Here is a 72,089-nt window from a genome sequence, read left to right as displayed (position 1 = left end):
TTTTTTAATACGTCACCTTAGTTTATAATATTTCATCATATTATTCCTACTCTCGTGTTAAGATAACCCTTGGACAATTTAATATAATGGACTGCTTGTATATTAGTCGATATTGTATGAAAACTTTAATGCTCGTATGCGTTTGAAGTATATAATTTCTGATCAAACATCAAGTATCAAATTATATGTATTACATCCGATCCGGAACTTTTGAACTTATACATGAGTGGCGGAAAAACACTCCCAAAAGTATTGGTCTACTGGTCGAAGAGGGACCAAACCGAAGCACCGTAAATTTATAAAAACTGTTCAATCTTGTAAAATAAGAAAATAATTAGTTGCGGTAGCACATTTCCGTTAGTCATTTAAATGTCCAACCGCATGCGCAGAAGTTCAACGTGTGGGGGCTGTTATGAGTTTTGTTTTTTGATAAAATAAAAATAACAGATAATATAAAGTTACTCCGCCATATTATGCGTTTCGTTGTTATTTTTTATTTGTATCCGCTGTCATAACATGCGATAATTTAAGATTTAAATAATAGGCACAATTGTCACATCACTAATTTATTTAACCAATAAATTGTTACGGATTTGCGAATTATAAAATAATAATAAAGTTGTTCATTTGCAATTCAGAACATCTTAAACATTTGAATGGATAGATGCATACTAGATCTTTGATTATTTGTTCCTTCTTTTGGCAAATATGGCTTCAATGCCCTCAAGTCTAGCCTAAGGAAATACTCGACTCTAGGCCATAACACCCAGAAAATTATTGAAATTACACAAAGAAACACTCGTCTCAATACGGTCGCAGTTTCATGTTATTGAACTGCTTATTACCAATATAATATAGAGTTATGTCGTAATTTCATTCGGCTATTTGACCTGGACCAGTACACTTCACTCTTCCGTTACTGTGTTCGCTTCGCTACAACATTAAAGCAATTCACAACATAAAATATCGTCATAAATTAAGTTAAGGATACGATGAATTAGCGTTCATATCGACATTATTTTTGTCATATAATTGATATATAGAATTAACAGTCAAACATATTGATGCTCACGCCGAAAGCCGTCAGAGGCTTTTCACGACAGTGTTTTTATTGCACAGCGAATACTAAGACACACATATTGTCCAGTATATTTCGCGTTCCTCACGGTCTTAAAATCGCAAACTGCACCTGTATAAATAACTCTTTGCTAGGTCTGGTTTAATATATATATATATATATATATATATGCATTTATGTATTTGTAGCTGGTGCACATTTTTAGAAAGGTTCTTGAATACGACCAGTCAAGTGACTTATTTGGTTTCAACCCATCATGCACCCTGTTCGTGTGCAACAAGTGGGATATAGTTGTTGATAGGGTCAGTCAAGATGGATGTAATGAAGAGAAAGTTTGGGAAGATATAACATCCAAGCTACGTAAATATTTATCAGAAGATTCGCAATATAAATCGACGTATAAGATGTGTACAACTGAGGTAATTTTGCGTTCAGACATTAAGTAATTTGTATGGGTGTTCTTTTGGTTTATAATATTGTGATGCCAATGTTGTAACAATTAATACTGTGAAATCTTATTTTGTAGGTATTACGATATGTAAACTCTGGAATGGGGGACAGCACGTTCTATGCTGAGCTAAAACATGGGGTTAAACAATTATTCAAGGAGTCAATCATGCAAATCTAGAATGCACGTTAGGTAAAAGTGCATATGTATATCGCTGGCAACATAGAAAAACGCATCGTATTATGCACATGTTTGGTACACCATTACTTTTAAAGACAATATTACATATTTTCAACGTAAACTACACGTACATTGTACTATGGATAGCTAAAAAATATAAATTTCTTTCATTACAAATACATTTATCGCGCCGGCAAACATTTATAAATTAATAGACCATATAAACTAATGATCGAGCTTTCCAAAAACACTACACTCGTGCGATTCTGAATGTGCGGATTTAAATAAACCGTTTTAACTGATATGAAAAAAACGTCAATATTAAGTTGTGTAATGGAGTTTCTTGTGTTTTTGGCATTTCTACCTCATATGCACTAGTCTATCAGCCAGATGGGTTGAGGTGTACCACTCAGTGGGGCAAAACAACACCTATCTTACTTGATTGTATACTCAATATAAAGAAACAAAATGTGTGATAACAATCTCAGTTGGGCAGCTATAAGTTATTATTGAGCTGTTTCTATGGCAACTGTCAGGTTTTGACTAAATAGCTAGTTTAGCAAGTATAATTCTTAAAAATTTCTTCAAAATTGGTTCTAGAAAAAAAGTTTGGTGTTAAAATTAAGATTATGAATATTACCTAGTATGATCTGCAGTTTAATATGCAAATTAGTAGATTTGCATATCTATGAATATTAATGAGATTGCAAGAAAAGTTCCTAAAAACCAGCGAGCCTCCAAAATAGTAAGGTCAATATATGAAAAAAACCTTCAACCACCAACAAATTGCTACAAAAGGTATTTTAACTGAACCTGGTAGGGTAGAAGCTTCTTTAAAGCATAACAATAGTTTACCAAAATGAGACCTCCGGAAAGTTTTTTTTTTCAAGATGGCGACCAAGATGGCCGCCAATACATATTATTGATCACAACTATGTAACTATACAATCAAATTTATTGAATTTGGTGTCTATTCCTAAGTTTCCAGGGGCAAAGAACACATAAAGATCATCAGACATTGTTAAAGTGTACAATAGAACTCACAAATCCAACATGGCGTCGAAAATGGCCGCTAAGATGGCCGCTAAAACCTAAACATGATCATAACTATGTAAATATCCACTCAAATTTGATTTTTTTGATGGCTATATATGGGTTTCAAGGGGCAAATAACACATTTAGATCATCATACATTGTATAGGTTTATTATATTACACCCAAATCCAAAATGGCCACCAAGATATCCACCAAAACCTATTAAAGATCATAACTATGTAACTACCCACTCAACTTTAATGAATTTCGTGTCTATACCTACGTTTCAAGGGGTAAAGAACACATAAAAATCATCAGACATTGATTAAGTTAACAATAGAACACACAAATCCGATATGGCGTCTAAAATGGCCGCCAAGATGGCCGACAAAACCTATTAATGATCGTAACTATGTAAATATCCACTTAAATTTGATTATTTTGGTGGATATACATAGGTCTCAAGGGGCAAAGAACACATTAAGATTATCAGACATTGTTTAAATTTGCTATATTACACAAAAATCCAACACGGCGTCAAAAATGGCCGCCAAGATGGCCACCAAAACCCATGTATGAATATAACTATGTAACTATTCACTCAGATTAGATGATTTTGTTGTCTATACCGAGTTTTCGAGGGGTAAACACCACATTTCGATTGTCAGACATACCGGTAGTTTAAGTGTATTATGTTACACAGAAATCTCACATGGCATCCAATGACACAATACGAAGGACCGCGTTGTCCATTACTTTTGACGTGATGCTTGTTATGTGAAACGCCATTATTTGGACCTGCCGCAATTTCTGGATTTTGACAGGAGGATCGATATTTTTCAGCTTCAGGCAACACTGAATTTGCAGAGAATGATGCATATCTTGCATCAGCAAAGCCAGTACCCTGGGCTGTTGTCATTCAAATTCTTGCCTATGATAAATATGTACAATGGGGACAAAGCTTACATTCTGTCAACATAAGTCTAAGTTTGCAACCTTGCCACAACCTTCACACCATTGTTACGTTTGACCAACCCTTGTATTGGAAAGCTGCCGAAATCATCATTGATGCGCCACAAAGTAGTTGAAAATGTTGTTAAGAATTTGGGATGTTTCATAAACGTATGAACTTACGGGGGGGGGGGGCAAGGATCCCTCACGGAATAAACCCCTCTCAAAAACATACTTGAGGCTGTCTATCAAGAAATGCTAGTGTGTACATTGTGACACGAAAAGCTGTCAAGATGGCTTCACGGGGCCATCTTCTGGTTGAAAATTGCATACACAGCCAGCTTTTAGCCGAAATGACCAAGGAAGATCCAGACATTCAGATGCTACTGGATCATGCTAAGGGTTTGTACTCTTCCCTTTTGAGGGACGACGCAAGCAGATTATATATTATGCGATTTTGATCAAACTCGAGAGGGCTACAGAGAAGTAGAAACATGAAATTGCCCAGACCTCAAAGACAAACATAGTATGGCTGAATTATTAGCTTATGATAAACAATTCAAGGGTGTTGATAAAAGCATATCGTACTGGGTGTTGGTTGATGCATTAGTCAGTGCCCAATTTGCTATCCATCTTAAAATAGCTGCTGCTGGATACATTACCTGCAATCTGCGTATTACTACATATATCTGCAGCAACCTAGAGGAAACGCACCCGGACGTTTATCGAAAGTTCGGTATTGGTTTTCACGTTGTTTGTAGGAGCCATCAGTGCTGGGCTGGGCTAGGACTTGATCTTGTTATTGAGCAAACTCTGATGATGTTTTTATAGAGCACATGTGGTCTAACTCGCGGCCGCGGAATGACTGAGGAAATGCAAACCCCCTGGACCCTATCAGCAACATCCGAGCACAACAGTGCGATGCAGGATTTCACAGACCTGACCTATACTACAAGTCCACAAAACAAAGTCTCAACTGAAACGTTCATCAAAGGGGATTCTCCTAATCTAAAATAAATGCAGACGCAGATTATACCCTGCTCACCATACATAGTTGACCCTACTCTCAGAAACATGGTCAATGGGATAGTTGCAGGGTCACATGTGAATGTTCATGCAATTGATGCGGTTGGGAAAACAATCATTAGAGATATCATGTGAAAGTCAGTCTTTGCTTATAAACTCACGAGAAAATACAGAGCCAAATCTCTTTGGAATAACTTGGCTGTTAAGATCGCTTCTGACAATGCTTTTGATCCTGCTCTTCTGTTCCAGTGTTTTCTGGTGGTGTCAAAATATGGAAATATTTTCCTTGCAGTCGTATTGTCTTATGATCTGAGCTTCCATCCTGCTGCCTTCTTTGAAACCAAGAACTTACTTTGTACAGCAGATAAGCCTCAGATGCTCAGGCAGTTTGAGAGTATGCTGTAGACACATCATGTGAGGCTGTTATGAACTGTATTAATGGAACAGATGCATGATGGTGGCAATTTGCTGCATCGTTAACCATGGAGAAGGGCGACTCATATAACGCAATAGCCGAGTCTTATGTAGATTCAGTGACAGGCATTACGGAAAAGCGACAGTGGGGTTCGATGGCTAGGAAGACAGTGATTATTACAAAGACAAAATGCACCGGAAACGTGCATCATATTGTGAGTTTCAGCAAAGAAACAGAATGCTCATGTAAAAAAGGAAGACTTTTTGTCTCGTGATAGAAACAGGGCCGGCATGATTGCTCTGATCAGCACAACTCTGACTAAAATGGTATGCTATGTTGTTCTGTCTTCATGGGATGCAGACGTTCAAATTGTTAAATACAGTATAACGATCCCGTCGTAGCACCACAACGTTGTTGGGCGAGGATACAGATTTGCTCATCTTGATCCTGCATTACTCCGAAAGGGACTATAAGACCATCTACTTCCGCTTTTATGTAAATAAATAGTCAAAGGAACGCAAAGTGTATAATATTAACCTTTGAAAGAACTCATGCTTATAAAGGCTGAAATTAATCTTCAATGATTTTCAGCAACGGTAAAAAAAGTCTACAGAAGTAAGTAAAACCTGATCCTATCATGAAGTCATGTGCTGGTTCACTCTCTCTTCCAATTGTCGTAAATTGGATTTTATGATTATTCAACTCCTTAGTGATAACCTCAATTCGATTGAAGTGTTTCTCGTCTCCTAAACAATTGCATTTTACATAACAACCATAAGGTTTGAGATACAAGTTATGGACTTGTGGTTCTTCCTATTGTGTTGATGGCCATTTTGGACGCCGTGTTGGATTTCTGTGTAACATAATTAGCTTACATTTTGTCTGATGATATAAATGTGATATTAATGCGTTGTTTGCTCTCTGAAACCTGGGTATATACACCAAATGCATCAAATGTGAGTTGATAGTTACATAGTTATATTTTATAATCATAAATATGTTTTGGCGGCCATCTTGTCGGCCATTTTGGACGCTATGTTGGATTTGTGTGTAATATAATAAACGTAAACAATGTCTGATGATCTTAATGTATTATTTACCCCCTGAAACCTATGTATAGACACCAAAAGTGTCAACTTTGAGGGGATAGTAACATAGTTATGATCATTTTATAGGTTTTGCCGACCATCTTTGCGGCCATCTTGGCGGCTATTTAGGACGCCATGTTAAATTTCTGTCTAACATAATTAACCTATACGTTGTCTTATAATATTAATGTGTTCTTTGCCCCCTGAAACCTGAATATAGACACCAAATTCATCAAATTTAAGTTGATAGTTACATAGTTATGATCATAAATAGGTTTTGGCGGCCATCTTGGCGGCCATCTTGGCGGCCATTTTCGACACCATGTTGAATGTGTGTGTACTAAATTAAACTTAAACAATTTCTGATGATCATTATGTGTTCTTTACCCCTTGAAACCTAGGTATAAACCCCCAATTCACATAATTTAATTGGATAATGACATTGTTATGATCATTTATAGGTCTTGGCGGCCATCTTGGCGGCCATCTTGAAAAAACAACTTTCCGGAGGTCCGATTGTGGTAATTTTTTAATATGTTTTTAAGCACCTTCTTCCCTACCAGGATCAGTCAAAATACAATTTGTAGCAATTTTTTTTTTTGGGGGGGGGTCAAAGTGTATATTGACCCTACTTCGGTTCAATTTCTCCCAGACAATTTATGAAAATTAAGCTGATCGAGGCCACATCTTCAAAGGAGAAAAAAATACCAATAGCTGCCAGTACCAGACTGTTATCAACCATTTTCATATGTTACTGGCATGAATCTTCCAAGATATATATAGGTGTAGTTTTGCCCCCCTTACTGGTACACCCCCTCCCTCAATTTTGGGTACTTGACTGAAGGAGTATAACGGAAGTTCATGTAATAAAAGTTGCTCTCTGATTCTTCGCTTAACGTATTTCTTTGAACCATGGATATCCAAGGTAAGCCTATGGCGCAATTTGTTGATGCGGCGTTTGAGATCTTGTTTTACCTTCGAAAAAAATAAAAATACACATAACCTTTTCAACGCAAATACTTTAAATATATAGAAACAGTGAAACCCAATAAATATTCTAAGCAGAGTAATTCTTATATATAAGTATTTTATTTATGGCTCATGACAATGTGCCTATACAGTACGATACCAGGCATGCAATACATTTACGAAATTTAACATACGATCATGATTAAAACTCTGGTCACCGACTAGACACGGACAATGCAAAACATTGGGGGTTTAATAACGGTTTAACGGATCCAAAACATTAAACTTGGACCAGAGTTACAAGCGCTAATGAAAAACTGACATCACAGCATCGTTATTCAAATTAAAAATAAATCAAAGATAATAATAATTAAATTTAATTACTATTTAATTACTCATTAGTTAATAAACACCATAGAAACTGAATTGCAACTTATTTGAAAATTACTTGTATAGTGTTCAGATCAATTTATACGATAAAATGGAATACGTATTGTTTACAATAAACACTTCAAATAAACGTGTCACTATCGCCTATTATGCGACTGCCAATATACACGTTGGTACCTGTATGTCGTAATACTAGATATAATACTTATCAAACAAATAACTAAATTGTATAAGCTCTGTTACTCTACCACTTAATTAAAGCTGTTTATCTAACAAGCATGTACACTGTTTGGTCAGGTGAAAAAAACACAAGATCGTACAAAAACAAAAAGTAAAGTATTATTGCTTAGACGATGTAAACCGTTCAATCGATGAATACAGTATTACAGATATGTTATAACCATCCATTTCGGCATATTGACATTCACCAATTGATTTCCAAACGTCACTATGAAATGATTGGTAAGACATACCGTTAACCAATAACGATTTAAAGGAAACGAAATATTGTACAATTAAAATAGCTTATTGTTTAGTAAAACGTAGCAAACGTTGTTGCCCAGTTCATTAAATTAATAAACTTGTTAAAAAAACATATTACTTATAAAAAAGTTACGTTACGTTTGTTGTAATTTACTTATGATTATGCCCCCGAATAGCTTACTAAATCGAAACAAGAATAACGTATTGATCGTTAAATATCGATGGGTAATGACATTAAATTGTTTGCTGAATTTAACTGCGTTATGACAACAGAGTTTTAACATCATTCAATACTCAACATCATTATCGACTTCTGGATAAATTAGTTTTCATCACATCTTGAAACAACAATTAAACAAATATTCAATGATAATGAGTTCAACGTCTTATACATGGTATTCATGCGATGTTGTCGGACTGGAATGGAGCTCAATCCTTGGATTTTAAGTCTAGGACTAACATCCACTGAGTTAGCCGAGACCAAGTACATCTTACATTAAACATTGTGGTATTCGACGGATATATCGTAATGGTCATTAAATTAGTGTCTTCCAGAATAAGTAAAGATAATACATTTCCATGAAAAAAGTAATCGTCAGCTTCTCTTTAATAATGCAATATTACATCATTCAACAAAGAATGTTAGTGATATGAAAGCTTAAACGTTTCGCATCACACTAGTACCTGTGAAACAACAATCACCTAAGCAAATTCGTGGAATTGACAGCACCGCAAACAATACATTTTGTTTATGGATGGGTCAACTGTCCAAGCTTGCAACGCAAAACAACTTATATAATAAATCATGAATACACTTTTATAAATGTTAAATGAAACATATACAAGCAGTTCTAAAATAAACATCTGCATTGAGAAATTCGAAATGAAGTAGAATTTTTTAAGTTACAAAAAGTCGCAGTAATTAATTAAAAGACGTGCCTTATTACCACTTTACGTGTATCTACTGGCCACCAAGTTTTTAATTAATCTACCCCAAAAAAACTAATTCACAGAATGTTTGATGAAGAATGATGATCAATATGCAATTAATATGTGATGTGCAACGAATTTGTTGTGACATTTGCCTTTACAATAGGGACATGGGGCTTGCAAGTGCCTCACAGCATGATTTCTCGAACAATTGCTTCATAACATTTGAAAATCCATTACTGTTTGGTAGAATCATTTAAAACTTATGCATATTAATGAAAAAATGTAACATTTAAACTCAGTGTGTGAGCGTTTCCTTGCCATAGAGACCTGCGTTATGCATGTGACAAACACAGCCAGATAAATTAGACAGTAAAAACAAAATACCGCGATGAAAAATGAACTAATGGTCTGTAGGTTTATTGGTATAGCATGCCCTTCAGGGTATGGGTATTGCATGCGACTAAAACCGAGATGATTTTGAACAACTGTGGTATGTTTCATTGCTGTTGCTCATATGTTATGGGAAATACAGCTCAATACAGATAAACTCCTATATACATATGTCCTAATTGGCCATTACTCCGTTATTTAAATAGCTTACGCTAGCATTCGATATACATTAACCTAGTATCAATAAAAACTATCATATCAAGTTTAATTGAAATCGACATGCTCCCGGACAAAAAAGTGTCTCGGACGAACGGACATTTTCAAGGTATACAAAATTCAATCGAATTTGACGTGCATCATTCTCTCATCAATATATACACTCACGCCTAATTTCAATGACTCTAGAGGCTCAGAGATATGGCTCCAGACACAAACGTTTTCCAGACCGACCAGGCCAAATAACGATGTTTAATCACATTCATACTGCCCTTTATCGTTTCACGTGAAATGTATTTCTTTAACATTCATCAGACCTTTGACATCGAGTGAAAAAGTGCTGAACATAAGGCTAAGCGTTGCAAAAAGTCCTTTACAAAGTGTCATGATTGTAAGTCATATTATCATAATCACCATGTCCCCTGCTGGTCTGGCCGTTGGGTGGGAAATGAGGGATAACGACACAGAGATCTTCCGCCATATCCATTAACTAGCTTGCGTTTTTTTAAGGTCGATGAAGTTGTGAAAGAGCTCATGTTGATAGCCCAGGTATTTCAAAATGATGAAAATACAGCGAAAGATGTGTTACACTATTCTCCGCCCAGCTCTGATTCCAGCTCTGGACCAAGCGTGCTATTCCGCCAGCAGTTTCTGGGCTTTATATTTCAATTGGTATAGGATGATACGTTGCTTGACTTTGCTTGAATGGCTGATGAGGCTGATGGCGTGTTATTTCACGCACGGAATGACCTTGTCATTTTCGGTTTTGGTATGTCCAGAGATTGTGTCTACTCCTTGGGTCACTTCTTCCCTTCCCAGATCTTCTGGCATAGTTCCAAAAGTGCCTCAGTTGTATCTGCTCTGTGCTTATTCGTCTCGGAAGGGAAGTTTTCCGTTTCCGAAGATTTTTTCTCCTTTCAGCCTGTGCATTGGCCCCTCCAACTCTGCCTTTATTAAAGACGGAAATTCGTCGACCGTTTTTGTCTGGGACTGTTATGAACGACACTGGGGTATGGTTAAAACGGATAATTATATTGTAGCTTCAACATTTGGTCCATCTGTTCAGGACTGCGGTACTCTCGGTCAGTAGATTCCAGTCAGCTTTAACACTGGCCTTGGGCCGACTGGTCTCTGTGACGTTCTTATGGTGATGTATGACTTTTTACTGCTGACTGTTGTCATCTCTTTGGCACGTAGCTTCTCAATAAAATCTTCCTTGGTCTCTTTCATCTTTTTCTCATATGCCTATTTGTGTCCTGGTTTCCTGTCAAACAATCCACGCTGACGAACGTCTCATGCCAAAGCTTTCTTCTTTTGTCGCTTGCTCTTCCTACTCTCGCGCACATGTTCTTCGTAGGCCATAGACAGTAGGACTTCATTGATGTTGTTTTAATGGTGTCAATGTAATTGTATAGTAATTTTGTTCAGGGCTTCAAACTTGCAAGCGTCTGCTATCTCTGGATCTTTTAGTTTGCCCAAGTCAAATCTAATGCGAGGATTTTCTGTGATTGACTTGTTCTGTAACTTCAGCTTGATGGTGGAGAGCACTAAGTTATGATCAATGACGATGTAGGGGACAAAACCGTTCTGGTTTGTTTGCGTTGTTACTGCCTTACTTAAACTATTACGGCATCAGTATGAAATCTATATGTTTGTGTACTTGACGATTGAAGCATGCCAGTTTGTATATCTGGATTTGTGTGGGTGCAGCGAGATTGCCCGGTAGAGTCGATGGCCTTAAGCGAGTTCAATAAGTCTAAGCCATTAATATCTCCTATGCAAAATGTATCGGCCCTGACCAGTCTTGGTCAGCGTCTGGTCAAACTTTTGCGTTTCAGACGCCTTGGATGATGTCTTCCGTATGAACCTTGGCTATGATGTGCTATTACTCCTCATTTAACTTTTTGATCTCCTTGTCTTCAAAGTCTGGTGTTGATGCACTGTATGGAATCTTCCCCGCTGAACCGTATCGTCTGTCCTTTGTCTGTTGATATTTCTCCGGCTAAGCTGATGAAGACCCAGTATCGCTTCAGCTCGAGCTTCATTGATTGCTCGTAAGCATTGAGTGTTCTTATGTTCCTTTGTTTTTTTTCTTTTTGATGCAAACTTGTTAGATGGATTAGCCCAGTAGCTTGTTGCATCGACCCTGTAGACTGGCAGTTGAGTGCGCGGTCGTTGTTATACTTTGTCTTGTCCTTTTCATTTACTTTCAGTGGGCTTGAGTAAATCTTGACGGTGGCCGTCCTTCTCTTCTTCAAGATCTTTGAGCTGGTCGTAAAAAACGTTCAAGTCTCCTCAATGGGTTTTGTCCGACAGCAATAGAGATTACCAGGCTATGGTTGTGTTAATAGTCTAGTAGGAACGGAGGTGCTTGGTGCATGATTGGAACCTTTTTTAATATGCTGATCATGATCTACATTTTCTGGGATAAAAGAAAATTGTTCTTCCCAACAAAGTTTTTATGCCCACAGGGCCTTATCCAAGATGGCCGCCAAGATGGCCGATCAAAAACATAGGAAAATGGTTTTTTTTCGCAAATGACATAAACAACATATATTTTCCATGTTTTTGCTAAGCTTTTCAATTTAAGAAATTGAGAACATACTATTCTTATTAAACAAATAGGTTTTTGGGTGAAATTTCAAACTTGTTAAAAAAAGTCTATATCAATGAAAAATATGTACATAAAACATGTTTTTTATGCTCATTACATGTTTCAATGCGAACCTGAAAAACAGTTAAGATACAAAGTATTGGTGTTTTTGTTTTTCTGTCATTTAGCAGGAATATATATCCGTCTGTCACCTTTTAATATTTGCGGGTTTGAAGGTCGCCAACACGTTAATACGCTAGACCGTCACATTTACCCGCAGGAGCGACACATGTTTGAATTGTCCTATTGACTTTCTGTTTAATATTCTGTAAGGTATCATTGAAGTTGTTTCTTGTCGGCGACTTTCTTTAAACTCCAACACGCCGGATCGATGTGGTAGAAATCATCCATCATAATTTACAGAAGCTTTTCATTTATTCAAATAACAATCTGTAATGTGAAAATACAATGCCGTCGGACAAAGTACCGTTCTTTTAACGGTCAATCACAATTTATATTTAACATTGTTACAACTCTTCAATAAGCACGATGAATACATCCTCAGAAATTTCATGTTTTATAAATAGGCGTAATTCTGGACTTTGTCGTTAACAAAAGGACAATCAAGGCACGGCATTGTTGTTAAAACTTATTGTGTACATTCGTCTGGCATTTATAGAGTAATATTCATGTTAACTTGCAAATTTTAATCCTAAATCATTAAACAATAAGATTGAGTATAAATCAAATGAATTTGGCGCCTGTGTTTTACGACACAATCTGCTTAAATCAATGTTTATATAGTATATTTCATATCTTGGTGCCTAGTTTGTAAACAAATACAAGTTTACCTCATCTTCCTGTACACCGCCCGCATTTGCGCTGTTGATAACGCACGTGAATGCTGTAGCATTTGGCATGTACGTAAATACATCCCGAATTCGTCTCATACCACCCACTCCGGGTGTATCAACAACTCTCACGTGATACTAAAAACAAAAACATACACACTAGCTTCTAATTATGACATAAACAGAGGCTTTAGACAGACGAATTACCCATTGAAACTTGATTGCACGCCATAAAAACGAAATGCTGCAACACCATGTTTTTTGTTTTCAGACTAACAGTATCCAGATTAAGTTTGCGAATCCAGATTATTTGCAAACTTTTTTTTTTATTTATTGAGCAATTGTTATGAAATTTTGCATATTTGTAGGGGACAATTAGTACATACATATATTTGAAAAAAAAAGAGTTAACATGTTTTTGGAAAAAAGCGTTATTTGATGATTAAGTTGCCATCCCCCGTTGAATTTCTACGGGGTTTTGGCTCCCACGTTAAGGATTGCAATTCTTCCACGGGTGATTTTTCCAGACGGGAGAATTTTACCTATATTTTACAAAAATTTTTTTTTAAATATAATGCTTTGTTTTCTGTTCCAATGTTTACAAATACACATGCTCAAGTCTTACTTGTAAGAAATATGTACTTAAATAAGAAAATAAAGTGTTTGTAGATTTTCTTCCACCGTGGGTTTTTACGGGGGCACCCGCCAAACCCCCATTTCCATTAAACTCCCGTGGGAGATTAGACGGGTCCCCGTGGGTGGTTTGACGGGGGACCCAGTCAAACCCCCATTTTCAATGAACCCCAATTGGAGTTTGACGGGGCCCCCCGCACATTTACAAAGAACCCCCCGTGGGAGTTTGATTGGGCTTTCCATATAACTTTAATACAAAAAACACCTTTTTGAGTAATCATATATGTATGTCAAATTCAAAATACAGTAAACATCAGTGTAATCAATCAAATACAATATCAATTTTAGACATTTTCCAGCTTCCTTTATTCAATATTTTGCTGTCTAGCGCTACTGTGTGTAAGTTATTTAGTTCGCCTATTACATGTATATTTTTTCAAATAATAGATTTTCAATAATAATCTTGTATATAATATACACTATTATGTATATTGATTCATTTCATGGCCGTCAAACCAGAAATAAAACAAAAATTTGTCCATATAGAATGACATTGTTGTTTAACAAGTTTATGTAAATTCTGTTTATTTAGGCAAATCATTGGCTTGCAAGATATTGAATATTTTAAGGACACGAAAATATGTGACAACCAGATTGATTTTTAACAAGATCGTTGCACCATCCTCATGCGACTACCAGTACTTGCTGCTCTGACAAATGTTTGTCCATGATTTATGTTAAAATTCATCATGTCTGTGGACGAACATGTTGTCATAGTTCATAAATATCCACACATAACACTGACAATTACACTGTAAATTACAGGAAACAGTTTGGATTGAATGGCAATAATCCACTTGTATAATCGATTATTTTTTTGTACTTTATGTATGTACTAAAATAAACATTGTGTTGGTCAAATGTTTAAAAAAAATCCATTCATTGAACGATCATGAAATTATTCACATACTTAAGTGCAATTCGGTGTCGTTACAGTATTGAAAATCTAGTCACAGGCAGCAGTATCATCAATTTAAATTTGCTCTGCCCCCCCCCCCGGACCCTACACCCCCCTCGAGCTTACCCCAGGGGTTCCAGATTTTTAAATGTACACGTTTTGTGTCTGGTTTGACTTTTCAACAATGAATAATGACAAAAAACACAGTTTGAAAAAATACGTCTCGTGTACAGTAGGCATTATATATACACTATATAATACTTAAACGAGGGTTATTTTTGTCAGTATTTGTTGTTGAAAAGTCAAACCAGACACAATACGTTTACTTTTAACAATCTGGAACCCCTGGGGTAAGTGCGGGGGGGGGGGGGGCACATTTATGATACTGCTGCCTGTGGATCTATTCTGGGGCAATTGCACTTTACCGGTACAAACAAAAGAACGGAAAAGCGAACCCTAACCTGCATAACCTAACTAATAATCCTAAAACCTAATAATCCTTTTTATCCTATATATTTCCTAAATATCGGGGGCTACCGCGCGTTCATATCGTATGCGTTTTTAAACGATATATATATTGTATGCGTTTTACCGTATGCGTTTCAAGAACCACCGTAAACACAACTGCGTACCGGTATAGTGCAATCTAGCCCTAGGCTGTGTGGTAAATCAAGTGTACTGAAGATTATTTTTATTTTTTTGAACATCAACTTTTCACAACAGGTTTACCTCTGCTGCATTTTTAGGGTTGAAAAGCCACAGGTTGTGAACAATTGTGTACATGTATTATATTTCTTAGTTCCTTCCTCACCTGAATAATTTGACAGTGTGTGATGATGTATATGCATTATCGTGCATATCACGATGTGTGGACCTGGAGCTCCTGCAGTTTAGACTCAAAAGGTGGGAAGAATTTTTAATATTAAGAGCTTAATTCTATGCTGATAATGCATTAATCTCTGACTCACTGAAAAACATATTTTAAAGTTGACATGGTCTTGTGCCATGTGGGTCAACCAGAGTACCTTTTAAGCCCCACCTATATCACCACAAAAAACAATTAGATCTATCGTTAAAGTACCGATTCTCGAACCTCACCTTTTTTTCGAACCCTTCATTTGTTTACATTTCATACGCATGCGCGCACACGCACTTCGTCACCTTTTTTATTTACAGTCAAGTTACCATTACTGGATCATTACCCATAGCGGATCACTTTGATTTTCAAGTCTGCGTACAGAGATAAATAGTTGACATTTTTTAGAAGATTTTTTGCACACAGCATCTTCAAGGCTTGTTCTTCAAAACGCATTGATTGAATCGTTATCTGAGCTACTCTTTGTCAAACATTTCGGTATGTTTTCCTGACATGTATATACAACTTTGTTGACTTCCGTCTCATTTCCAAATCGAGGTTGAACATTATTTGCGGCCACATGCTATAACTCTGTTTGAAAGTAAGAAGTTTACGCATTAATTTAAAGGCCGTTTAATAGTCTTTGTGCTTGCAAAAGTCCATTTCAGTTTTGATTCGTGTTTAAAATTTTGCAACACCTTTAATAAAATGAAGAATTAAGGCAATAACGGATCAAGCGTGATAATATGCGTATTGATAATATATAATATTAAAATATATGCAAATCCTGTTGATTCTTTCAATAAATGATCTCAATCTGAATGTTTTATTTATGCTCCATGTTCAAAATCGATGATTAGATATGATTCAAACAATTTACATATTTAGAATGTTCAACAGATAATTCACACGTCATGCCTAAAGTGTAGATACAAGATAACATGTAGAAAACAATAAATAACAAAAACAATGAATATAATTTATAACTGACAATGTTACTTGGTCATTGTAAACGACACAGTTCATGTTTCAACAGTTCAGATATCGTGTAAGGTGGCCTCCTGAATGGTTACGATCGCGTGATCTGTTAAGGCTACAACTGATCCGGTAATGCATGAATTCTGACGCGAAAAAAGGTATCACAAGTACATTTTGTCTGCGCTTAGAAATAAGACTATGTGCTAAAACAGTAAACCAAGGTAATATTTAATCTAACTGGTGTAAAAGAAGTCTCAAACCATTTATTGCTTTTCACCAGAACAACTGTATTACTCTACTGATCAGGTAATGGTAACTTGACTGTATATGTAATTTGTTTATGCCGACTTGCACGTAACGGCATATCAATGAAAACGCATAAAATATGTCGAATTTATAGAGTAATCATAAAACACGTAAAAATTGTAGTATTCCTTAATGCTTTTTACATATGTAATGCTTTTCATTATAACAACTTATAAAAACATGGTCTTATTCTCGTTCTCAACTTTGCTTGACAAGTCACGTGACCATGGTCAAATCATGGGGTGAATTAATTTTTAATGATGTACACTGAAGGGTTCGACAGCAGGTACTCGTTGTTTGGGCGGCATTGACAGTTTTTCATGATATGGTGGTGCTGGAATCTTGCAAAAAATCTGTAATCAAAAGAGGATTAACATAACAATTAAAGTTGACAGCCATGTAGAGTTCTATGTCAAAACGAGTTCCTATTAATATGTTTCACTATTTTCAATCTTAATCGTCACTATATTTGACGTGTCGAAAATTAAGAGGTTTCCTCCCCAGACGTTTTCTCCCTGGACGTTTCACCCCATGACCATTTTCCAATTAAATAGATCTAATTATAATTGTTGTTATACGTGCCTGAAATTTTTCTTTTATTAATTCAGATCATTGAAAAATTGAGTAAAAGCACAGCTTTGATGTTCTTTGATGGTCATTTTAAGTGAAATAGTATGTTACAAATTAAACTATTGTTGTATAAAATTTGAGTAAAAGCACACCTTTTATGTTCTTTGATGATCATTTTAAGTGGAATAATATGTTTCAAAGTAAATAATTATAATTATTGAATTAATGAATCCATTTTGGTACAAACTAATTCTGTATATACTTAAGAACACTGTATTATGTGAATTGGGAATAAGACATCAATTTGGGAATAAATTGTGTATTATCAAAAGTGCATAATATGCAGTTTTATATGTTGCATTTATCTAGTTTTTCAAATTATAATTAAAACATATACTTGCATATAATAGCATCATTTTAATTGATTTTACTTAAAAACTGGATTTTTTATTAATTTAAAAAAAAATCCCCATGAAATGAAACTGTGTCCATGCCGCGCATGAACACGGTTTAAAAATACACTTAAAATGATACAAATTCAATCACTGTTAATGAAACAGTCATCGAACATTTCTTATTAAGCTTAAATTATAGATAATATATTACAAAAATATATGTAGATCATGATAAGAATAGTTTTGTTTGAGAAAATCACCAAAATGATGTCCATTCCCAGTTTGATGTCTTATTCCCAATTCACATAATACAGTGTTTTAAAACCTTTTACACTGATTCATTCTGTTATTAAAATTTACTGCAATACTATAATATTATACAAACATATCATAGTGATAGACATTTTCGGAGTTTGTGAATTGGATATAATATTCATATTCCATTTTGATGTCTATATATCCCTTCATACATTATTATTTTCCATCAAATGTTTTACATATTGATTCAGTCTGTCATCAAGATTATCATACAGTATAATAGAAAGTTGGACACTTATATGTTTAGTTATGCAGAATATTTACTATTGACAATTACTATTTACCATCCCATTTAAAAAAATAAAAAATTGATTTAATCTGTTGCCATAAAAATGTGACAGCATTTTAATGTTTTCGCTAATATTAAAGTTACAACACACACCTAACATTATACAATTTATCAGGCACTTATGGTGCAATATACAAGCGTTTATTAGATTAGCAAGTGTATTATACAAGATAACAGCTATCGTATAACGGGTACATTTGGTGCAATATACAGGCCCTTTAATTAATCACCGTTGATGAGATTAGGTGACATCTTTAAAGAGGGATAGTCATTCATAAGATGAGATAAGCAGTTTAGCACATTATCATACTAAAACATTTTTGAATAGTTTATCACTCACTGTATTAATTATTATAAATGAATTGATTTGAATTTACTTTATTAATAGTATTATATAAGGTAGTCATAGATGCATCTGTTGCATTTAACAGGGATTGTTTCAAAAGATATGTTCCACTTTCAACATCTTTTTCATTTGTTAATACAAATGAATCTTTCAAATATCTTCATGACTAGAATGAAAGCTGTTGTCAAGTCAAAAGTCAAAATCCTCTTTCTTCACTCTCATATCATAAGATTTATAAAAATTTGTCATTTTGCTTCATTTTAAGTTGGGTATGTTCATTTTGAGATTAAATGTCAGCTTGTGTATGCTAATTTCAAATAAAATAGTTCACAAAAATCTGGGTTTATTGATATCGTGTTCTGTAAAACTGATATATTTAATATTTTTGCAGTTAAAACAATTTTTGTTAATTCGTAAAGTGATTAATTTTTCCTTAAATTACACAAATTCATTAAAAAAAATTCATTGTTTTTGCTAATAAATATTATTAATATCATTGAGTTCAATTAGTAAAATATGATAAAGTTTTGATTACATTTGGTAAATATACTATTAATAATGAAATATTGTGCTAGGAAAGTGCAATTCTGTTTTAATTAGTCTAAATTAGTTATAATTACAAATTAAAATATCAGTGACATCCAATAATTTGATTATATACATATGAATGCATGAACAAAATACAATTTTTGACAGTAACATAGTTTATTTATTTATCATACTTAACTGTAACAATAAAACAGTTGTGAAATTAATATAAATGTGATCTAACCTTTTTACAATTCACCAATTTACCCTATTTAATTGGATTAAACACAACAAACAAGTTCCACAACCCTGCACAGGTTTACTCAAACTGAAATAAGGTGTTAATTGTGTATTCAAAATGGATCTGGATTACACATTATTCTAATCTTGTTTGCATTTGTGCTCCCAAATTAGCAACATGTATAAGATACTTAGTAAGATTTTGAGAATATTTCATTCATGCCACTAGTACACCAACATGCACTTACTAATGATTTACGTACATTCCTTACACAGTTTAACAAATGAAATATGAATTCTAACCAAAAAAAACAAAACAGGCTGCTTCATAGATAATGTTAGTTAAAGACTTCATAAACAAAATAATCATTTGATAAAAATCAAGATTATCATGCACTTAAACTAAAATGGGGGGGAAACGTCTGAAAACCGTCCCAGAATGGGAATCGAATACTGGTTGCTGGTGTGACTTTATTATCAGGCGATCAATTACTTGTTAATGAAAATCTACGGTGGAAACTTTTTCGCATTATAATTATAATTAACATTTGTTAGTTTAACTATGTTGTATTGTTTGATTGTATGCTGATCATCATACCCATAGCCAGGGGGGGGGGGGGCGTTGGGAGCATTCACACCCAAAACTTTTGGATCAGTCACTGAGTATGGTCAATGAATGTGGAAGTTAATATAAAAATGCTCTATAACTTCAGTCTCTTTTAAAAGACAGATAATAAGTCACCAGAATGCAGGATTTTAAGTATCATTTTAAAAATTGTTTAGGGGTGGACCTCCAAACCACCACCCCCTGATTGCAAGATGTGGCAGCCTCTCTCGCACCTATTCCCTTCGCCACTTTGTTGCTCAATTAACTATCATTAATGGGAAAATACGCGTCCCACTTTTCAAAACCCTGGCCATGGGCCTGATCATAATGAATTGCAACTAAAACATTTTAATTATGTATTTATATTTCAGCACTTAAAAATCTTATCAGATGAAGATCAGTACCATATATTATTGGATCGTTGTACAATATCTGTGAAAAACGCTTCACAGTGGTGAGTAATTTTCAAATAAAAGGGGACTTGCTCACATACTACCAATTGAACTGTGTTAAAACTAAACGTCTACTGTGCTGTTTTGGGGAATAAAAAGCAACCAAACACACACGTATATTCAGTTTTGTTTGCAATAATTTTTTGGATTAATTTACAAAACTATATAGCCTGTTAATAAAAATTAGTGTGTACACATAAAAAGAGTTTTTTTGTTTTGAAAATAAGCAATATAAAAAGCATTAGTTATGTTTAGTATAGAACACTGCAAGATAAGAACAATTAACTATTGCCTTTAATAAATTGTATTACCTGAAAGATTTAGCCTTGTCTAAGAGTTAAATATCATATAATAACGAGTAAGAGTGTACATTAATGACAACAAAAACCTATTTATACACCACAGTGGGAAATCTTTGCCTTGCTTTGGGGAAAACTCCAAAAACTCTAAAAGGTGGGGAATGTGGCTGAATATTTTTGCTAAAAAAAACTTCAGGTGATGTGTTCCACAATATCTTATTTAATTTCTAAAACAGTTAAGAAACTAAGAGGGACTATGGTTGAAATGTACAGACTAAAAAATCTAAAATCACTGTTTATTAAATCATTACATTATTACTGTTTAGATGGAGTATATTTTCTGTGGAAGGTATTTTGAGAAATTCATTTTGTAAATTGAGTTTTTGTTTGTTAAGTCCTTATCTTTATTTAATTTTGTTCTTATTGTTAAAGCTGACTTCAAAATTATGTGAATGTTCAATGTCATGTTATATCCATAATGACCTTCCAGCCATTAGTTAGGACTCAGTAACATGTTCCTTTTTTGCCCATTTCTCATTTTGTCTTGTATATTTTCTGTCATTTATTAAATAATGATAAAATAACATCACATTTACTATTTATGAGATATTTTCAATTAAAAAAGTCATTTTTGTTGCCATAGTTTCAATGAGTCATGCAATAGTTTTTGGTATTTTTTATGCCCCCGATGGTTGGCATATCGTTATCACACTGTGCATCTGTCTGTCTGTCTGTCCGTCACACTTTAAAAAATATGCTCATAACTCTATGTCGCTTCAGATGTAACCTTCATTTTTGGTATGAATGTGTATATGGACAAGGCCTTTCCATACCCACACAAATTTCGACCTCATTGACCTTGACCTTGAACTTAAGGTGCGTTTAGGTTTAAAATCTGCATTTATGTTTCCAAAAATGCTCATAACTTCTATGTCGCATCAGATGTAACCTTCATATTTGGTATGCATGTGTATATGGACAAGGCCTTTCTATAAGCACACACATTTTGATCCCTGTGGCCATGACCTTGAAGTTAGGGTCAGTATTTAGGTTTTGAAATCTGCGTTTAGGTTTCATAGTATAACATAAATGGAAAAGACCTTTCCAGACACACACAAATCTTGATCCCTGTGGCCATGACCTTGAAGTTAGAGTCAGCATTTAGGTTTCGAAAATTTGTTCTGTTATTAAGCGTTCTAACATAACTTTAAACTAATAAAGCGTTTTTGGGGGGTATATGTCATCCTATGGAGACAGCGCTTGTTTTTAATGCAGTTACATGTACGTTGTGTCAATACCATCAGTAAATTCGTAGAAATATTGGATATAACGTAACAAAATGCATTTATGGTGTGAACATCACAATTTCAGCAAGAAAAGATTTTTTGGTTACCAAATAGACAATTTTATGTGTTATGTTTCTCTTTTATAAATGTTGTTTTTTTAGGAACAAAATTATATCATCATTATTGAATGCCCATTTTCTCTTAGCTGTTAGTTAGTTAAAAATAGAGAACATTCTTGCACTTGTTTCCATTTTTATTTAATGCCATTTATAAATATAAAATGATCCAAATAGTGCCTTGTGCCCTCTTAAATACATGCATCCAGTCTTATCTGATTGTGTCACCTTAGACCCCTAGAGAGCACAGTCATCCAAGGTTTGTTAGATAACAATCAGTAACACAGCAACTGATAAGCTGAAAGACAAACTCTGCACAAATATCTTATTATCTCCAGGTCATACTATATTCAGATTTGAGTTTTTTTATTAATTTTAAATGAATACCAAAATACGTTTTTTCTATTGAGAAAAACAAGTTTTATAATCATTGTTTAAAACAATGTGTTGGCATAGTAAATCTATCAGTTGTAATTGATTTAGTTATTGAGAATGATGGGCTAATACATCTGCAGATTAATTTCACAAAGACAATATTATCAGTTTCAGATACATAGTTTTATTTGTGTGTAATACTACTGGCAATCTTCCAAGTTTTTTTGTTGTTTTCTACAAATTCTTACTTATTATTTATACAAGTATTATATTTTTGTTATGAGTTTACCCAAGAGTTAAAATATTTGTGCATATGGGGTGTCAATGGGCCAATTGTTTTACTGCTCATGTTACACTTTTCAGTAAAACTTGTTTTCAATGTCATAGGTTGGCTGTCATTTAGTCCAGCCCAAAAAATGGACCTTTTACACAATTCAATATTCAGACTTGTAATTTAAGATTCAATGTGACAGACTTACAATTGATATAAGGGCTTCAAAATGCTCACGTGTCCTCACATAATAGATGATAAACAGTCTCAGGAAAAACCACAATGAGATTTCAATCTGGCAACATTCATTTTAATTTGTTCCCATTATTTCATAAGCTCTTTTTATCTATATCGTTAAATTTTTCATCATCATCTATAAATAAAGCATTTTAAATGTATTTACATTTTCTTTTGAACATTCACTAAAAATGCTGAGTGACACTGTTTCCAATATGACACTATTTCCAATATTCTATCAGAAAATAAATAGTTTTTGTCTCGTTTTAATTCACCCTAGGGTGTGATGAAAATACAAAAATTAATTATGTTAAGGGAAGCTCTGATTTTTTCATTAATATTTCAAGATAAGAGAGTTGTACATTACCATTGCCCCAGATAATTATTTGGGAAATGAGAGTTTTTACCCATTGATTTTGAAAATCAAAGCGCTGATGGCACTGAATTTGTTCGCTGTTGTGTAATCTTAGACATAACTCAGTTTTCAAAATTATGTTATAGCTTTTTATATCGCAAGTTTGAAATGATCACAACCCATTCAAATTTATAAAGAGTGTGTCTTAAAACACAGGACGAGATGTGTGTTTTTTCCAAATCATTGATACAGCTTATCAGTGTGCACAGGCTAATCTTATTTGACATTCATTAAGCAATTTTTTCATGAAAGCAGCCAATATGTACAGATTTCAATTATAAACTCTAGACTGACCAACATTGTCTTGCCACAAGTTGTTAAATGCACTCTATGTACTGTGCCAGTGAGAACAGGTAGATGCGAATATTAAAGCAGAAGCATTATCGTCTGCTAAAGTTTACTGGAGTTATCCAGACAGGCAGTCACAGGTTACGATTCCTGCCGTACCTAAGCCCATACTGATCCATACTGATTTGCAACATTGCGTCTGCATTATTTGTGAGCTTTGCTCACAAATAAATAGGGTGATTTCATTCTTGAAATAGGGTGAATTGAGTTATAAAAATACATACATTAAAATCATTCTGTTTTACTTCTGTTGCTGCACACTTGTATTGATTCAATTAAACTGTAAACTATCATAATTAACTTTAATAAACTTATGTTTCATAACATCTTTAATCCTTGAAACTGTCCATATAATATAAACTTTAAACTTAAAAAAAACTGACGTTAACTGACATCTTTGTAACTGTCAAACATATCGACTGATTTTTGGGCGCAACAATAGCGGACGTCTTTTTACCTCTCTTAGACATTTTTATTTTGCATCGTAATAGAAACTGACAGTTCAGACGCTTTACAAATGCATGCTTAATGAGCGACAAATTAAGTCAGTTTGAAAAAGCATGAATGTCGTCATAAATAATTTGGTCAGACGCTATAATTAAATATGAAATCTAGTCCGCAGAACATTTGAGTAGCTTTGACTGTTGTCCTGCTCCATCATCCAGGCGCTTGCTGAATGAAACCGTCGCCATGTTACAATAATAATTATAAAGAGAAAGTACCGAAAATGAGCAAAGGATTTTCGGTTGAAGCTATTGTATCATACACATTAAATTTGATGAATTTGTGTAAAAGTTAAGTTGGTTGCGTTTTTAATACGCATAATATTGTATTTCTTAATGTTTTTAAACAATGTATAAGGGTGAAAGACGCAGATACGCAACTTATGTGGGGCACTGCATTTCATGCAAAATATGTTTCAAAACATTAAGGGCATTGCACATGCTTTCAGATAATAGTATCTTTGTGCCTCACATCACTGAAGCACAAGTTGCTATCTATTGTAGTGCAAATGTTAAATTTTAAATCTAACTTTCATTTTACCTGTAGTATTTAGTACAAATAACATTTCATAATTATTTGATAAGTTGATAACACTTTTTACCTGAGAAATGGGGTTATATTTTCAATAAGTTGCTTAGTTGCAAGTTGCAGACATGGGGTAATCATAATTGTTAATCTGTTATCATCATGCTTATTAATTGATTCCTTTTTCCATTAATAACGGATTGATCATAAATTATAGCTTTTTTATAACTTAAATAATAATCATATAGATTACTGCTATGTGCAAGAGGTCATGACTCATTATTATTTTATGATTACTTTTATCATTACTTTTGACCAAAAAGCAGATTCAATTTCAGTTCATGAAGACACATGACACATGAACAACATCAGATAACTTGCCAACTTATCATGTAGTTAACTCTTTTAGTGCTGGAACCGAATTTTGAAGGCCTTTGCAAATAGTTTGGATCCAGATGAGATGCGACAGAACGAGGCATCTCATCAGGATCCAAACTGTTTGCTATTCTGATAGTATTCTTTGGAAAATAAATCTATAAAATTGGTAATTTTAGAAATTCAGCAGACAAAATTTTAGCAGACAACAAATTTCCCAGTATGCAAAGGGTTAATTACTCAAGTGGTGTAGATCTCTTATTGCCCTTGGCCCTAGGGTTATTTCAAGGGATTAAGTCTGAACAATAGTTATTATTCCGAACTTGCCTACAACTGGTTTTTCCACTAATTTACATGAGGTACAAATAAAATTGACCTAGATCCACAGGGTTGTGTATTGTTCTTTCCCCCTACTGGTAAAACTGGAGGGGACTTATGTTTTTTGCTCTGTCTGTCTGTAAGTCGGTCAGTCTGTAACACTTTTTTGGATCCTGCGATAACTTTTAATGTTCTTCATATTTTTTCATGAAACTTGAAATATGGATAGATGGCAAAAAGGAGTTTATGCACGACATTTCATTTTGTTCCTACGTCAAGAATTATGGTTGCTATAGCAACAAATAGACTAGAAATATTGCTGAAAATAGTGGATCCTGCGATAACTTAAAAAGTTCTACATATTTTTTCATGGAACTTGAAACATGGATAGATGGCAATATGGAGATTATGCACGTCATTTCATTTTGTTCCAACACCAAGAATTCTGATTGCTATGGCAACAAATAGACTAGAAATATTGCTAAAAATGGTGGAGTTTCACCGGTAGGGGACTTATATTGCATGGCAATAGTTTTGTTGAAACTCAGTAAGTACCAGAATATTCATGTGACACTAGGGTCATAACCGTAAAAAGTTGATTGTACCTAACGATTAGTGGAGTTCTGAATACAGTCTAATGCATCGATGATCTGCATTTATGCAAAAAATAAGTGTTGGAGCTAGGTGTGGGAACAGTTAAGTAATCAGTCAAATGATTGATTTCATGAATTTTTTACTGAACCATGTTAACCCATGTATAAAAGTTACTTTGTGAAAAAGCAATTGATGCAACTTCTGCACCAGTGGAGAGACTCTGGCATTTTCTATCCATCCTGATAGAAGTCTTATGAGTGACCACACTTTTCAAATGCCCATAAACATCAAATGCAATTATCATGCAGTATGCTACATCTTTCTTGTTTTGTGTGCAAATTAATAGGATAAGAATAGGATATATATTTGTTTAGATAAACAGTGTTTGATAAAGTGTATAGAAGCCCAAATATTATTAAATGCATGAATCGATCCATTAATAAACAATTTGATCACTTTGGTTTAGATTACCAATTAATAATTGTTCAATGAACAAAAACCATTAATCATGTTTGAAAAATAAGTTAAAATCATTAATTTAATTGATTACTTTTTCGAGTAATTGACCACATGTCTGCCCAGTTGCAACTGAGAGTAACACTGTTTTGTGATATTGACATTTTGCTTCACTTCATTCTAAGAGCAATCACACTGCAGTTATAAATAAACTGATAAGATAAGCTATTGGGGGACAACACCTGCCCCAGTACACAGATTATCTCCAAAGCCAATTAAATATGCAGGTTTGGTTTTGTGCTATAATAAGCATTCGCTTAACAGTTATATGTTTCAATTGTACTTTTGCTGTAAAGCTGTCTAACCCAGCTTTTCACCATACCTGAGCTTTGTAAATGTTCAATAAAATTCAAATAAAAAATATCCCGCGGCTAAACACGAATAAAGACACCTTATTTTTTTCATTGGCTGATTTGAGCGATATAATTATGGTATGTCAATAAAAGAATCTTATTGTGTTTCCAACAATACCATGATAAATATTATTTTTGATAAATTTAACAAGAATTATTCCACCATATTGACTAATGCATGTGCAAGACGATTCACGATACTGCAAATAATCGAATCAAATAAAAATGCTTAACAAACCACTAAAACGGGTTTGTTCGAAGAACACGCGTATAAATATTTTAAATATGTACGGATACTTCGGGTGTGGCTGGTTGACTTATATGTTTTAATTTCACGTCCATTCTTCTTTTGGTTTCCTGTTTTGTATTATAGATTTATGACCAGCAATATGTTATACTGTTAAATAAGCCGCAAAAACTCCGCGTAACATCTTGTACTGCATGTGATATATATAGCTAAGAACTGCACCGAAACAGACATTCGCTATCTTTGATATCATTCATTGAGCTCTTTACTTTTCAGCAACTCCAACCACAATAAACGCCGTATATCTTTTTATGTCCCCCACCACTATAGTGGGGGACATATTGTTTTTGCCCTGTCTGTTGGTTGTTTTGTTGATTGGTTTGTTTGCCCAAACTTTAACATTTTGCCATAACTTTTGTAATGTTGAAGATAGCAACTTGATATTTGGCATGCATGTGTATCTCATGGAGCTGCACATTTTGAGTGGTGAAAAGTCAAGGTCATCCATCAAGGTCAAAGGTCAAATATATGGCTTCAAAGCGGCGCAATAGGTGGCATTGTGTTTCTGACAAACACATCTCTTGTTAGTTTTTTTTTCTCAGATTTTTTTAAAGACTGGCCTCTTGGTGCCCTTTGAAGTTATGGATAATATCTCACGACAGTACTCACTTATATTTTGCAAATATTTCTTGTTTAATATAAAGTCAGACATGTATAAATAACATTAAGATATATGTATAGATATCAAATTAATATATTTTGCAATACCCAACACATAACAACTGTGGCAGACATGCCCAATGCGTGGGAAATGCTTGCAAAAATTGATAATGTTATTATTTATTATACAATTTGGTAAGAAATTTTTGTATTTCTTTACATCAATAGAAAAGAACACATTTGACACGGTTTGTCATTATAGGATTCATAATTTGTATGGCTGACCACATAGGAAATACTATTAAAATTAGTGTAATCCAAACTATATATATGGACCACATATAAAATCTCGAAATGAATGACATAGTTATGGTCCTGACAAAATATACTAAAAACTACTATATAGCCCCCCCCTCTCCCTATTAATTGTTGGGGGGGGGGGGAGAAACTCCGGGACATTAAAGCTAAATATATTTTGTATGACCAAATCTAAAAAAGGGTGCATTTAATCTTATCATAACTTTTTTTAAGTGCTAATTGTAAATTATTTAGTCCCACATTTTCATTTTGATATTCCTTTGCATAAGAAAATTACACTTGATTGTATTTACCCCTTTTAGTTTAAACCTATTTATTTTAGCTCGATTGCGTCAAAGCCTTTGGCTTATATAAACGCTCTCGAGTCCGTTTCCTGGGCCTAGAACCAGTACTTGGTGTCTTTGAGGGAGATCTGAAGAATGCACCCAAAGTGGGGATCGAACCCGTGACCTCCCGGTCGCTAGGCGGACACCATATCCATTACACCACGGCGACCCCCCTTTTGCAGGTGCATTCTTTAAGCCGAAGTTTATAAAAAAAATATTTGAAGTTCAAGTCGCTTCAACTATGAAGAGTTAAAAAATCCAAACTCTTCATAGTTGTAGCGACTTAATTATTAAACTTCAAATATAAACTATGGATCACATCACATATGGTGGCATTCAAAGTGACAATTGAGTTTTAAGACTGCCCATATTTTAATTTTCATATTTCTTTGCTTAAGAAAAAACACAATATATTATACACCTCATTTTGCAGGTGCATGTTTAAAGCCAGAAATAGCTTCCATCTAAACTCTTCCTAGTTATACTGACTAACACTGAAAACATATACTATGGCTTGTATCATAAACTGTATTATTTTCAGTGCAAATTGAGTTTTATGGCTGCCCATATTTACATTGTGATATTCCTTTAAATGATAAAATTATGCAAGTTTTAACTTATCCAGTTTTTCAGATATTTGAATTAAGCCATTTGGATTTTCTGCAAAAAAATGCATATTCTGAGTGACCAAAACTAAAAAAGGTTGCATTGCATCATGCGCTAACTTAATTCTTTTAAGTGCTGATTGTACTTAATTTATTATTATAAGTCCAATTTTTATAGTGATATTCTGTTGCATAAGAAAATTATACCAGATTTAAGTATACCCATCTTGTAGGTGCATGTTTAAAGCTAATTTTATTTTCAATCAAACTCCTCATTGTTGTAGCGACTAAAAATGAAAACATATACCATGGATGATTTTATGTGCTGATTGAGTTTTATGGTTTTCCCATATTTTCATAATGGTGTTCTTTGAAACCATCAACTTATACAAGATTTTATTTACCACATTTTCACATACTTGCTATCAGCCATTTTTACTTTCGAAAAAACTTCCAAATTTTGACTGATTAAAGCCATACAAATGGTGCTTGAATCATCATAACTTTTTTCTCTAATGTGCGAATTTTATTTTATTTTGCTCACATTTGCTTAGTGAAATTCCTATATAACATAAGAAATGTACTACAGACTTTTTTATCCTAATTTGCAGGTGCATGAATAAGGGCAAATGGCAATCATAACTGAAAGAATGTGATAAACTTGATTTTTTAGCTCAACAATTATATATCAAATATATATAGTGGAGCTATTTTACTCACCCCAGCGTCGGCGTTTGCGTTGGCGTTAGCGTGCAAATGTTAAAGTTTGCGTACTACCCCAAATATTTCCTATGTCCCTTGACATATTGCTTTCATATTGTGCATACTTCTTAACCAACATGACCCCAATTTATAAAAAGAGCAGACAACTGTATCAAGCATTTTGACAGAATTATGGCCCCTTTCATACTTATAATATGCATATTATTGATAAATCTATGCTTAAGTTTGACAAAACAACACTTACCTGACAAACCACAATGCCAAAACCATCCCCCCACGTCCCACCCCAGAAGTCCCCCCCGCCCCCAACCTCCACCCTACACCTTTCTTATTTTTGAAATATCATCTATTAAATGATCACACAGTCACATTATACCCCCAACTCCCCCCCCCATCTCCATGATGGCTTACGTTATACTGTCAAGCACTCGTATAGTCAAATATATCTCAAGATGATTTAAATTAAATTATACAAAATGACTAAAAAATAAATTTATTACACAGAAATGGACTCAAGCTGGCAATACAAGGAGGGAGATTATGGGAGATTACAGTTTTATGTAATTTTAAGTATAATATGATACTGGTTCCTAAGTATTGATTTCTTAAACAAGGAACAACTGAGCATTTCTCAATATCTGGATTCAATTTAAGCGCACACAGAGATGGATTCCTTTCCTCCTTTTTTAACTTTCATAAATATCCATAAAAACCACCCAACTAAAGATGTCAACTTGATGCCAGTTACTAATGTTGTGTAATATTTCATACAGAAATGCCAATTAATTTTGTCATCTAGTCTATGGCTATATGGGTGATGAAAAGTCTCTTATCAGTTGATATATCTTAAATTTATTATTGCAGACACAGTATGATACCAGATTACGGTAGCTCTCCCCAATTAAATCAACTTTTTATAATAATCTTAACATTTAAAATTTGACTTTATCCTCATTCACAATCTTACTTTGTGTAAATAAGACTAAATTATGGTTTGTTTATTTTGTTCAATTAAAACCATCAATAATGTGCTTGATTTAAAAAGTGCTTCAGTTTTATAAGTTTAGGAAGTTTTTAATAAATTGAGCATTTAATATATGATTTAATTTATAAATTTAGTTTTGATACAATAGTCATTTAATAATTAATATAAGAATTTAATTAATAATTTAATTTTAATCCATTAATCAAGGAATATTTAATCTAAGAATTTAATTTAAAACAGGTACTTGTTGATCAATATATAATATAGGAAGGAAATTTAATAAGGTGTCTTACCTCAGGTAATATTTAATACTACACAATACCTGGAAATAAAATTTTGTCTTTTTACCAGGTATTGTGTGGTGTAAATGGTGAATTGGTTGTTTATTGTCTTTCGGTGTTTATTTGCTGAAATATGACAATGAATTTATAAAAATGAAGCTCATTCTATTACAAGAAAATGAATTTTGTATTATGGAAGTGTTTTTAAGTTACAATGTAACATACTTTCATGTAACACTTATAAATCCCTATTTTAAAGGTAACTGGCTTTTCGGGACGTCAACTGCAGTAGTATATCTTATATCTTATAGAGAAATTGCCATTATTGCCCCCTACCTGTTTTTGCTCTGTCTGTCTGTCAGTCAGTCACACTTTTCTGGATCCTGCAATAAGTTCTTCATATTTGTTCATGAAACTTGAAACATGGATAGATGGCTATATGGACTTAATGCAAGTCATTTCTTTTGTTACTACGTCAAAACTTCTGGTTGATATACCAACAGCAAAAAAATATTCTGACAATGGTTGAATTTCTGACAATGGTGGAGCCGGTTTGGGGCATATATTGCTTGGCAATAGTCTTGTTACAATATGCAGTAACAAGTCAACTGAACAGCCTGAATGTTGTCAGGTTAAAATGCTGATAGAAAGAAAAATAATTCACCTATAAAACATTATAACTTGCGTACTTATAAATTGCATGAGGCCTTTATATTGTTTATCTTAATTTAGAATAATATATAATACATATCATATGATTTGGTTTTCATCTAATATGCTCATTTGTATTTTCAGTTTAGCCATGCTCAGGAGGGAGTGACTGAGTTGAAGGGTTCAGAAGAAGCACAAGCCATCTTGACATGATGAGTCATCCCCAACAGCGTTTGACGATGGTTTCCTGCTCGATGAGGATGAATCCATAACTGAGCACTGAGGATATACTTCTCTCAACACTGCATTGTATGAAGACAAAGCAATTCAGTGTGGTTCGTCATCGTCAACAACAGAACCAGACTCAGCTGACGTTGGAGACTGTAAAGTTGAGATCACTGTGCCTATCAGGGTTGAGTGTTACATACTGAAGAAAGTGATCCAAAGCAATGTATTGTCAATATGCACGCTAGAGACCTTGACATTCTCTGTTTACATTCAGATCAAAGCAATGGCCAGACATATTTAAGTATGAAAGTATGTTTTAATGAAGCAGGACACACTACTGTGTATGTTCATGTAAAGGAAGTTGCACAGGAACATTTTTTTGTGGAAACAAATTTCTAGTGATTATCTTTTTGCTCTTTAGCTCACCTGAGCACAATGTGCTAATGGTCCGTCATGCGATGTGTGTTGTGCGGCGTAAACATTTGCCTTGTAAACAATCTACAGGCCACATTAACTGTCCATACATCATGAAATTTGGTCAGAACAATTTTCCCAATAATATCTTGGACAAGTTAAAAAATTGTTCCGGTTTATTGTCCATCATCATGAAACTTGGTCAGATGATTTGTCCCAATGATATCTTGGGCAAGTTCAAAAATGGTTCCGGTTGGTTCAAAACCATGGGCACCAGGGGGCGGGGCATTTTTCCTTATAAGTTTATATATATATATATATATATATATATATATATATATATATATATATATATATATATATATATATATATATATATATATATATATATATATATATATATGTATATATATATATATATATATATATATATATATATATATATATATATATATATATATATATATAGCTATCGAAAAACCTTTTTAAAAATCTAGAGGCCACATTTATTGTCCGGTCTTCATGAAACTTGGTCAAACAATGTGTCACAATGATATCATGGTTTAAAAACATGGCCTCCAGGGGGGGGGGGCAAAGCTTTTTCCTTACATGGCTATGGTAAAAACATGTTAACACTCTAAGTCACATGTGAGAATGATTTTTCTTCAGCAACATTAATACCCTGCCTTATACGATAATGGCTCTTATGCTTACATGTTTTTGTATTCTGCATAACTGCAGAATACTAGCTGTTTTCTTCCAATATGTTATTTGTAATATCAACAACTTGCTTAATATGTGTAATGTTTGATAAATTGCTTAATTTTTTAAGCCAGGTGTATTGATATTTGTTCATGAATTATGAAGTTTCGATGAAATATCATTAAACTATAAAAACTGTGTTCGTGCATTCTTTTATGCACAGACTAAAATTGTAACTACAGAGGTTTATTAAGAGACTGTATCACATAAATGGGTGCATAGGTTCCTCTGTAGAAGCCGGGACACATTTCATTTAGTTTATCATTATGTACATAAGGGGACATACTTTTCAATTTTAGATTATGCTTTTTATACGCCCGTTTTTTTAAACGGGACGTATTATAGTTTTTCCTTGGCGGGCGGGCGGCGTCCACAGCAGTGTCCGCTCTCTAATTCAAATAGTTTTCATCCGATCTTCACTAAACTTGGTCAGAAGTTGTGTCTAGACAATATCTAGGTCAAGTTCGAATATGGGTCATGCTGGGTCTAAAACTAGGTCACGGGGTCACTTCGTGCATTTCAAGGATTAAGCATGGTGTCCGCTCTCTAATTGAAGTAGTTTTCACCCGATCTTCACCAAATTTGGTCAGAAGTTGTGTCTAGATGATATGTAGGTCAAGTTCGAATACGGGTAATACTGGGTCAATAACTTGGTCTCGAGGTCACTTAGTGCATTGCAAGCATTGAGCATGGTGTCCAAAACCTTCGAACGGGCGTGTCTTGTGACAGTTTGGCACTCTTGTTAACAATAAATAGAATCCATATATTCTTTTCATTAACTTTTTGCATTCTGGGCACTGATACTCTACTGACTGATTAATGTGCTGAACAAATTCACTATCACAGTTCTCATCATCATCTGTATACCTAGAAGTAAATCCAGATTTAAATCCTCGTCATCCTATGACACAAAATACGTCGAAGACATAGTGAAGAAACACAGAAAAGTGACTAAATAACTTGATCGATATGCTAAATATCGGAGAATGGCACAGTATACGGGTCTGAAGATTTCTAGATGGTAATGTTATTTATAATTGGTAAAATTGTGCAATGAATTTTGCGGTAATTAAAGAGAACAAAGACCATATACAGCCGATTATATACAGATCATATACAGACCGGGAATCTCCATAAGAAAAAAAAATTCAGAGCTTTATTCAAATTATACTGCAGGTTAATGGCATTCAGATTGATCAAATTTGAACACTGCAATAAAAACGAAAAACAAAAATCTAATTAAAACAACCTATAATTAGTTGTTTGTTGTAAAATTCTGATCGCTCCTTTATCTTATTACAAAGGCCAACTTTATATACCGGAAATCTTTTTTTTTCAAACTGGAGCCGGATAAAATCGCTTAATAAAACAATGCGGCATGTGATGACTTGTCCCCTACCAGTGAAATTGGAGGGGACTTTTGGTTTGCGCTCTGTCCGTCAGTCAGTCTGTCAGTCCGTAACACTTTTTTGGATCATGCGATAACTTTGAAAGTTTTGTATATTTTTACATGAAACTTGAAACTTGGATAGATGGCAATAGGGAAAAAATGCACGTCATTTCATTTTGTTCCTACCTTAAGAATTGTGGTTGCTATGGCAACAAATAAAAATTGAAAAAGGTGGAGTTTCTACTGTAGGGGACCATATTGCTTGGCAACCTCTTGTTTTAATTGACACATTACAATTGAGTGATAATACTACATACATTCTCATTTTAATGATACATGACAGTATATTTGTTTCATATAAAAAATGGAATGCAAAAGCGTGTTTTAGAAATGTTGATAAGCATGTTATCTACCGTTGCAACCAACAAACAGTTGCGCGCTTAGACTTGTCTCGCCAAACCCATTTGACATCCGAGAGTTTGCCGATATTTGGCGAGCTGCCTATCTCTGTTATTTGTCTCTGATAAAACTAATTACTGCTTTTTTTTTCATTCTTTCCATTTGTCTTTTATATACGTTTGCTAATAAAGGGTATATTAAGGGGTTACCTATGTCATGCCAGGGGTCAGGCAGCTTCCAGTCTTTGTCCGGACTATAACTCGTTAACTATAACACCTATTCACATGAAACTTCATATATGGATATATCTTATTGATGAGAAGTTTAGTGTAAAGAATTATAGCTATAGCCCCTGAATTACTATATTCATCTCGCTTTTTTATTGTCCGGGTCATAACGTAATTACATTAAGGCCGAATGGCATCAAACTTCGAACAAAGATAGGTTGTGGTGTATAGAAGTGCAGCGCACAACAATCGTAACTCGAGAACTCTGGCTTGCATAATTCACAATTCTACGCATTTGTTGGTTTCACCTTTTTTCTTGGTTTCCTGTTTTCTTGAAATATCAAGTTCATGATTGAAATTAAGTTTTTGTTACATTTAGAAAGGAAATCATGCTGCTGATAAGGTTATATCAAATATGTTTCAGTTTTGTGTGGTATTTTGTATTTTATACACAATAATTAAAAGTGATCAAAGTCCTTGAGGTAAAATGTTTGTTTGTTTAGAGAAAAAAAAGCACAGGCACTAACGTCTGGGATATCATACAATATATCCTCATTAGAAACCCCACCCCAGTAAATAACTGAAACTGCAAATATAACTCAAATGTATTTCAACATCATCGATTCTATTGGAAAAGTGATGTTGTGTCCCATAATTGAAACTGCTTGCATTGGTTATGTTGTAATGTACTGTAGCCAGTACAGTATGTTGCAAGAACACTCCCTCATTTCTCTGACAATAACGCCTACAGTGCACGGTGTTGTTATGATAAAAAACAAACAACTACAGTAACAAAACAATGAACCTAACACACTGCCATATTCAGGCATTTTGTGTAAAAACTTGTGGAATGTAACCGGTACACTAAGGTACGACATTGCACCGAACATGGTTCCAAGCAAAGTTTCAAGCAAAAAAACTTCCAAAACATTTACACGGGAATAAACAACAAAAGAAATACAAGTCCGAATGACAATAAGTATGTTTCCAATGTTATTGTCTTTCGGAATTGTATTTATCATCACAGTAATGGATAAAAGCAACGTTTGGATTTTCAAAAGGTAAATGTAATATATTTTCGAGACAAGTCACTTTCAAAATTATTGAACGTTTAAAATTCATCTTTACAGAAATATCGATATGTGGGTCTAATCTCTTACCAAAAAGACATTTTATTAACATATATTTTGGTACTGATTTAAGAAAATTCAATCATTATAAATTGATTTTGACACCTTTAAAAGAAAACAAATTATTTAATTTAGTTTGGTGTCTTGTTACAATGGAATATATTGCAATGGGTATTAAATGTTTATTGAAGTCTGATCCCCCCCTGTCAAACTCCCACGGGAGTAAATGGGCGAGGGCCCCGTCAAACGCCCATTGGGGTTCATTGAAAATGGGAGTTTGACTGGGTCCCCCGTCAAACACCCCACGGGGACCCGTCTAACCTCCCACGGGAGTTTAATGGAAATGGGAGTTTGGCGGGGGCCCCCGTAAAAACCTACGGGGGAAGAAAATCTACAAACACTTTATTTTCTTATTTAAGTACATATTTCTTACAATTATGACTTGAGCATATGAAAGTATATGGGGCAGCCCAGATGGGACCCATATGGAACCCGGTTGCACTACCCATCTGGGTCCCATGTTGGCAGCCCTCATGGGGCCCATATAGGTGCCCACATGGGACCCATATAGGTCCAACATGGGCATCCTTTTTACTCAATATGGGCTACATACAGGCAGCCCTTTTACTCAATATGGGCTACATACGGGTAGCCCTTTTACTTCATATGGGCTACATTCGGGCAGCATTGTACTAAATATGGGCTACAAACTGGTAGCATTGTATTCAATATGGTTACACAGAGCCTGTAAAATTTTGGACAACGCATTAATGGAAATTCAGGTTATGTTAGATATAATATGTAGGCTGCAAACATGAAATACTGTGTGTTCAAATTGTACATCAGACAAAAGATTTTTGTACATGTACTTCCAATTTCTTTTTTTTTCATGTTTTATCTATTTCTTCTTGCTGGAACAGAGTGATATCAAAGGGTTTAAGAGCTAAATAGCATTATCCTGCAAGAAATACAAGGTTTTTGTTAAAAGACTTAACAATTTATTAAAGTACTCTCAACTTTTATTCACATAAAGTATTACACACATATACATGGATACATACATACATAGCAGGAGGATCCCACGTTAACTATTCTACCAGAAAATTCTAAAATAATATGGTGATTCCTAAAAATATTTTACATGAAGTTGCTAACGAAAACATGTTTCTATCTAATGTTCTATCCGCATGGAGTAATGTTACTCATAATCTATAAACCCAAACCAACAGTAAAACTATTTTATGGAACAATAAAGACATTACTTCAAACAATAAGACGTTTTTCTATAACATTATATATGTCGACCAGTTATACGACTATAGAATTAAGGACTTCTATTATTTTGATATTAAATATATATTACATATACAGAATACCTTCAAGTATTTTCCTGATGTACTACACATTACTCAAAAGCATACCCATGCATATTAAATCTTTAACAAATAACACACCATGTACTCAAAGAACATTCGTAGAAAACATACTTGCAAGACTAAACAAAATATTTTATAAACTACAAATTAAAAACCCTGCCGAAAAATCCAAAACTCAAATAAATGGCAAATCCTTTTTCGAGAACAAGTCCATATTATTATCTTTGATATCTTCATACATTCTAGTGTTTTTCGTAATTGCACAATATATATATATATGTATATATATATATGTATGTATATATATATATATATATGTATATATATATATATATATATATATGTATATATATATATATATATATATATATGTATATATATATATATATATGTCTTATAAAACCTTCAAAACTGGAATGCTGTTTCTTCTTTTGCAAAGGAATATATACCATTTCATTTCCAGATAAAACAGATTGTATGCTTTCTTAGAAGATGAGCCTTAAAGGAATGGTTAAGGATCAATGGAGAAAAAACTGTCAATTACATTCACAACATTGCTTAATATATTTGATAAAAAAGCTTGAACTATGCAGCAGCCCTAGAAAAGATGGATCGTAGCTTTATCACCAAGATGCTCTTCAAACTCATCCATTTGCTTAAATGCTTCAAGACTGATGTTCTCTGGCAGTTGCATTGGCTCGTCATCAGTAGCTGACCTAGCCAAGAGCCGCTGCAGCATCCGCTTCATTTCCCTGTTCTCGTCTCTCTTTGTTTCCAACACCGTTAAAATCTGTGCAACTACATCTGAAGACAGAGTAAAAAAAAACTGTACGGTAACCTCAAATTATGTTGACAATAATATATATCACAGCTGGGTCGGATATAATTATATCGGATGTGTGCCGATATAACGGCGGCGGGCCCGATTTGTCCCAACAGCTGTTGTATGGCTAGGGCTGATTATAGCAACTTGCACCTATATGCCAGTCAACGTCAATTTGTTTCTTTTATTGGTAGAAGTATGTATTATTATAGATCACTAAATGACTGTGTATTTTATATTTTTTAAGTTGGATTATCTGTTTACATCAATTATTTACGTAATTAACTATCAGGCATTTTATAAGCAGTAATTCCAAAACTGAAATTATTTTAAGTTTAAGTTTCAAGCACAAAAATGAGTTACTTTGTCCTATGAACTGTCTTTGGGAAGGCTCTTCAGCTGGACTTAATGGGAGTGACCGGCCTCTGTCATGCACTGCTGGACATTCCTTGTAAAGACGATGTTGGCAAACGAGGCGGTGGTAAATATTTTATTTTCTGAAATAAATTTGTACAATAAACATGACGAATTTAATTATTTCTTAACACACAGACTTTTTTAATATTCTGCAAATATCCTACCGCAACCCAAATTCGACGACACCTAAATTCGCCGATGTTCTATTTGTATTGAACAAATGGAAGATTATTGTCTTGGAATCATTTCAAAGTAATGCAGCCGAGTTTTAAATTATTATTTTGTGCTATTAAACATTTCATTATTTCTTTCATTATTTGCTTAATATTGTTTCATGTAACCGTTACATCGTCGAATTTGGGTCACACTAGGATATGTGTTTAAATAATCATTAAATTTTTTCCACAGGCAGACAACCTTGGCTTGCGTGCAAGTAATCAAAGACCTATAAAAAAAAAACATTATATACGTCTTTGATGTAATACGTTTATATTAATATTATCAATGTATGAGATAAGTAAGATTCTCATGCATTAGCATGATTACTAATTTAGAGTTCCATTTTTTCAGACATGCGCCTGTCTGCTATAAAAAGTTTGTATTGAATTTTATGGCAGAATCAAGTTGAATTAAGCAGTTTAACTAAGAGATTGATCTATGGCGACAAACGAACGTAACGACTTACGTCAATACATGACAAAGGCAAAGCGAATAAAGAAATTAATAATTTGCAATTCAAATTATTAAACAAACAGGCATTTATTGAAGTAACAGATTAATAAATAATGCGTGATCAGCAATATATATCTGATTTCAAAAGAAATATATAATTACGTGTATAATATCACAATTTAACAAATACCGTTTCGAGTGTTTTTGTTTTGAATGTTTTCGCGAGGCGGAATTAACATCTGCGCATGCGCATATTATTTAAATACTTTATTTTTCTGCGCGATTATTTAAATTAAAATTATCTCTTGAAAATAACTTCATATTAATCATAGTATATACATTATTTAAAACAAAGCCATATCAAAAACAGAATTTTCAAAAAATGTGCGCCCGATAGCTGATTTTGTCCTTTGTTGGGCGGCCCAAATGGGACCTGTATGGGACCCATATGGGCTGCATATTATTTGCTTATGCATTGATTTTATATTTTTGAGTAAAATATAAGCAGTTGAGATCAAGTTTGTCATACATACGTTTTAAGAAAATAGTTCTTAATCAAATAAATAAAAGCTTATCTTTATCTTTTTCCTGATAGCGCAATAATATGGGACCTATATGGGATCCTTAAGTGCATTCCCATATGGGCTAACCAATATAAGTCCCAAATGACACCCATTTGGGCTTACCCATATGGGTTTGCCCAGAAACAGCCCGGTAGCTGATTTTGTCCTTTGTTGGGCGGTCCAAATGGGACCCATATTGGACCTATATGGACTGCATATTATTTGCTTATGCATTGATTTTCAATATTTGGGCAAAATATTAGCAGTTTAAATCAAGTTAGTCCAGCATACGTTTTAAGAAATGAGTTTTTAATCAAATAAATACAAGTTTACATCTTTTTCGTGAAAGCGCAATAATATGGGACCTATATGGGACCCTTATCGGCATTCCCCCATTGGCAAGCCCATATAGCTCCCAAATGACTCCCATATGGGACCCGTATGGGACCCATATGGGCCGCATATTATTTGCTTGTGCATTGATTTTCTATTTTTGGGTAAAATATCTGCAGTTTAGATCAAGTTAATCCTACATACGTTTTAAGAAATGAGTTTTTAATCAAATAAATACAAGTTTACATATTTTTCCCGATAGCTCAATAATATGGGACCTATATGGGACCCTTGTGGGCATTCCCATATGGGCTAGCCCATATTGGTCCCAAATGACTCCCATATGGGCTTACCCATATGTGTTTGCCCAGAAACAGCCCATATGGGACCCATATGTGCATGTTTGATGGGTATTATTTACATTCACGAACACAATACATAACATACACTGTTGAAACACAGTTGAATGTTTTGTGTGACATACATATTGTTGTAATATCTTAAATGTTAGTAGGCAAGATTTGTGAATTGTTTGGATATTACAGAAACAAGAAAAGCAAATGTTAATAATTACAAAAAGCTCAATGTTTTCTTACATTATCACCCAGAAGAGGTATTTGCCAGTAGATGTCAACGATATCGCCGAAATGATCTTTATCTCGGCAGGTAATAATCTTGGATAATTGCTTCAGCAATTCAGCTTCAATGTCTTTATATAAAAAAAGTGTTCTTCATGTTCGTGTTGCTACCAGAGGTAACTTCGAAACAGCGCTTTGCATTAAGTGGTATTGGGTGGATTCGACAAATGATAGCTGCTGTGGCTAAGTGTGCTAGGGGAAGAACATTTTGTTCCAGCATAACGTTCAATAAACTGCTTTTTCCCGCACTCGTCTCTCCTGAAAGTGTACGAATTGCGATTGTGTTTTGCGACTGGAATAAATTGATACGCTTTGTATCATGTTCGTGTCCATTACAATATTATGCAATACTTTTACTTTAAAACAGGAAGTAAAGAACTGAACACAAATATTTGTGAAACTTTACTTGTTGATAATGATTTCCATTTGAAGAACTTCTTTTGAGCCAAAACAACAACAACAACAATCTAATAAAACCTTCTTTATATATTCTTAAAGTTTTAGTAAGATTGTCTTCATAAAGCTCCGAATCATTCGAAATGTATATGTAACTTGTTATTCCCTAATAGGTTATCGGTATCCACCGCTGTCACAAATACAGATATCAAAAGACTTGATTACTCGACCGATATAACACAGTGCAATTGCAAAGTACATATACCAGGAAGATAGGGTTGTTCCACATGCATGACTTTATTAACCATTATTTATATTTGAAAAACTGCCCGAAAATCTCAGTGTGCATATATTAACATAGCAATTACTATGTTTATAAAAGTTCACATCACTTGAAGTTAAAGTCGTCGAGGTAAACTGACAATGGTGCAAATATGTCATTTTGTGTTTTAACGGGGAGAATAACGCAACTGATGTCAGAATATAATAGTGGCTAACAACTCCGGAGAACGTTTGCGATTACGTGGTTTGTTGAATAGAACCTTGCGCTGAACATATGTGGTTAAATATTTTTCCGCGTCATTAAAGCTGATATAAATTAATAATTTCAGAGGATCTTATACAAAAATATGTATATATATGTACTGGGGTGAGCCCAAAAATATAAAAGTATCAGGATTGTTCTCCAACCCTCCAATACATGATGCTAGTAAGAGAAAAGCTGTAAACAAATTAAGGCTAAAAATAACAACATTTAGAACTTGCTAAACGACTTGATTTTTTTTCAATACAAGCTGCATGTTATATAAAGACGTTTGCTGATAGTAACCATCACGCGATATTGCATATTTTAATGTTGTGAAAACTCTAGTACTTTATAGTGATTTTCTTGCAGATTTTGAAATTTGAACATGTAATAATTCATAAAAAGCGATATTATTGCATTTACGGGAATAATAATTCAATATTAATTTATGACATTTTCTAAAGGAATATACGAATGAAACTGCATATTTATGCCGATATTGACGAACTATATAACATTTTCATTGTAGTATTACTATTACCACTACAACTACTATTACTACTACTACTTCTACTACTACTACTACTACTGCTGCTGTTGCTGCTGCTGCTGCTGCTTTTGCTACGACTACGACTACAACTACTACTACTACTACTACCACTACTATTACTACTACTACTTCTACTACTACTACTACTACTACTACTACTACTACTACTGCTATAACTACTACTACAACTACTACTAACTACTAACTACTACTACTACTACTACTACTACTGCTACTACTACTACTATAACTAAAACTACTACTACTACTACTACTACTACTACTACTTACTACTACTACTACTACTACTACTACTACTACTTCTACTCTACCTACTACACTACTACTACTAATACTTCTATTACTACTATTACAACTACTACTACTATTACAACTACTACTACTACTACTACTACTACAACTACTACTGCTACTACTACTACTAGCACTACTACTACTCTACGACTACTACTACTACTACGATACTACTGCTACTAACTACTACTACTACTACACTATACTACTCTACTACTTACTACAATACTACACTACTGCTACTACTACTCTACTACTGCTACACTACTACTGACTACTACTACTACTACTACTACTACTACTACTACTACTACTACTACTACTACTACTACCTACTACTACTACTACTAACTACTACTACTACTACTACTACTACTACTACTACTACTACGACTACTACTACTACACTGCTACTACTACTACTACTACTACTACTAACGGCTACTACTACTACTACTACTACTACTACTACTACTACACTACTACTACTACTACTACTACTACTACTACTACTACTACTATTACGACTACTACTACTACTTACTACGACGACTACTACTACTACTACTAACTACTACTACTACTACTACTTTCTACTACTTACTTCTACTACTTGTACTACTTCTACTATAATTTACTAATATTTAGTACATTATGTTCTTTATAAATTTTAATGGCATCGTCTAAAAAAAAATTATGGTTACTATATTAGATATATGCACATGAATGTTAGAACAACTTAGGATAGAATAATCATTATATAAAATATTATTTAAATGACTAAATACTAATTCTTGTACAAATGTTCCTCTATATATAGTATCGTGTTTTAATTTGTAAATGGAATATTCAAGAAATCATTCATTTTTGATATCAATCGTTTAGCCCACCCACCGAGAGAGAGCGAAAGAGAGAGAAAGAAAGAGAGAAAGAGAGAGAGAGAGAGAGAAAGAGAGAGAGAGAGACAGATAGAGAGAGAGACAGATAGAGAGAGAGAGAAAGAAAGAGAGAGAGAGAGAGGAAAAGAGAGAGCGAGAGAGATAGAGCGAGAGAGAGAAAGAGAAAGAAAAAAAGAGACAGGAGAGAGCGGAAGAGAGAGAGCAGGACAGAGAGAGTGGGAAGAGATAGCGGGAGAGAGAGAGAGAGAGCGAGACAGAGAGAAAGAGAGGAGAGACAGCGAAAAACAGAGAGAGCGGGAGAGAGAGGGGTGAGAGGGAGAAAAGAGAGAGAGAGAGAGAGGGGGGAGAGAGCGTGGGAGAGAGAGCGGGATAGAGAGTAAGAGAGAGTGGGGAGAGAGAGTAGGGGAGAAAGATTTTAAGAGTGAGAGAGAGAGAGAGGGAGAGAAAGAGGGAGAGAGAGAGGGAGAGAGAGAGGAGATAGAGAACGAGAGAGAGAGCGAGATAGAAAGAGAGAGGGTTAGAGAGCGAAAAGAGATAGCGGGAATAGAGAGAGGAAAGAGAGAGCGGGAGAAAAAGCGGGAGAGGATGAGAGAGAGAGAAAAAGCGAGAGCGAGAGAGAGAGAGAGGGGGGGTAAAGAGCGGGATGAATGATAGCGAAAGAGAGAAACACAGAGAGAGAGAGAGAATAAAGATTGAGAGAGAGAGGAGAGAGGATAGAGAGCGGGAGAGTGAGCGGCAGAGAGAGAGAGAGAGAGCGGGGGGAGGGGAGAGGGAGAAAGACAGAGTGGGAGAGAGAGAGAGTGACAGAGAGAGAAAGCGAGAGAGAGAGAGAGGGTAAATCGCGGGAGGAGAGAATGCGGAGGAGAGAGAGAGAAAGAGCGAGAGAGAGGAGAGAGAGTGGGAGAGAGAGAGCGAGAGAGCGGCACAGAGAGCGGGAGAGAGAGTGGGAAAGATAGAGTGAGAGAGAGAGACAGTTGGGAAGAGAGTTAGAGAGAGTTAGAGAGACGAGAGTGTGCAGAAGACAGAGCGGGAGAGAGAGTGAAATAGAGTGAGAGAGAGTGTGTAAGAGAGAGAGAAATAGTGATGGAGAGAGAGGAAGAGAGATTGAGTGTGAGAACGAGAGATGGAGAGATAGAACGAGGAGAAACAGCGGGAGAGAGCGGTAGGAGAGCGGGAGAGAGAGCGAAAGAGAGAGCGGGAGAGAGAGCGGGAGAGAGAGCGGGAGAGAGAGCGGAGGTGAGTGTGAGAGAGAGGGGGAGAGATAAAGAGAGGAGAGAGAAACAGTGGAAGAGAGAGCGGGAAATTGAACGAGATAGAGAGAGCGGGAGAGAGTATGGGAGAGAGAGCGGGAGAGAGAGCGGGAGAGAGACCGAGAGAGAGAGACCGAGAGAGAGGAGAGAGAGCGTGAGAAAGAGCGCGAGAGAGAGCGGCACAGAGAGCGGAAGAGAGAGTGGGAAAAGGAGAGTGAGGGAGAGACAGTGGGGAAGAGAGTTAGAGAGCGAGAGAGACGAGAGTGAGCGGGAGAGAGAGAGAAAGAGACATGAGAGAGCGGAAGAGAGAGAGAGAGCAGGACAGAGAGAGTTGGAAGAGATAGCGTGATAGAGAGAGTGAAAGATAGAGTGAGAGAGAGGGGGCAGAGAGAGAAAGAGAGAGAGAGCGAGAGAGAGAGAGGGGGGTAGATAGCGTGAGAGTTATAGCGGGATACAGAGAAAGAGAGAGAGAGAGAAAGAGAGGAGAGACAGCGGAAGACAGAGAGAGGGGAGAGAAAAAGGGAGAGAGAGCGTGAAAGAGAGGGGAGAAAGAGAGAGAGGGGGGAAGAGCGCGGGAGAGAGAGCGGGATAGAGTGTAAGAGACAGTGGGGAGAGAAAGTAGGGGAGAAAGTTTTTAAGAGTGAGAGAGAGGGGGAGAGAGAGAGGGAGAGAGAGAGGACAGAGAGAGGAGAGAGAGAGGAGAGAGAGCGAGAGAGAGAGCGAGAGAGAGAGCGAGAGAAAGAGAGCGAGAGAGAGAGCGAGAGAGAGAGCGAGAGAGAGAGCGAGAGAGAGAGCGAGACAGAGAGCGGGAGAGCGAGCGAGAGAGAAAGATAGAGAGATAGATGACGAGAGAGAGGGAGAGCGAGATAGAAAGAAAAAGAGGTAGAGAGCGGGAAAGAGGTAGCGGGGAGAAAGAGAGGAAAGAGAGAGCGGGAGAGGATGAGAGAGAGAGAGAGAAAAAGTGAGAGCGAAAGAGAGAAGGGGGTAGAAAGCGGGAGGAGAGATAGCGGAAGAGAGAAACAGAGAGAGACAGCGAATAAAGAGATAGAGAGAAAGAGAAGAGAGGATAGAGAGCAGGAGGGTGAGCGTCAGAGAGAGAGAGAGATAGAGAGAGAGAGAGAGAGAGAAAGCGGGGGAGAGTTAGAGTGAGAAAGAAAGAGTGGGAGAAAGAGAGAGTGAGAGAGAGAGAAAGCGAGAGAGAGAGATAGAGAGGGTAGATAGAGGAAGGAGAGAGAGAACGAGATAGAAATACAAAGAGGTAGAGAGCGGGAAAGAGATAGCTGGAAGAGAGAGACGAAAGAGAGAGCGCGAGAAAAAGGGGGAGAGGATGGGAAAGAGATAAAATGAGAGAGCGAGAGAGAGAGAAGGGGGTAGAAAGCGGGAGGAGAGATAGCGGAAGAGAAAAACAGAGAGAGAGAGATAGAGAATAACGAGAAAGAGAGAGAGAGGAATTGAGAGCGGGAGAGTGATCAGCAGAGAGAGAGACAGAGAGAGAGAGAGAGGAGAGAGAGAGAGAGAGAGAGAGAGAGAGAGAGAGAGAGAGAGATGGGGAGATTGAGAGTGAGATAGACAGAGTGGGAGAGAGAGTGTGAGAGAGATAGAGAAAGCGATAGAGAAAGAATACAGAGTATAGATATATGGCGGAGAAAATGCGGAGTAGAGAGTAACAGGAAGAGAGAGAGAGAGAAAGAGAGATAGAAAGATAGAGAGGGTCGGGGGGAGAAGAGGGGAGTGAGAACGAGAGAAAAGAGGATGCAGGGAGATAGAGCGAAGAGAGATCGGCAACAGCGAGGCGGGAGAAGAGAGTGAAATAGAGTTAAGAGAGTGTGTGGAGAGAGAGAAGAATAGTGATTTAGAGAGTGAATAGAGATGAGTGTGAGAGCGAGAGAGTGAGAGAATAAGAGAGGAAAGAGAAACAGCGGGAGAGAGCGTTAGATAGAGAGTGTGAGAGAGAGAGAGAGCGGGAGAGATAAAGAGAGGAGAGAGAAACATGGGAGAGAGAGCGGTAGATAGAGCGGATAGATAGAGCGGGAGAGAGGCGGGAGGTGTCGGGAGAGAGAGCGGGGGAGAGAGCGGGGGAGAGCGGGAGAGAGAGAGCGGGAGAGAGACCGAGAGAGAGGAGAGAGATCGGGAGAGAGAGCGAGAGAGAGCGGCACAGAGAGCAGGAGAGAGAGTGGGAAAGGGAGAGTGAGGGAGAGACAGTGGGGAATAGAGTTATAGCGAGAGAGACGAGAGTGAGCGGGAGAGTGAGTGAGATATAGTTAGAGAGTGAGAAAGAGAGACAGAAATAGTGGGGGAGAGAGGGGAATAGAGATTGAGAGTAAGAGAGAGAGAGAGGGGGAGAGATAGAGAGAGGAGAAAGAAACAGCGGGAAAGAGAGCGGGAGAGAGAGCGGGAGAAAGCGGAAGAGAGTGAGAGTGACAGAGATGATAGCGAGAGTGAGGGAGAGAGTGAGAGTGAAAGTGTGAGAGAGACGAGAGAGATCGGGAGAGAGAGAGCGGGATATAGATAGGGAGAGAATGAGATAAATAGTGGTGAAGAGAGAGAGAAAGAGGTTGAGAGGGAGGGAGAGGTAGAGAGAGGGAGAGAGAGACGGTGAGAGAGTGGGCGAGATAGAAACAGAAAGAGTAGGAGACAAAGAGAGAGAGCGAGAGAGAGAGAGAGAGAGAGACAGAGACAGAGACAGAGAGATGGGGGACAGAGAGCGGGGGAGAGAGCGAGAGTGCGTAAGAGTATGGAGAGAGAGCGTGAGAGAGAGCGGTAGAGAGTGAGAGTGGGAACAGAGAGTAAGAGTGAGAAAGACAGAGTTAGGGAGAGATAGCGGGAGAGGGGGAAGAGAGCGGGAAAGACAAAGAGAGATAGACAGAGAAAGAGATGGGAGAGAGAGCGGGAGAGATAGCGGGACAGAGAGTGAGATAGAGAGAGAGAGAGAGAGACAGACATAGAGAGAGAGAGGGAGAGAGAAAGGAGAGAGCGTATAAGAAGGAAAGAGCGATAGAGTGAGCGGGAGAGAATGAGAGAGAGAGAGAGAGGGGAGGGAGAGATGGAGAGAGATAGAGAGAGGGGAGAGAGCGCGGGAGATAGAGCGGGATAGAGAGTGAGAGAGAGAGTGGGGAGAGAGAGTAGGGGAGAGAGATAATGAGAATGAGAGAGAGAGAGTTAGAGAGAGGGGGAGAGAGAGCGGGAGGGAGGGCTGGAGAGAGAGAGCAGGGTAGAGTCAGAGAGAGAGCGAGAGAGAGGAGAGAGAGCGGGAGAGAGACAGCGAAAGAGAGAGCGGGAGAGAGAAAGCGGAAGAGAGTTCGCGAGATAGAGAGGGAGAGATTGAGAGAGAGTGGTGAAGAGAGAGGGAGAGTGATTGATAGTAATAGAGAGGTAGAGAGAGAAAGGGGAAGAGTGATAGGGACAGAGAGAGCGAGAGAGAGACAGAGGGAGAGAGAGAGCGAGAGAACGAGCGAGGCGAGAGAGCGAGAGACAGAGACAGAGAAAGCGCGAGAGAGAAATAGAGAGATGGGGGATAGAGAGCCGGAGAGAGAGAGGTAGGGAGAGTGAGGAGAGAGAGAGCATGATAGAGAGCGGGAGAGAGTGAAAGTGGGAACAGAGAGTGAGAGTGAGGGAGGAGGAGAGAAAGCAGGGAGAGAAAGAGAGAGAGAAAGAAAGAGAGAGAGAGAGAGAGAGAGAGCGGGAAAGGCGAGCGAGAGGGAGAGAGAGCAAGAGAGAGAGAGAGTGACAGAGAAAGAGAGATGGAGAGAGAGAGGGAGAAGGGAAGATAGACGGCAAGAGAGACAAAAGGAGAGAGAGAGAGACCGAGAGAGAGAGAGAGAGAGAAAAAAAAAGAGAGAGAGAGATGGGAGAGAGCGCGGGAGAGAGCGAGACAGAGAGAGAGCGAGAGAGAGAGAGTGAGAGACAGACTTAGGGGAGAGAGAGGAGAATAGATAGAAGAAGTGAGAGTGTGAGAGATAGAGAGAGAGGAGGGTCTAGAGTAAATAGGGGTCGGACAGAGATTAAACAAGACAGAGAGAGAGCGGGAGAGGGGGAGAGAAAGCGAGCGGGAAAGAGAGCAAGAGAGAGAGAGAGAGATGGAAGGAGCGGGAGAGAGAGAGAGTGACAGAGACAGAGAGAGAGAGAGCGGGATTGGGAAAGAAAGTGAGCGGAGAGACTAAGAGAGAGATTAAGATAGAGATATGGGAGAAAGCGCGGGAGAGAGAGCGGGACAGAGAGAGCGGAAGAGAGAGTAAGGGGAGAGAGAGGAGTAGAGATATAAAAAGTGAGGATGTGAGAGATAAAGAGAGAGGGGGTTTAGAGAAAGAGGGGTCGGAGAGAGATAGAGAGAGTGAGAAAGAGAGAGAGAGAGATAGTGAGAGACAAAGACAGGGATGCAGAGAGAGGCAGAGAGAGAGAGTGTGGGGAGAGAAAGAGAGAGAGAGTGAGAGAGAGAGAGAGAGTGGGGGAGAGAAAAAGAGAGAGTGAGAGAGAGGAAGAGAGAGTTAGAGAGTGGGGAGAAGGAGAGAGAAGGAGAGAAAGTGACAGAGAGAGTGAGAGAGAGAATGTTGATGAGAGTGAGAGAGAGACGAGAGAGCGTGGGAAAGAGAGAGCGGGAGAGAGAGAGCGGGAGATAGTGAGAGAGAGAGAGAGAGATAGAGAGAGTAAAATAGAGGAGAGAGAGATAGAGCGTTGAGGAGAGATGGAGAGAGAATTTATAAAATGCGAGAAAGGTAGTGAGAGAGAGTGAGGGAGAGAGAGAGTGAGCGAGATAGAGACAGAGAGAGTGAGAGACACAGAGAGAGATAGCGAGAGAGAGAGCGAGAGACAGAGACAAAGAAAGAGTGAGAGTGAAATAGAGAGATTGGGGTAGAGAGCGAGAGAGAGAGTGAGTGAGAGAGACAGCATGAGAGAGAGAGCGGTACAGAGTGAGAGTGGGAACAGAGTGTGAGAGTGAGAGAGAGAGGGGAGAGAACGCAAGGAGAGAGACAGAGAGAGAGCAGGAGGGGGAGCGAGCGGGAGAGAGAGCAAGAGAGAGAGAGTGGATAGAGCGGGAAGATAGAGATAGTGACATAGAGAGAGAGAGAGATGGAGAGAGAGCGGGAGAAGGAAAGATTGATGGCGAGAAAGACAAAGAGAGAGAGAGAGAGAGAGAGAGAGAGAGAGAGAGAGAGAGAGAGAGAGAGAGAGAGAGAGAGAGAGAGATGGGAGAGAGCGCGGGACAAAGAGCGGGACATAGAGAGAGCGGGAGAGAGAGTGAGAGGCAGACTGAGAGGAGAGAGAGGAATATAGAGAGTTAAGGCGAGAGAGACGAGAGTGAGCGGGAGTGTGAGTGAGATAGATTTAGAGAGTTAGAGAGAGAGACAGATATAGTGGGGGAGAGAAGGGAATAGAGATTGAGAGTAAGAGAGAGAGAGAGGGAGAGATAGAGAGAGGAGGAAGAAACAGCGGGAAAGAGAGCGGGAGAGAGAGCGGGAGAAAGCGGAAGAGAGTGAGAGTGACAGAGATGATAGCGAGAGTGAGCGAGAGAGTGAGAGTAAAAGTGAGAGAGAGACGAGAGAGATCGGGAGAGAGAGAGCGGGATATAGATAGGGAGAGAGTGAGATAAATAGTGGTGAAGAGAGAGGGAAAGATGTTGAGAGGGAGGGTAGAGAGAGAGAGGGAGAGAGAGACGGTGAGATAGAGAGAGCGATATAGAAACAGAAAGAGTGGGAGACAAAGAGAGAGAGCAAGAGAGAGAGACAGAAATAGAGAGATGGGGGACAGAGAGCAGGGGAGAGAGCGAGAGTGCGTGAGAGTGTGGAGAGAGAGCGTGAGAGAGCTTGAATTTTTTCAACATGTGACTTAGCTGGCTCAACTGTTGTAACAAACACATCTCCAAATAAATCAGCCAGTGCACAACTAGATTTACAGTCAGAATTGTCTGTCTTTATCTTAATAATTTTGGTATGGTGTTCCTCATTTTGGGGCAGTTTGATATATGGTTCCTCATTCTGTGTAATGTGGGCAGTTCTGATACTTCTGAATCAGCAAATGTAGCAGGCTTGCTGGTGGTGCTGGAACTGGTAGAAGGGTCCTCGTCCGATTCCTTTTCCACGATCACATTCTGAAAAAGAAATATACAGAATGATTCATTTTAAATATACATCATAGTTTCTCTACATATTGCCATGATTGTGACTGTCCGTTCTTTTACGTCGGACATCTTTTGTTGCATGTTTTGTTAATGCCCATTTCACCGGTATGTCAGTATTTTACATTTTTAAATAATCATTGTTTCCTTCTTACTAGTACATAAACTCCAACCAGTACCAGTAAGATTTGTGGTCGATGATTGGACCAAACCCACTACCATTTATCAGTGGGAGGCTTCACGGGTAATAGGTAAGCACGTTAGACTCCATGCCTTTAAAAGAAGAAAGTTCTTTGAATTATGTACAAATAGTGTTCTGACTTATAGCATTATATCACATACCTGACATTTGATGGAATTCTCCAATTTCTATAACTCTGTTTGGACACCATCATATACATCACGTCAAGAACTATCATCCAAATACGGAAGACTCTTTAATCGTGCGTCAAGTGCAGATTCCTGTAGCAGGAATCCCAAGATACCCTCATATGTGTACCTAAAGCAAAAATGGGAAAACACAATTTATTGCAAGTGTATCAAAAATACACCTTACAGAAATATTATATAATAAGAATTGTGCTTTTAACAGTAAGAATAAAATTTGAATTTGACTTGTTTGTTACTAGATGTTGTGAGTAACAGCCTGATTTTACTTATAACATATTGTGCAATATAAGCCAATATTGTTAATTGTTATTGAACTTGTGCGATATTGTTAATTGTTATTCCAATATTTATTTTTTATGCTGTTAGTTATTTCTTGTTCAATGTTTACCAGTTTTAATTTTTATTTTGTATGTATTTATTTAAAGTTATAAGGTTAACCTTGGCTTGAGATCAGAGCTAATTGCTTTTTCGATCTCTAAAGCCATAGTGCTTTCAGAGGGCTGGACCTCAAGCTGTCGTAGCAACATTTCTTTCAGAGTATTTATGACATAAACTGTAGGGTGAGTCTGGCTGCACATCATAGTTGTTGCTGTCTTAAGCGGCTTCAAAATTCCATAAAGCAACTCAACGTTTTGAATATCTCCATCTGATAAAGTTACGATTTCGTTCACTTTTTTTCAGTTCCAGTAGCGCAGAATAAACAGATGCCTGCTGCTTTAGATATCGTTCACACATTTCATAAGTGGAGTTCCACCTGGTTGGTACATCCATCAGTAGTCTGTGCTCGGGAAGATCAAGTCAGCCTGCATTAGCTTAAGAACACTTGTTGCTGAAGTACTCTTATGAAAGAATGTTACCACACGATTACTCTACCTTAAAGTTTATCAACTTGTGAAACTTTGAGACCTCGTTGTGTAGCCAGATTAAGGGTGTGGGCAAAATAGCCAACATGTGGATTTAAACCAGATTCGTGCACTGCACGAACAATGTTGCTATAATTTTCCGTGGTAACGGCTTGCCCCTTGCCATCGCGTTCTAATTGCCAGCGTGACGATGTGTCCTTCAAAGCGTCAGCCAAATGTTCGGCTGTATGAGATTCATCAAATGTGTTTGTTTCAAGAGTGTAATTTTCAAATTTCCAGTCCTAGATGAAGTGGGCAGTGCCAGCAACATAGTTCTCAGTAGCCCTCGATGTCCATGTGTCAGTAGTTATGGCAATTCTTTCTGCAGAATTCAGTTGCATCTTTACCCTGTCTATAACCTTTTTCAACCGTGCTGGCACAACCTTTTTACTGAAATGTGTACGACAAGGCAGTTTGTACCTGGGTTCTAAATTATTAATCATGTTTTTGAAACCTTTTTTCTGTACCGTGGAATATGGTCTCATGTCACAAGCTAAGTACCCAGCAATAGATTTGGAAATAGATTCTGTCCTTTCAGGAGTGAAGTTAAATATGTTCATGTCAGTCACTTTCAGCTCGCCACTTAACAAATTCCCAACAGAAGCAGAACTACTTTTGTGGCTGGCGATTTGAGTAGCTGCACTGGTGCTACCTCCGGCTAAATCAACGTTATGTTTGCGATTGACATGTTGCGTTAGATTAGTGGTTGCGCAGGACTGAGGGCACGCCACGTCCGTGAAGCACAGTTTACATGTAGCTTTATCGGGAGGGCTACCATCCCGAAACCAAAAATACTGCCACACTTTTGATGTATGCTTCTTAGGCGCATTTGTTAATTTCAATTTGTCAGCCACAACTTTTAAGCCATTTTGACGCCTTTTTCGTAAGTAGACAGTAACGTGCTTATTGATTGGATGAATAAAGTAATAAGTAACCAATCGCGCGCGTCGTTATTACAGTAAAAGATAAAACCTACTTCCCGTATCAAATAGTCAGAGTACAGCGCACTTTACGTATCTATGTCTATTTGTTAAAGAACTGAATCGAATTTGGTAGGGTTGGTATCGTTATCGAATCGACGCATTTAAAACCGATTTTTGATGCATCGGATCGAATCGTTGCAGCTCGACATATTTCATGAATGTAATAATGCAGAGTTCATACGATACACATGTATACACTAGCGCTATCTCTTCTTAAGGGGTGTTGCTGCAGTTTTGCTGATTTTTTTTCCACCGAATAGATTTTGTCTAAAATTTATGTTCAAGTACTATATACAAATACTATATGAAAAATGAAATAAAAATATAGGGTCACCGGCCTTGTTTTTATTTTATTCATCATTTTATAACATGTACTTTTTCATTTAAACTTGAAAATCTCTAATTGCCTCAAACTAATTTATAACCTTTGAAATAGACAACATATATATATTATAAAAGCTGAGATACATAAAATACCATTTAATTAAACAACACAATGCCAAAAAATGGAGAACACAAGTTAGATTTTAAAAATAATTTTTTTTTTATTTGTATGTCACCCCAAAAAACATCATTTTTTTACTATTTTTAACACCAAAAAGTAATTAAAAAAATTCTGGCGAATAGAATTCTGCAAAACTGCTCAAATATGTTCATCTACGTGTTGTCATCATAAAACACAAATAAAAAAGGGGGTCACCGCACTTTTATCGAGATTTTTTGTTTTAACTATCCCTACCGTAAACGTCAAATTTTATAAAAATACATCCATTAGGCATAACCCAAGTACCGGTACATAGATTGTAAGAAATATGCATAACATTAGAAAGTGTCTACCATCTTAACTGGAATCACAACAGCTTACCAAAAGACATTAATAAAAAACAATATTTAATCACAAACATAATACCATACAGTATCAAACTCGACTTTAATCAATAATAACTTACATGTATTTGTTCACAGATTTCGGCTTGTTTTGGAGTTTGTGATTAAATACATTTTAATTGATAAATTTAAACGACATAACTTAAAAGCTCCAGTATAAAACAAGAATGAAATTAAACAAATAAAAACAAAGTTTAAAAAAAGTTAACCCCACCTGGGATCGAACCACTGACAATTAAATTATGAACCAACTCGGTCATTTCTGATGATACTGATATCAACAATATTGAGTTGTGATAATAGCATCATCGGTGTTGCTATAAATATATTCTCGGTTGAATAAACTGCCGCAACACCCCTTAAATGAAGTCCTCTCAAATCAATAGTTATCAGTACATTTCAAAAAAAGTTGTCACGTATTCAAATAAGGTAAGAGCAACGACTATCTCTTTGATATTCAATTTGAACGCTAATGTAGCTAGATATAAAAACATGACTCATGTTTGCATAAACTTCGGTTTAAATCGCAACGCTATCTTATAAATGTATATTTGTTTTTCTTATATAAAACTTCGTTTAGCATGAAATAAAATGCGGTCAATATACACATACGGACAAAGCAACGCATTCAAAAATTCTTAAAGGAAGCGGCCATCAATATGTTTATCTCAGAAATGTACATGCCATTTTTGAAAAAGAAAAGTAGCCATACGAATAAGCTTTTCCAGCGCAGATCAACGTTACATTCAGCAAGTGGGTAATAACAAAGACGATCTTCCAAATATACACAAAATGAGACATCAGATGAAGCTGAGGGGAGCAACTGATAACAACATGTGTTCGTTTATTTATTGAGAGGAACAAAAAATATACAGTTAAACAAAATATACTGTAAGAGAAAATACAAACAAGTACGCGTCATGACATTATAGGACAATTAAAACTATAAAAATGTAAATTTGTTATAAAATACTTGATAGATATTGCGAAGATTCGGCAAAGCCCTGAAATTGGATTAAGAAGTTTCACCGGGCACTTTGCAATGTACCCAGCCACTTGTTTACAGTGGTTTTCATACCCACGTTGTGAGACTTTAACTTGCACGTAACTGAGTTGGAATGTCTGAACATTTAACAATTAATGTAACCTTTTCGTATGGTGGTAGTCGACGTATTGTATAATACAAATATGAGCAGTATCAGATGATAAAAAATCAATGTAGCCAAGACCAGTGATAGAGTATCGTATGACGTCATTGAAAAGGAAAGACACGATGACGTGAACAAAATCCAGGGGCAGTACTGTAAAATAAAAATAAAACTATTAAAGGGGCGGTGCTGTAAAATTGAGTTACCAATAAAACCAGCTTTATGAATAAATATTTAAGAATCAAACGTATAAAATGGTAATTCCATTAATGAATCCAAATTTTAAGAGAAGAAAGATATAGTGAATCGAAAACCAACAAGCACGTGTTTTAATGTACGTTAACATCATATCCTTTTGATAAAAATAAGTTAATAAAATCGGCAAGTTTAATATAAGCATTTGCTTTAAGTTATTTTAAATTGCGAATACGCTTCAAAACATCTCCATAAAACGATGGGTGGGGAACTCCATTAGTTAAATGCCATTTTAAAGAAACATTATATTTTGAAATTAAATTACCATACTTTGAGTGAAATTTAGCGAATTTACTTCTTAGGCTATGATACAAAAAAAACTTGTTTTAGCAATTTCCTCGTTCAATTACGATTACGATCATTAAAATCTTTAATACATGAACATGCTCTGGCATAACGTACCAACTGCAAAATGTAAATACCATAGGATGGACCTTTAGGGTTGTTGCCATCTAGAAACAATATTATCTTCTTGATGTGCACTCCTGAAAAATTTCCATGTTTCAAATATCCTTTTCCAGTGATGTGTATTATGTGTTACCTGCATATCATAAATTACTATTCGTTATGCTGCGTTAACGCTATGTTCCCGGCAGCCACGGCAGTCCCGTTTGTCCGAAACGTATCGCGCCGTGTGACTGTTACAATTTTTGACCTCTAATCCAAGGTTTCCCAGGTTGTGCTAAGTTTCCTCACGGTTTATCAAGGTATCCGTGACGTGCCGTCGAAACGAAAACGCGGCCCTTCGACGGTCCGCTAATAGTCTATCAGCCAGATGGGTTGGGGTGTACCACTTAGGGGGGCAAAACAACACCTATCTTACTTGATTGTATACTCAATATAAAGAAACAAAATGTGTGATAACAATCTCCATAAGTTATTATTGAGCTGTTTCTATGGCAACCGTCAGGCTTTGACTAAATAGCTAGTTTAGCTAGTATAATTCTCAAATATTTCTTCAAAATTGGTTCTAGAAAAAAAGGTTTGGTGTTAAAATGAAGATTATGATTATTACCTCGTATGATCTGCAGTTAAATATACAAATTAGTACATTTGCATATCTATGAATATTAATGAGATTGCAAGAAAAGTTCCTAAAAACTAGCGAGCCTCCAAAATAGTAGCTTCAATAACTTCAACCACCAAACAATTGCTACAAAAGGTATTTTAACTGAACCTGGTAGGGTAGAAGCTTCTTTAAAACATATTAAACGTTTACCACAATCTGACCTCTGGAAAGTTTTTTTTTTCAAGACGGCCGCCAAGATGGCCGCCAATACATATAAATGATAAAAACTATGTAACTATACACTCAAATTTGATGAATTTGGTGTATATTCCTAAGTTTCAAGGGGCAAAGAACACATAAAGATCATCAGACATTGTTAAAGTGTACAATAATACCCACAAATCCAACATGGCGTCGAAAATGGCCGCCAAGATGGCCGCCAAAACCTATTAATGATCATAACTATGTAAATATCCACTCAAATTTGATTATTTTGGTGGATATACATAGGTCTCAAGGGGCAAAGAACACATTAAGATTATCTGACATTGTTTAAGTTTACTATATTACACACAAATTCAACTTGGCGTCCAAAATGGCCGCCAAGATGGCAACCAAATCCTATTAATGATCATTTGTATGTATCTTTCCACTCAGATTAGATGATTTTGTTGTCTATACCGAGGTTTCGAGGGGTAAAGAACACATTATGATTGTCAGACATAGTTTAAGTTCATTATGTTACACAGAAATCGCACATGGCGTCCAATGACACAATACGAAGGACCGCAAGTCCATTACTTTTGACGTGATGCTTGTTATGTGAAACGCCATAGTTTGGACCTGCCGCAATTTCTGGATTTTGATAAGAGGATCGATATTTTTCAGCTTTAGGCAACACTGAATTGGCAGGGAATGATGCGTATCTTGCATCAGCAGAGCCAGTACCTTGGGCTGTTGTCAGTCAAATTATTGCCTATTATTAATATGTACAATGGGGACAAAGCGTGCATTCTGTCAACATAAGTCGTAGTTTGCAACCTTGCCACAACCTTCACACCATTGTAACGTTTGACCAACCCTTGTATTGGAAAGCTGCCGAAATCATCATTGATGCGCCACAAAGTAGTTGAAAATGTTGTTCAGAATTTGGGATGTTTCATAAACGTTTGAACTTGCGGGGGGGGGGGGGGGGGGGTGGGCAAAGAATCACTCATGGAAGAAACCGCTCTCAAAAACATACTTGAGGCTGTCTATTGAGAAATGCAATTGTGCACATTGTGACACGAAAAGCTGTCCAGAGGGCTTCACGGGACCATCTTTATGTTGAAAAGTGTATACACAGCCAGCTTTCAGCCGAAATGACCAAGGAAGATCCAGACATTCAGATGCTGCTGGATCATACCTAGGATTTGTACTTTTTAGGGGCAAAACGACGCTAGCAGATGATATGTTATGCGATTTTGATTAAACTCGAGAGGGCTACAGAGAAGTTGAAACATGAAACTGCCCCTCAAAGACAAACATAGTATGGCTGAATTATTAGCTTATGATTAACAATTCAAGGGTGTTGATTAAAGCATATCGTATTGGGTGTTGGTTGATGCGTTAGGCAGTGCCCAATTTGCTATCCATCTTTGCTGCTGCTGGCTACATTACCTGCAATCTGCGTATTACAACATATATCTGCAGCAAATAAGCAACCTAGAGAAAACGCACCCGGACGTTTATCAAAAATTCGGTATTGGTTTTCACGTTGTTTGTAGGAGCCATCAATGCTGGGCTAGGCTAATAGAGCACATGTGATCTAACTCGCGGCAGTGGAATGACTGAGGAACTGCAAACCTCTTGGACCCTATCTGCAACATCCGAGCACAACAGGATTTCCCAGACCTGACCAATACTACAAGTCCACAACACAAAAACTCAACTGAAGTGTGCATCAAAGGGGATTATTCTGATCTGGAGAAAATGCAGACACATATTACAACCTGATCACCATACACAGCTGACTCTACTCTCAGAAACATGGTCAATGGGATAGTGGCTGGGTCACATGTGAATGTTCATGCAATGGAGGCGGTTGGGAAAACGACCATAAGAGATATCATAGGAAAGTCGCTCTTTGCTTATACACGAAAAAATACAGAGCCAAATCTCTTTGGAATAGATTGGCTGTTAAGATCGCTTCTGACAGTTCGTTTGATCCTGCTCTTCTATTCCAGAGTTTTCTGGTGGTGTCAAAATATGGAGATCCTTTCCTTGCAGTCGTATTGTTTTATGAACTGAGTTCCCATTCTGCTGCCTTCTTTGAAGCCAATAACATACTTTGTACAACAGATAAGCCTCGGATCGCTCAGGCAGTATGTTGTAGACACATCATGTGAGGCTGTGATGAACTGTATTCATGTAACAGATGCATGATGGTGGCAATTTGCTGCATCGTTAACTATGGAGAAGGGCGACTCATATAACGCAATAGCCGAGTCTTAAGTAGATTTAGTGAAATGCATTACGGACAAGCGACAGTGGGGTTCGATGGCTACGAAGACGGTGATTATAACAAAGACAAAACGCACCGGAAACGTGAATCATATTGTGAGTTTCAGCAAAGAAACAGAATGCTCATGTAAAAAAGGAAGACTTTTTTGTCTCGTGACAGAAACAAGGCCGGCATGATTGCTCTGATCAGCAAAACTCTGACTAAAATGGGATGCTATGTTGTTATGTCTTCAGGGAATGCAGACGTTCAAATTGTTATATACAGTATAACGATCCCGTCGTAGCACCACAACGTTGATGGGCGAGGATACAGATTTGCTCATCTTGATCCTGCATTACTCCGAAAGGGACAATAAGACCATCTAATTCCGCTTGTGTGTAAATAATTAGTCAAAGAAACGCAAAGAGTATAATATTAACCTTTTGAAAGAACTCGTGCTTATTCAGGCTGTAATTAATCTTCAATGATTTTCAGCAACGGTAAAAAATCAAGTCTACAGAAGTTAGTAAAACCTGATCCTATCATAAAGTCATGTGCTGGTTCATTCTCTCTTCCAAATATCGTAAATTGGATTTTATGAGTATTCAACTCCTTAGTGATAACCTCAATTCGATTAAAGTGTTTCTTGTCTCCTAAACTATGGCATTTTGCATAACAACCATAACGTTTGAGTAACAAGTTACGGAATTGTGGTCCTTTGTATTGTGTTGATGGCCATTTTGGACGCCGTGTTGAATTTATGTGTAACATAATTTGCTTATATTTTGTCTGATGATGTGAATGTGATATAAATGTGTTGTTTGCTCTCTGAAACCTGGGTGTATTCACCAAATTCATCAAATTTGAGTGGATAGTTACATAGTTATATTTTACAATCACAAATATGTTAAGCGGCCATCTTGGCGGCCATTTTGGACGCTGTGTTGGATTCGTGTGTAATATAATAAACTTAAACAATGTCCGATGATCTTCATGTGTTCTTTTTCCCCTGTCACCTATGTATAGACACCAAAATCGTCAAATTTGAGTGGATAGTAACTTAGTTATGATCATTTTTTAGGTTTTCGCGACCATCTTTGCGGCCATCTTGGCGGCCATTTAGGACGCCATGTTAAATTTCTGTGAAACATAATTAACTTACACTTTGTCTGGTGATATTTATGTGTTCTTTGTCCCCTTAAACCTGGGTATAGACACCAAATTCATCAAATTTAAGTTGATAGTTACATAGTTATGACCATAAATAGGTTTTGGCGGCCATCTTGGCGGCCATTTTCGACGCCATGTTGAATTTGTGTGTACTAAATTAAACTTAAACAATTTCTGATGATCATTATGTGTTTTTTGCCCCTTGAAATAAAAAATCTAGGTACATACATCATATTCATCAAATTTGATTGGATAGGTACATAGTTATGATCATTAATAGGTCTTGGCGGCAATCTTGGCAGCCATCTTGAAAAAAACAACTTTCCGGAGGTCCGATTGTGGTAAACTTTTAATATGTTTTAAAGGACATTCTACCCTACCAGGATCAGTTAAAATACGTTGTGTAGCGATTTTTTGGGGGTCAAAGTGTGTATTGACCCTACTTCGGTTCAATTTCTCCCAGACAATTTATGAAAATTAAGCTGATTGAAGCCCCATCTTCAAAGGAGAAAAAAATACCAAAAGCTGCCAGTACCAGACTGTTATCAACCATTTTCATATGCTACTGGCATGCATCTTCCAAGATATATAGGTGTAGTTTTGCCCCCCTTACTGGTACACCCACCTCAATTTTGGGTACTTGGCTGAAGGACTATAAGTTTTCACCCACGGTCTGCCACGGATGTGTAAATGTTGCTTCAAGGTACGATGCGTTCTGTTAAGTTTCCGCACGTTGTTTGCGATTGGCATGCAGGTCTGATACGGTGTACACGTTTGTCATTCATTTGTCACCTTCTGTCAAGGTATCTCGCGGATCAAACGTGGACATCCGAGAGGTTTCGGGCACGATTGTGCTCCAGGTATAAAAAAACTCTCAAGCAACAGTATTTATTATAACAAATACATTCGAGTGACATTGATCTGAACGACGAGGATTATTTTGTGTGTGCCTGCTTATTTGCAACATTAATAAAATCTGTGCGTTGCAAAGAGCTGAAAGAAGCACAAAAGTCCGGGAAAAGACGAAGAAGGAGGCCAAGGTCCCTGTGTGTTCGTCCATGGCTATCGGAAGCCAGAAGGCAGCAGCAAGGGCACTTTGATGCATTTTTTACTAGGGGACTCCGCAACGAAGATATCAACACCTTTCAGCATTATCTGAGGATGCCCCCAGAACTATTCGACGAAATCCTTGAAATGATATCTCAAGCTATCTCAAGACAAGATACGAGGTTTCGCTCTGCCCTTACACCTGGATTGAAACTAGCACTGACTTGGGCATTTGACTACAGGGAACAATTACTCGTCACTCTCCTATGTGTTTCGGTGCAGTGAGTAGAAGCAATTTGTCATATGGTTCCTGAAGTATGCAGCGCTATTGTCAAGGCCTACAAATACGAAGTTTTCACCGTTCATGTGACACCCAATGAGTGGAGATCCCAGGGATTTGAAGACAAGTGGAATTTGCCACATGCAGTTGGGGCTCTAGACGGGAAGCATGCTGCTATCAGCAAGCAACTAACTACAGGTTCCATGGACCACAACTACCTGTATAAGGGATTTTACAGTATCCCTCTCCTTGCATTAGTGGATGCCCAGTATCGTTTCATGTGGATTGAAGTCGGTGGAGTTGGACATATGTCTGATGCACAAATCTATAATGTCTCCGAACTTTGTGAACTTCTTGAACAGTCTGGAATAGGGTTCCCGCCACCATGCCCTCTTCCGAACGATGACCAGAATCAGGACATTCCACACATCATTTTAGGAGACGAAGCTTTCGCCCTTAGAACTGATGAGTCCGTATTGAAAAAGATTGATGCAAAAAGAAGAACACATCTTCAATTAACGTATATCCCGTGGAAGACGAGTTTTAGAAAATACATTTTGGATACTGGCCAAGAAGTTTAGGTGTTTTTCTTGGAACTATGGTGCAGGGACCAGACACAGGTAGGTCTACCTTTGTTACCATTAGAACATTTTCATAATACGTTGGTATTTATCAGGTACGGATTTAGTTTAATCAATACAAATGTTAGACCCTTGGGGTTGTTGTCTTCCTAGCACATGCACCTCCTTCTGCTTCTTCTTTCTCATTTGAAAGAAGCTGATCAACAGTGGGGTCTTCATGATCGTACGGTGGTAGGCATGGACTTTCGGGTTGCTCCTGAACTTGAGCGTCCTTTGCAGCGCAGGGAGCCTGTTCGCCGCTTTCTTGGTGGCATTATACTGATCGAGTGTTCTGGCTTAAATGAAAGTTTCCTGAATAGAACGGCTTTTATACATGGTTCACACCAATGGCGCTTTGATGGCGCTTAAAAGCGGCGTGCAAAGCGGCACCAAAGCGTAACAAAGCTTGATTAAAGCGTCAATGTCGTAAAAGATCGTGGGAAAGCTTGGAGTAAAGCGGGACATTCGGCAAGAACGCCACAAAATATTAAACTGATAAAAAATTTAAGGCGCTCTGTAACAAATTGATTAAAGCGCCGAGAGCGTACCAAAGTTTTAAAAAACCGTTACAAAACTCAGCAAAGCTTGACTCAAATCGTAGGAAAGCTTAACAGAGCTTGGTTCAAGTGGGGACTCCAGTCTTAACGGTCTGTCACCACTTGATAGGCTTCGTTAAGATGTCTCAAGATCTGCTACGATCTGGCATGAAGATCTGACACGAGGTAAGACTCTTTCATCAAAATCTGACACGCTTTGTTATGCTGTGTTACGCTTTTCATGAAGGACTCTCCCGCTTTTACACGAATTTAGACGCCTTGATCAAGTATTGACACGTTTTGTTACGCTTGGCAAGCTTCCTCGCGCTCTCTCATGCTCTTTCACAATATCCTACGATACCGGCGCTCTGTCGTCATCCCTATAAATAGCACTTGAGTACCACTCATTGCATTGTTTTCAAACGAATAAGAAGTATCCTGAACTGGAAAAATTATTAAAAAACACAAAGATGGGACCCAAGAGAGGTTGAGGTGCAGCAAAGAAGAGCCGGAGAGGGACAGGCATAGGCCATGTGGCTGAAAGGCCGAGGTCTCCAACACTACCGCCGGCAGAAGATGAAGCCATGCTGGTTCCAGAGCCAGGGCAGCCACAGCCTCCCCCTTCCGGGGATCATCTCCCAGTCATCACACCAGTTCCAGCAGCAGCCGCCAGCAAAAGGCAAAACAAACAAACCCTATTTTCTATGCAACACTAACAGTAGCGCAAAAAGAAGAGGTCATTGACTGGCTAAAAGACAATCCTTCCATCTACTCATAAAGAATGACATATTATAAAGACTTGCACAACAGAGAGAAGCTATGGGAGGACATGCTGACATGTGTGTTGAGGTGGCAGCCCTAAAAACCTTTTACAAGTCCAACCATACCCAGATGAGCCGCTTCAAGAGGACTGTGGGGCAGTCGTGTGAGGGTACTGAGACAGTCGATGACCTGTATGCCACAGACAAATAGGTGTGGGATAGGTTCTCCTTCCTTAAAGATCACATCGAAAGTGTGGAACGCAGAAACGTGGTGAGCATTCTTGGTAAAGGTAGAGAAACAACAGCAGTCATCATCCAGTCAGACTCTGGGTCAGAGTCCCAGTCTACAGAGCCCCCCTCTCATAGTCTCTCCACAAAAAGTGTTGACTTTAAAGAAAAGTCTGATGGACTTTATGTCTGGCAAAAAAGATGATCCCTCCACCTTTGCAAGACATATAGATGAGGGTCTTGCACAGCTTCGTGGGGACATCAAACGGGCCACACAGATCTAGCGTATGGAAGTGCTCAGCAATGGTAGGTGCGTTGGAAACCTCATCTTTATACGCCTGTACAATGGCCATGCACACTTTGGAATCAGCACTGATATGGTGGAGATACCACATCTGAACCCATATGTCAGTGGCCTGTAGTTGTCCCCAGTGGCCAGATGTCTCAATGTGATTGTCAGCTTGAGGTCAGCTGACAGGGGGTGCCTGTAGTTAGTCTGCTGCTTCTGGATGACTGGTGCTACTCTTTCCAGGATATAATCGAACACCTCAGGGTTTAATCTGGTGAAGTTTCTGAAGGCAACAGGGTCTTCTAATCTGTGTTGTGTGTCCAGGAGGCTAGTGTAATGACCATATTGCTGTCTTCTTTCTTCAGTGAGCCATGGACTGTTCCAGCAACTTCTGATAAATGGTTTTCTCCATCCTGCTGGTATGTCAACCTCCCCTTGCCTTTGCTGTTCTTCCTCCCTCTCATCCGCCTCAAGGGCTAGGATATAGTTATACAACAGGGAGACAAACGTCATGTCTTTTACAGATAGATCATGTTCTGGTACATCTGGAACTTCTGGATCTTGTGGTTTTGTCATCGTGTTCTGGAGTCAAATATTCAATGATTTTGTGGATCTGCTGCATCTTTATATAGGCTCTGGATCAAAAGCGGCATTAAAAACGGCGATTTCGATATTGTCCAATACGTAACAGAGCGTTAAAATGCACAACAGAGCTTGATAGTCGTATCAGAGCCTGATTTAAAGCGTCATTATCGCATCAAAGCGTAGTAAAGCGTACTAAAGCTTATCAAAACGTGATTTCAAGCGTAACAAAGCCTGATCAAAGCGGGATTAAAGCGTGAGTTATCGTAACAAGTCGGAAAATATTTCGTACCCAAAGCGGCAACCAAGTCGAACCAGAGCGTATCAGAGCTTATCAGAGCATAAGAGATCGTGATATTTTTGGAAAAGTTAACAAAAATTACGGCGCTTTGCTCGCTGATTTAAAGCGCGGCATTCGCCGATGGTGTGAACTAACCATTATGTACTCATCTTCAGACCGCGCGAATCGTATCAGACCGTACAACAACTCAACTGGCCGTAACGCGTCGGCCTGCAAAACGCAACACACCGTATCGGGTCGGAATAAACACGTAGCAAAACGACTGTCAATTATCCTAACTTGCCGTGGTAATCTTGACAAAACGTAACAAAACTTTATAGAAACTTAACATGTCGGGGAATGAATAGGATTCCCATCCGAGTACGGACCCTTTTCGGGTTCTGTTACGGCCTGCTACGTACTGTCAAGTCTTGTTGCGTTAAAAAAAGTTCTATCACGTTTCGCATTTCCGCCGTGGCGGCCGTGGCAATTTTTTTGACAGTTTAAAACTTTGGCACGGCAACCACGGTAAGCCCGTTGTGTCACGTTTGGCCATCCCGTTCCTCTTCGTTGCCTCAAGTTCATCCCGTTTCCTCCACGGTGGCACGAAACGTGATTGCAGTGGTCGCCGGGAACATAGTGTAAACGCAGCACTTTTTGCATCGCTTCAATATGGCATAGTATCAATCAGCGTCATTACGTATAATGCACTTTAGTGATGACTGTTAATATATCAAGAGTTTAATTATGATTACCACCAACGGTTTTACCTGTTCACGCTTCCTTGATTACAGAAAGCGCAAACACCATGAAAAAATCATCGAGAGCATCGTTATCCTAAACATCAAAGACTGAAAATTGTAAAAATAACATACATATAACAAGCAACACAATTAAAACATTTAGTAAATTCTATAAGAATCTACATTATGATTTCTGCTGTTTTTGTCAAATATATAACATTCATTTACTCATGCTACATGATATGGAAAATCATTAAATACTACTCGTTACACAATCAAACTCAATAAATACATAAAAAGAGGACCAAGTGGGGACAATTTTAAAACAATATAGTATAGTAATATAGCAATGTACACTATCAAATTATTTTTTTAAAATAAGCAACATGAGATAATTAAAGATTCTCTCAATTTTATTCACTTGAAAATGTAAACAATACAAAAACAGGAAAACACATGTTCCCAGTATGCGCAAACCTCATTGTTCAAACCTGAATGTTATATTTATGAAACAAATTACCAAATGTATTAATATAATTTTGTTCTTTTTGCTCGATTGGGCAATCACAAGGTAGTTTTGTTGGATAGCCATATTTTTATTGGATGTGTTTTTCGTTAAAGACAAATTCCGTAAAATATCACATGAAATGACAACTCGTTCAAGATCATACACATCACGTTTTATTATTGAAGCTAAGCAACAACGTCTGAATTTAAATGATAGTATGCATACGCGATAAGATGATCACGTGGACTAGTAATGCACAATTTAACCTGTTAACTGATAACGTTGAAGTCATTTGTTTAAATTTTATTAACGCGTCTGCTTTTCTTTGTACGCAATGGTTTTGTTATGATTAATTATACATTTGCACGTATTGATTTTGCAGTACAATTGATTGTGCGATACACGTTTTTTGTGAATTATAAGCCTTAAGGTAAGTGTGCACGGCATGTTCTTTAAAAACCTACTTTTTATATTTTAAATAGATTGCAAGTTACTCAAATATAGGTCGACTATCTTGACTGTTAACAAGGTCGCCGATGTTGTATCTGATACATGAAGAATATTGTATAATGTGTTCATGTGTAGAGGTAAGTGTTTAACGACAAATAATTAGACAGGTTTCTGTAATCCAAATAATACATTTTGTATCAGTTTGAGCTTTTGGCTATCCTATAGATTTCAATAAATATATTGTGTTAGCATAAGTTTCATAACGTTTCAGAACAAAAGTTAATCCTCATAAATATAATTTTGCGTACCAAAGGCTCGCTTGCTAACAAAACTTCTAACGCAACAAAGATTCATAAAATATTATAGATATATACATCTTATAATTTGTGACCTAACAACTTCAACATGTTATATATTCAAACTAAACTATGTCTATTCAAAAAAAAGCTAAACAAATAACTTGGAAAACGTAAATTTCTATACTTCTTACAATAATTACATCGTAATATATCTTAGGTGATATAACTGCATCAACAAATTGAGTGCGTGTGAGTAAGGGTGATCCCAATAATGCCGATATAGTTGCGCCTACATGGATATAAAATTGCAAAAATATTGCTTGGCATTGTGCATGGTGTTTCTTTTTTTTTTTCTTAAAACTACGCACGGAGTAAAGTTCAAAGCTATCAATATGTACTAACCCGGCTGTCTCTAATTTTGGATGCCGATTCTTTACTGATGTTGTATTCCAGCTGAAGTGTCCGATCTTTTTATGTGCGATTCTATAACAACTTAATGTATTTTCCAAGTTTGATTTGTTAACTTTTGCCCTGTAGAAAGCTAAACATTTCGATAAGGAGATACAACCGATTGTGCTAAGCACAACTAACTTCTATAAAAAAAAATCTTTCTTTCTGAAACACAAAATTGGTGTACATGAAATTTGTTGAGAAACGTGGTGTTTAATTTAGTTATTCTAATAATTAGGTATTTGAAATAACGTACTGACATTGAAACATATATAGTCATCTACACAAATCTCATTATCAAAATCGTGCATTGGCGCCACTTCCTGTTCTTTGGCCCTGGCTCAATCTCTTTTGGAAAAAAACAACATATCTTGCAGCTTGCAAAAAAGTAAATGCTTTTATTAATCGGTCGATATTTTGGAAGTTTCTGTTCTATGTAATCAGTGATTTAATTTGGTGGAAAGGTGCTCAAGAAAAACTATCGTTTTGCTCTTCAAAATCGCAACATTCAACAATTTACTTTTCTAAATGCGTTGTGATGTTATGTCCCTGTACATTTACGGATGCGTTTATCTCCGTCCAATAACCATAAAAATAATGTGACATATATTTAAAAAAAAATTAAGCCAATTAAACCCTTTATATTTCTTCATCATTTATTAAATACATATGTCCATTAGCGTCCCTTTGGAGGTATGATTTGCTCGCTTATATTTGCATTTCCAAAGAGAGATTGTGGCAATTATAAACGTTCGTGTGTTCGACTTACATGTTTATTAAATTAGCGTCGCCTTTATTGTTGTTTTCGTTTAAAGGAGTTTAACTCCTTGGGTCATTTTTAATATTCAGGATAAAATGTTGACCCATTACATACTTTGCCTAATTTAACAGAAAACTATATCAAAAGCATGACACTAGTTCGAAGTTTTATATTCGTAAATGTAACATTTCAACTTGGTGACTTCATTGCCCATGTGGGAAATATAGCATACCTGGATTGGAATTATCAGTTATCTGCAACGGAATGTTATGACATGAAATAAAGCATATTATAGAAAGCATGTGTGGATGTCTGCAATCAGCATGCAGTTTATAGTGATATGTCGTTCAAGTTTAAAATAGAAACTGTTTGGGCTCGAGAACGCTTATGTGAAGCTTGAATATTGTCACATCCTATCAAAAGGCAGATACTGTTTATCGTTCCTGTGAAATATATCAACCTCATGCTACCAGGGACATGTTATGCTTGCGAGCTCTATACGAAATCTATATATAATTGGTACATAACATTTAGAAAGAATGAAACTCCGGATTCTTATCAGGAGATCAATCCTCTATCCGCCATGTAGTTGACAATATAACGGGTATTCATCAGTAAACGGATGTGCAAACTTCATATTAAGCCTAGTACTAAGAATGGCAGGTGCACATTGACATAACGGTAATACATACATCGTAAACTCTATATGGATGAACATTTTGATAATGAGGTTTGAAAATACTTTAAAGAACATGTTTTGCATGCGAGCATTAAATAATGAAATATGTATCATTTCATAATGTATAGATTTTTATGTCTTACATGCACAAAATCAATACTTGAAATAATTGATAGCATGAGGCTATTATAAACAAAATTGTAATTTATTGTCACATCCAATGTCCGCTGTAATGTACGTGTAATATATACAAGTATTTATTGCGGCACAGTTTTGGATACTCCATTTAAATTCTGCTTATTTACAGTTGTATTCTCTTGGATTAATTATGGTGAGGTTTGATAACCTTAAAACCGATATTTCAGAATGAAGTTCTTCAACCGTTCCTTTGCAGTAACATCAGTTTAAGTCAGTGTGCATGTGTAGTTTAGTGTTGTATACATTAACCTATTAATTGTCAATATGTCACTTGCTTTAAATAAATGTCCGATGGTATCAATAATAACCACCTCGTTATGTTGATTGATTTAGCTCATGCTGTATGTATATTTGTAAATGGTGTTATGTGATCTGTTTGAAGACTACTCTAACGTAAGTAAGAATAGTATGGGCTGATGCTTGAGATTAGCTAGTTCCTAAAATTGGCTAATGTATCATGTTTACGTATGCGCGCTATTGTTTCAACATGTTCACCACTTGTCAGCGGGTAAACTTAGGTGTGTTGTGTTTCCCTTTCAATGCATAAGGTCATAGCTGTCGAGCGAAGGCTGCACGAAACATAACTTGATCCGCACGCACACGCAATGTGAAATATTAAAACAAAACATTTCGAAAATTGTCATAAGCCAATAGCATATGTAATAATGCAGACTCTAACGAAACAAAAACGCATTACATGCATGACATATCGCTTACTTTAGTATAAATGTATAAATAAAAAATGCATGACCTTACATCAATTTTGATTTCGGTACAATGTGTGTATTTAATATCGTATCTTGTTTTCGTTTCTCGATAAAGTTATGACCTCGACTTAATATAGACAATATATTGAATTAATGATTTGCTTTTATTCAGATGCACTCGTATGAAGAACCACTTATGCAATGAAAATGATGGCGTGACAAAACATTTTAAATACCTTCAACGGTCAGTCACTGTAGAAAGCGCTATGTCTGGCGGGTAAATAGTTGTTTGTAGCCGACATGCAGCGTGACCTATTTTATTTTGCACATCGAATTTGCAATCTGCTTCGATGCAGGGCGAGCTGCAATCATATTTGTTTGCAAATACAAATCTGCATGCTTATGCTTACTCGGTTGTGAGTAATCTGTCTCGCCTCGTTTTAGGTCGGTTATCAAAAGAGATAACATTAAGCGTTTAAAAATATGAACATCTGTGATGTTTTAATGATTGCGCCTTGTGTATAAAACTGTTTTGTTTTGAAATTTTCCCCACGCATGCATTCAATTGTATTTACTTTATTTGGTTGATTTGATGTTGGTTTTTAATGCGTTTCATATATCAAACTTTCCTAAATTATTCATCGCTTGATTCTAATTTAACGTCTTCTTTATACCAGTTTGGGAATGTTTTTAATGGGTACGCTTGAGAAATGTGTCAAGTAAAGAATATGATTAAATACTATCGGTCTTTATATATTATTTTAAGCTTAAGCTTGTTTATTATATCAAGATATAATCTTAATATTGCGTTTAATATATGTCTTGGATTTAAATTACAACGAACACACCGTACCAATTTTGAATTGTCAAATTTCGTTTGATTTGGTCTTCCCGCTTTGTCCGCGGTAAAGATAAACAATGCAAACACTCTGGTAGTCCTATCTCTTGAACGATCATCATAATATTAAGGGCCTTTTTCATCCGTTGAAAATATGTTGTCAAGGGGGTTAATATTGCATAGTCAACATGTTTCCTATGTATTATAGATTTGATCGGTATTGTTTGAGATTATTACATAAACGGGTAAAATTGTCAGATAAACAAATAATATTATATGACATGAAAATGATCCGAGCATTTATACTTGAGTAAGTGAACATATCTGTATTTATATATTGATTAATTTTCTTTTGTGAAATCGTTGTTTTTAGCTTATAATAGGTTGGGCTTCATAATAGCTAAATATTCTGCTAAATGCGATGCTAAATGTGTTGTGTACGCTGCTTGTTTTATTCTACATATATGACATATCATAGGCTAAATGTGCTAACTATGCTTCTGAACAGGCTGCTAAATATTATATGAAAGCTTTCTATGATATCATTTATATTTAACTTGCTTAAAAGATGCATTTTGCTTAATCGGCTTTGAAATAGGCCCAACATGATAGATTGTGTTTTTTTTAACCATTTATATAAAACGTGCTTAATAAGCTGGAGTTTCACTTCTTTATATTAATAAGCTAAATATGCTCCAAAGGCCTAATTCACACATCTATTTGAATGAGCATATTAGGAAAGGATTAGAAACGGAGAAAAGTTCATATAGATAAAGATGAGTTGTTTGAGTCAGAGTTTAGCCAAGAGTATCGAAAATCTTTGACATTGTTTGTTAACATCTGACATTGGGAAATACGCATTATATTTCGTCTCCTATCTTTCATTCAGTATTAATGTTTTGCAAATGCATCCAAGCCTTATACATTATGCTGATGATAAAATTTGTCCTAATCCTTTCTTATCATCAGGTGCTTTCTTGACTAACTGATTATTTTTTCAGATCGGAATGTCAACATTTATTAAGAAGTCACATGACAAAACATACACCGTATTAACAATGTTTCGCTTGTCACACGACAATGTTACACACATCTCAGTGGAAGTGCAATGTTCATATTTATAAACTTTACAAATAATACAAATATATTGTTTTTCTTCGAGTTTACATTTTGCAAATAGGTTAACTGAAATACATCGAATAGTCGAACATTCAGGCAGTATGCCACAATGCATGGATAAATTGGATATGCTCTACTTTCTACTCACACTTAATAGTTATGGTTACTTTAAAAAGTAAAGCTGGTACTTCAATTGTTATTTAAACTACACGTATATA

General features: G+C 36.6%; 1 pseudogene; it reads left to right on the top strand.

Annotated features, from left to right (window-relative positions):
* Positions 1-36,626: 36,626 nt before the first annotated feature.
* Positions 36,627-49,833, top strand: LOC127851291 (RNA-binding protein 25-like; annotated as a pseudogene).
* Positions 49,834-72,089: the final 22,256 nt, after the last annotated feature.

This window comes from Dreissena polymorpha, chromosome 11 (assembly GCF_020536995.1).
Source record: "Dreissena polymorpha isolate Duluth1 chromosome 11, UMN_Dpol_1.0, whole genome shotgun sequence".
Lineage (NCBI taxonomy): Eukaryota > Metazoa > Mollusca > Bivalvia > Myida > Dreissenidae > Dreissena > Dreissena polymorpha.
The sequence above is the reverse complement of the archived record's forward strand: the minus strand, read 5'-3'. Positions and strand labels throughout refer to the sequence as shown.